At 39.1% G+C, this 71547-nt stretch overlaps 5 protein-coding genes across 11 annotated transcripts in view; 1 reads left to right on the forward strand and 4 right to left on the reverse strand.

The window, feature by feature from the left end:
• Window positions 1–292: 292 nt before the first annotated feature.
• Window positions 293–31041, reverse strand: LOC128022660 (E3 ubiquitin-protein ligase DTX3L-like). Of its 7 annotated transcripts, none has more exons than XM_052610418.1 (12): window positions 30849–31041; window positions 29955–30026; window positions 15743–15805; window positions 14853–14945; window positions 14100–14165; window positions 11672–11749; window positions 11241–11306; window positions 7504–7735; window positions 4468–4616; window positions 2761–4179; window positions 2086–2303; window positions 293–1962 (listed from the first exon to the last, which is right to left on the reverse strand). In XM_052610418.1, the coding sequence occupies exons 2-12, from the start codon at window positions 29997–29999 to the stop codon at window positions 1893–1895; spliced, it is 2499 nt and encodes an 832-aa protein (XP_052466378.1). In that variant the 5' UTR covers window positions 30000–30026; window positions 30849–31041; the 3' UTR covers window positions 293–1892. The 7 variants fall into 7 exon arrangements, with proteins under 7 accessions (XP_052466378.1, XP_052466379.1, XP_052466377.1 ...); XM_052610419.1 differs by having other exon boundaries at window positions 11241–11303; window positions 14100–14168; XM_052610417.1 differs by having other exon boundaries at window positions 14100–14168.
• A 3885-nt stretch (window positions 31042–34926) lies between these two features.
• Window positions 34927–43313, reverse strand: LOC128022665 (uncharacterized). Its single transcript, XM_052610446.1, has 7 exons — window positions 43253–43313; window positions 39891–39989; window positions 39192–39420; window positions 38744–38898; window positions 37594–38478; window positions 37146–37363; window positions 34927–37000 (listed from the first exon to the last, which is right to left on the reverse strand). Exons 2-7 carry the CDS (start codon window positions 39933–39935, stop codon window positions 36931–36933), a joined length of 1602 nt encoding a protein of 533 aa, XP_052466406.1. The 5' UTR covers window positions 39936–39989; window positions 43253–43313; the 3' UTR covers window positions 34927–36930.
• A 4431-nt stretch (window positions 43314–47744) lies between these two features.
• Window positions 47745–58213, reverse strand: LOC128022661 (myb-related protein B-like). The gene is made up of 14 exons (XM_052610424.1): window positions 57555–58213; window positions 56848–56944; window positions 56512–56583; window positions 56282–56374; window positions 55473–55693; window positions 54559–54727; window positions 53882–54076; window positions 51755–52027; window positions 51487–51629; window positions 51312–51411; window positions 51093–51203; window positions 50883–50999; window positions 50650–50802; window positions 47745–48467 (listed from the first exon to the last, which is right to left on the reverse strand). Exons 1-14 carry the CDS (start codon window positions 57572–57574, stop codon window positions 48339–48341), a joined length of 1893 nt encoding a protein of 630 aa, XP_052466384.1. The 5' UTR covers window positions 57575–58213; the 3' UTR covers window positions 47745–48338.
• On the forward strand, window positions 58151–59217 carry LOC128022676 (uncharacterized). The gene is made up of 3 exons (XM_052610461.1): window positions 58151–58316; window positions 58416–59037; window positions 59121–59217. Exons 1-2 carry the CDS (start codon window positions 58277–58279, stop codon window positions 59018–59020), a joined length of 645 nt encoding a protein of 214 aa, XP_052466421.1. The 5' UTR covers window positions 58151–58276; the 3' UTR covers window positions 59021–59037; window positions 59121–59217.
• Window positions 59218–66431: 7214 nt separating this feature from the next.
• Window positions 66432–71547, reverse strand: part of LOC128022671 (serine/arginine-rich splicing factor 6) — a 6906-nt gene continuing 1790 nt past the window's right edge. The window contains exons 2-6 of the mRNA XM_052610454.1: window positions 69701–69864; window positions 68249–68370; window positions 67628–67830; window positions 67471–67542; window positions 66432–67389 (exon numbers count right to left, since the gene is read on the reverse strand). Coding sequence (XP_052466414.1) covers window positions 66933–67389; window positions 67471–67542; window positions 67628–67830; window positions 68249–68370; window positions 69701–69864 — 1018 coding nt within the window. The 3' untranslated portion in view covers window positions 66432–66932. The remainder of the gene's footprint in view (window positions 67390–67470; window positions 67543–67627; window positions 67831–68248; window positions 68371–69700; window positions 69865–71547) is intronic.

Raw genomic sequence — 71547 nt, forward strand, 5'->3', positions numbered from 1 at the left:
CTGTGTCGCTGCAGAGTTTAGCTCCAACCCTAATCAAACACACCTGAACAAGCTAATCAAGGTCTTCAGAATACAGGTAGGTTTTTTTTTTTTTTCATGGTTGGAGCTAAACTCAGCAGGGACACAGGCCCTCCAGGATCAACGTTCCCCACTCCTGACTTAGCGTCTGCTAAAGGATTAAATTCTCTCCTGAGAAAAGAGAGCCATATGATTGTAAGAGCCATGGGTTGTAACAGGTATACAAAGGGATTTGTTACTTTAAACCCTACAAGAGAAACAATCTACAAAAATATTGAATATTTTAAAGCGGATTTGTTTTATTTATGACAACAAGATGTTAACATCATTCCAAAGGTTAGAAATTCAATACATTTTGTCCAAAAAAATGTAATATGATTGAAACAAAATACCCAAGATTAATCGAGATGCAGTCATCCTTTGCTTTCTGAAAACAAGAGCTAAAATATGTAGAGGTGCACTGAGAAAAAAAAGCATATATTTTAAAAGTAAAATCAACATTATCGGAAGTATTATTATTATAGGCAGTTTGTGAAATATTTTAAGTGTGCCATGGTTTTTATGCTTTGCAGGCAGCATTCTACACATTTTAATCAGAGCAAAAATTTATGTTAACATTTAAATCTAAATATAATCACAAGCATATTTTTTTCCCCATAGTCCTACATTTAAATAAGGACTTCACACTTTTCAATATATGCAAGTATCAGGACAAACACAAGTGCTGTACTTTATATACTCACTTTATATTTGCAGTGTATAAGCAAAAAATTACAAGACAACTTCAGGCTGAAACATCTCATTACAACTGGACATCATAAAATCCCATCACCTTAATTAAAACAATACCAATATATACATTTGTGATCATAAGTTTACATACATCTTGCAGAATCTGCCAAATTTTCACAATTTTAACAAAATAAGAAGGATCATAATGTGTTACTGTCCTAAAAACATGTTACTGTCCTAAAAACATGTTGCTGTCCTGAATACGGTATTTCACATAACAAATGTTTACATATACATCAGAAGACAAATAACTGCATTAATCAAAATGATCCTGTTTAAAAGTTTGCATAAGCTTGATTCTTAAACCTGGTTGATCCACAATGGGTTTTTTTTTTCACGAGTCCCTTTGTTAGACCTGAGCAGTTAAACTGACCACTGCTCTTTAGAAACATCATCCTGCAAGTCCCAAAAATTATTTGGTTATTTTGTCTTTTGCAAAACAAATAAGTATCTTCTGTAGCTTCTGAAGGGTCATACTAAATGGAAAAATATAATCTTTGAACAAAAACAGAAAACTTCCTCCTGTTGTCATGATCCCTTTATTTTTGTTAAAATGATTAACATTTTGCATATTCTGCAAGGTGTATGTAAATTTGTGACCACAACTGTATATGGTGCCCGCCAAAAGTATTTTGACCCATTGAAAGTGCTTTGGTACCATTTGGTTTACCATTTGTGAACATTAGCTAACCACATTAGTGGCCATGATAAAGTGTGTTCATGTATGCTGGTGTATAGTATGAATACACCAAAGAAAAAAAAAAATCATTTATAATTTCAGCTGTGTAAACACGGATCTCCAGAGCAGAAGGGGTGCATTTTTTTGGAAGATTGTATGTTTTGGTTTTTTTATTTATTTTGGTAAAACCAATCCTGTTACCAAATAATTATTTTCGAGATTTAGGATTTGCTTCACACTGAACAAGAGTTCAATAGTTAGTTTTTCAGTAAAATGTTCAAGGGTCTGAATACTTCTGAAAGTCACTATATGTAAAATAAGTATATTACAATATCATAATCAATCAGTGGCATGTTTGTAAACATTTGGCTTAGATGTGCATTTGGGAACATCAAGAAAATCTTCATTCAATGCCTTTGGCCTTCAACTCATCCTTTACTCTCTTTAGGTAGTCAGGGTCTGGATAGCCATAACTGTGGATAGAAAAATAATAGATACACTATTATTTACATGAAAACCAAATAAACACACAATGTTTTATTACTGACTTTGCAGGAAATGGTGGACAATTGAACACACTTTAAATGAACTCATACCTTTGAGGCCCGCCTTGTTTATTGGTCTTATGATGAATATCATTCCAGGTTACAGCATTCTCTAAACCGGAGGTTGTAGAGGTCCCAACAGTAAAGATCAGTTTCTGATCAAAAGCTCTCCTCAGCAGTTTAAGTACTTCCCTTCCTTCATGGTTGTCAGGCAAGTACGCATGACGACTTGTGCCATGAAAAGAGTTTCCCGGGTTTGGATGCCTCTTCTAAAAAATGTATAAATATGATATATTACTTTGCCATAACCTTAACCAAACTATTGGTTAATTTATACTTATATGTTTGTGTTTTTATTGTTTTTCTGCATTTTGTGTCCAACTCTAATCCTGGAGGGCCAATTTTCTGCAAAGTTTAGTTCCAACCTGCTTCAACACATTTGCCTTAAAGTTTATATTAATCCTTAAAACATTGATTAGTTGGTTCAGGTGCATTTTTGTAGCTAAACTCTGTATAACAGTGACCCCTCAGGAACAGGACTGGACACAGAATAGTTGGTGTTATACAGCCAAGGTCTTCCAGCCTAAAGGAATGGTTTATTTGGATCATAGAATCCAAGCTTCGGGGCTCTACAAAGTGCTTATGTACTGTGATTATTATTTTATTATTAAAATAATAATAATTATTATTAATCATAAGTCACAGTTCAGTTTTACATATTCTTACCGTCTGAATACCGCTGGGTATGTCGTAATATATTTCAATAGTGCCACAATTTGGATATCCAGGGAGACTGAAACTGTTGTTTGTTACTTTCATTGTTCCCTCTGGTTGGTTCCCCTCCAATTTTCCAAACACTTCCTTACACACAGGACAGATGGATCCCAGACTCTCCACTGACATGTTTATACAGTTCTGACAAAATTCATGCCCACATTTCAGTTTTGTCTTGTTGGTGAAGCTGTCCATACAAATAGCACATGTCTCCTCTTCAGCAGGAGCACTTTTACTGTCATGTCTATAAATGTCTTTTGATTCTCCACTGAAAACAGTATCTGCTTCACTTTGCCCTCTAAAATTCACTCCCTCCTCCTGTGCTGCTCCACCCACTGCTCCTGGTCCATAATTAGGCATCTGTTTCCAGTTGAAGTCTCTTGCAAGAGGAAAGTCACCTGCGTATCCAATCGATTTCTTCATTTTGTCATCAAACACATTCTTCTGAAGTGTCTTCTCAATATCAGCAATGGCAGGACCGAGATGTTCTGGCAGTCCAACAAGCCTCCAGGGAATGACTCCATCTGCTGCCACAACATGATGCTGCTGCTGAAGTTTCTCTAATAGTGGTGCAACAATGGTAGCATCTGTAGGGTTTGTGAGTTTACAGCTGACAGTGGATGAGGCAAGTTTCTGGTAGAGTTGTGTTAGAGCTCTCAGGGCATGACTTTCCAGATTAATATGTTGAACTCCTTTAGATCGAGCTTGAACTTTAATTAAATTTTTCTGCAGTTTTTCTTCATTAAATGACACTCCATACTTTGTTTCAAGTTTTGATAATTGTTCCTTATAGGAAAGATTCATCAGATCCCAATGAACCTTGTCCATCTCAAGTTGAGTTGGAAGTTCCTTTGTGTCCATGTCCAGTGAAAACCTTCGTTGTGGAGAAACGTTGTTAGCTACATCCATTTCATTTGTCACTCTTTTAATTATGTTTGTAAATTTCTTTGGTCCGAAGAACACGCAGTCACTGGCAGACATGGAGAACATCATCTTTTCCTTCTCTGATCGGATTTTGTGCAGGGTCTCCTTTACAACATCTGAATCAATGTCATCATGATTAATGGCAACATCATTAAAACTACTCACACATTCCGTAACGAGTGTCAGAAAGTCATCAGAGGCTTTGGCGACAGAATCAGGGCTTGAGTTTTGGGTAGGTTTGATAAACACTGACACTTCTGCACTAATAGAGACTCCATGCTTATTCTTTATTTGCTCCAACTCCTTTCTGTAAGCATGATGCATGTACCAGTACTGATAGAGGGGGACGGGGAATGCAGGGCTGTCAGAGATCATTTCAGCAGCAACGTCCTCACTTTTATTTGTGTCTCCTGATACTGCATAAGTCATATGCATAGAGCTGTGCACCTGTTTAACATAGAAATACATTATATTTAAGGATTCAAAAACCTTAAGAAAAATAAATTTATAATACTAACATTACTGTTACATAGATGTCGTGGATGAGTTGGTTAGGCAGTTATTATTATTATTATTATTATTATTATTATTATTATTATTATTATTATTATTATTATATTATTATTATTATTGTGTGTGCAGAGAGAACTCAGCAATCAAAACTTCACATAATATATTAAATATAGTTGATGGTTGTGCCCTTTGCCATAATTTTAGACAAAGTAAAAATTATACCTTTGGTGATGAAACATTATCCTCCAGAGTGGATTTTTGCGGTACAGTATCATAATGTGAATCATCCAGAAAAATCTGTGCAGTCATTTCCATTCCTTCATCTTTAAGTAGTAATGTAGGGGTCTTATTTTTTAAAACTTCTTTTAGAGCTACAAAAAAAAATACATTAAAATTAGGCATGTAAATTAAGGTAATGCTGTCATGACACATTTTTGAGAGTTTAGCATGGTAATATACATGACAAAGTCTAAGATTGGTCTTATGGAATAGATCTGCTATTCTGCTGCTCTAGCAGAGCAAGTACCGAGACTTTCTGCTGCCAGTACTTCAAGAAATACTGCTGTGAGCATGTAAAAATCACTGCTACTACAATATAAGGCCTGGGACACACCAGACCATTTTCAAATGTACTATGGCTGTGACAAACACTTGCCAAAGAGGTAAGAACCTGGGGAATATTTCAGAAATGCCATCTGAGGGCATAACTTTTTCTAGTGGAGGGAGCACTGGCACTTAGATTAGTCAGTACTACAACAGCTGGAAGTCCAGCATCTCTTACTTTGTGGGGCAAGATGCCACCAGTGTGGAGTTTGGCAAGCTGTCCCCTGGTGTCTGTGCTCTCTTTATTGAGTATATTTGTCTTGTTTGTGTGCACGTCTGCACAAAAGTTACCACAGTGCTTGCTTATTATGATCGCTTGTTTCTTCTTAATCTATGATGATCCGTAGAAACCGTTTCTGATTCAAATCAAGGAGGGAAAAAGACTCATGATCTCCCGTTCCTGTCTGAAAATACGTCTGAAATATATCGCTTACCAGACTGTGAATGTCATTGGAGGAGGAAACGCTATAGATGACGGGGAACACACAGTGGTACAGTATGTTGGACATCGTCGCCTGGAAACCAGAGTCATGCAGACTCTCAGAGTCTGGCATCCAGCTGTGATCGTGGCTGGATTTCGTATTCGTGGTCTCTCAAGCGTGGTGCCGTGTGTTTATCTGGAACAACCAGGATGGGTGCTCTCGTTATGGAGTACTCCTCCTAGACTACAGGTCTGTAGAAGAGGAGTAAATCCCCACAACCTTTGTTCATTGGATTATTCCCCATCGTCGGAGGACCAACATAATTCTACAACATCTTACCATCGATACACTCCACTGAATTGAGGGTGCCATTGCAAAACATAAAATCAATCTCAGACAAGACATTTGCAGTTAATGAAAATTAATATAAAATGATTTTATCTCATGAGTTGGAGGTTTGCTTATGACTAGATGTGGCTAAATGCTGGTGAACTTGGTCCACTGTCTGAAATTTGTCCTAAAGATCCTAAATATTAACTTTTTTAACAGGTCAGTTGGTCTAGATGAGGGCTAAGCTTCTATTTATAGAAATAATTTAAAATGCTGTCTAGTTGTCCCGGAATTGTTTTCTAGTTTTAAAGTTCAGATATTTAAGATGGATGGCTGTTATCCACTATTATGTATATTTGTTAATAGACTCCCCAAAAACAATAAGGATTTTATAAGTGAGTTCTCATATTTTGTATCCTCTGATGCGCCAAATGCTGATAGGCTCTTGATATTTGGTGATTTTATCATACACGTTTGTTATCCTTCAAAGCCTATGGTTAAAGTGTTTCTCCAAATTATCGACACCTTCAATCTTATTCAATCTGTTGTTGGTCCTACTCATAACCAAGGGCACACACTTGACTGTTTGATTGTCTGAGAGATGTTAAAGAGTGGATGTCTGCCAACTTCCTTTACTGAAATGAGTCTAAAACTGAGGTCTTAATCTTTGGCTCCCCTACTTCTATAGAGGTCCTGGCCAGTAAACAAACTGTCACCGTGTTCTATGTTGACTTTTGTATTTTGTTATATGCTTAAATTCTGTACAGCACTTTGGCCAACAGCTGTTGTTTTTAAATGTGCTCTATAAATATGTCTGACTGACTGAGTTGGTGCCTTTCAGGGGACAGACATGAAGGTTCCAGAGCTCGGACCAGGAATACTGTCCCCTGCGACTGAGATAGGAGATCTCTCCTGATATGAATCATCCACAGTGAGCTGTTGAGAAGGGATATTAGATCTGAGAACCACACTCTGGTTGGCCAACAAAGTGCTACTAGTAAGAGGTGAGACCATTGTTGACAGACCATGGCCAGGACTCCCTAGAGCAGAATAACTGGGGAAAATGTGTAAAGACGCAGACTGGGCCACGTATGGGCCATTGCGTTCAAACCCAGGAGAGCTGGAGGAGTCAAAGAGAAGTAATGGGGACATTGTACTGTGTCCTGTGTAGCAAAGAGGCCCACTTCTGATTTGTAAAATTTTTCCCAAATTTGATTGACTACATCATGGTTGAGATTACACTCTCTGTGCTGGACAGCAAGTCTGCTCCAACATATCATATGCCCCCAAATTTAAAGCACCCTGATGCTAGGGTCGGTCCTTTTGGCCACCCGATAGAAATCTGTCACCTATCTAGGAATGTCTGGGGTTCTCTTGGTCTTGCTCCTGTGGTGTCTAATTCAAGTCACCACCTCGAGTAACTCCTCAAATGCTTTTTTCATCATGTGAGGAGTGCTCTCAAGTTTCATATCGATGGAGGCAAGAGAACCCGTGTCCTCAGCTCGCTCTGGAGAAGCTCCGGAGCGCTTCACCAGCAGGCACAAGGACATCAAGATTTGGTGAGAACATATGCAAGAAGGCTGTGACTACCTCTCACCTTTCAGATAGCATGATTGCTCTCTTTTGTGGCTGAAACACTGAATGAGCAAGTATATGAGACAGGCTACATTTTTGTAAGTCCATTAATCTCTGAAGGCTTTTTTATTTTAATTCACATTTATATCATACCATAACTAGTAGTAAACAGGAAGAAAACAGCTATTTTAAAGTGTAATAATATTTCACAATATTATTATAAATAAAAAATATAAGAATATAAATTCATATTTTTTTCAATAAAAGTATTTTTTTTTTCAGTTTATAACAGGTATAAATGATTTTAAATCATAACATAAAATACTACCTTTGGATGGTGTTATCTGCACCGCTGCACATGATTCATCACTCTTTAAAACTGTAAAACTCTCGATAGATGGTTTTCCTTCCAGGCTGGACAACCAGGTCTGAAGGGCTTTCTGAAATGATGTTTTCCATTTTTTTGGAAATGTTCCTTCCATATCCACTTTGATTTTAAATTGAGCAATATCTTTTGATTCTGAAGATTGAAGCTTTTCATCATCAGCTGTACGTTTGTCCTGTTATAGGGAAAACAGATCATTTTATATTGCATTTTATATTGCTTCTATTGTTATAGCAGTTTATTCTATAATTTAATTTGACAAATGGCTACAATAATAAAGAAAATAAATCAATATTTAGCTCATTATAAGCTCTTAATATATTGAAAGAGAGATTGCATCAGTGTGTTAGGAGTCTAGGTCTGGTAGCATGAAATGCTTTGAGAAGTGCTCTGATCACTTTTCATCCCTGAGAGGGGAAAAAAAAATCCCTGAGGCAATGGATTTCTATAAGAAAGTTGCAAAACTGGCCCCTTTTTGCGCCATTTTTAACATCACATACTAACGTAAAAATCTAACAAAATGAAGAAATATGGAAGATATTTAAAAATTCCATCTAAGATAAAAAAACCTTTACTGTGCTTATTACTGTAAATAAAGGACCATCATGCATTGTTATAATTTGTCTAGTCTTTTCTGGTGTACAGTGCAAACAAAATATTCAATAACTTACACTCAGCTCTTTCAATATAAGGGAGAATTTATTTTAACTGCCTTTCTAGTGCCTTTATATTACTTCTCCACCTTTGAAGAAATTTTGGAGTAGTAGTTTGCATCCCTGGATATTGATCAAGCATAGCATTATTTCTGGCAGGTCAAGCAGTGAAGCTCACATCAGCTGGTTATAGCCCTTTGGTTGCCCTAAGCGAGACTGAGTTTTGCGCCCCCCAGGCTGAGTATCCCTGGTCTCAGTGGTCTGTGTTTCACTGGGACCTGGAATGCTAGATGTGGCCCCTTCACCTGCAACAGCCAGATCAGTGTTAAATTAAATTGTAACCATGTAGGTTATCAGCGATGTTACGTTTGCTAGTAATACGTACAGTGCTTAATTTGTAAATTGCGAGGTACTGGAACAAAGCGGGGTAACGGATCCGGCACATGATTAGGTAATGGTAATGGTAACGGAGCACTCACGCAATCACACTGGTGGACCAGTTTAAGTGATTAAGAGCGTGCATCAGTTCATTTTATAGGGTCTGGAAGGTCATGAATAACATGGAAATGCCATGTGATTTTAAAACAACAATTTCCAGGCCTAAAAACTTTTCTGAGGGGGACTATGTGTTTAATAAATCTTGCAGTTTTCAAGTTTAGAATGAGGGAAATTCCTGCATTTATTCAACATAGCTTGTAGGTTTGAATAATAAAATAAATCCACACAAAGTCTAAGATTAAATCAGTCATTTGAATCCATGAACTCTTCTCATCAGCGCATCAGTGACCTGCACGCTGCGATACAAGACTCATTTGCATTTCAGGACTCAGGACCCCCCACCGCAACCCAACACCCCCCCTCCCCCCCACCCCCAGGGGGAAGAGACCACTAGAAGATTTTGTATCATTTCTATTGTAATGCAATGTCAGATTTCAAAATTACATTAAGTTTTCAATTATACATAATTTATGATGCTTACTAAAATACAATTGATAGGGAAAAAGGCAATGAAAAAATACCTAATTACATGAATGAATATATTACTGTTCCTACATAATTTGCAACAAAAAATAGTCGTGAAATATCTATTTAGGATCTATTTAGTAGACCTTTCCAATGATATGTAGTTTCTCATGATTAGATTAGGATTTACTATAATATAGTAAATATAGTAATATAGTAAACTTTGACAGTTAAAGCCGGGGCACAAAAGTAAACTTTAAAGAACTAGCGGCGGCAAAAGCGGGTGGTGTTGGCCGCCCCGTGACCGCAGCGACGGGCCAAAAAGCTGTGCTGGAATACACTGCACAGACTACTTCTGACGTCAAACTAACATGTGCGTTCTGCGCATGCCTGAGAGTAACGAGCTGTTCATATCAGCAGCTATTAATAGTATGAATTCATCATTCGAAAGGAGAAACCGAAACAAAGATATAAGAGATAAAAGCAGATATATAAAATGTAAACAAAGCAGCGCTTGCTTATCATTTTTAATATCAGTAATGTTAATAACTTTAATCATTTTAAGTGACTCATGTTGTTATGAAAATATTCTCTAATTAGAATGATTGGAAAAGATCACGTAACATTTAAACAGCCTTCTGTCTGTACAGCCTTCATTCACATGCTTGTTTTCATCACTTTTGCTTTAATTTTCTGCACTGATTTGTTCGCTAAACTGAACATCCAATCAGAGCACTCACTCTCGCCGATGTCCCTAACGCTAATTCAACATGTTGAATAGAGCAAACTGGCATGCAAAAACAAGCAACGAGAGCAGACGAGTGAAACACACCAAACAAACAAGCCTGACCGTCACTCGCCGTCGATCCCGGGCTTAAAGGAACAGCAGTGAAGCATTGTTAACTTGATTACCACTGTAAACACTAAATACATTATACAGAGGCAAGATGAAAGGAAAATGTCATCTAAACTTTTTCTTAAGATAGTCAGTTCCACTCAGAGGTGCATTCATACTTCGCGCAGTGTGAACAGTGCTGTGCCTGCTAATGTATTTTCGGTTGCACTTTATTTTACAGTACATGTACTAACATGTACTTATAGTGTACTTACAGTGTATTTATCTAAGAAAGTTCTGGTAACACAAGGTAACTACATGGGGTAGGGTTAGGTTTAGGGGTAGGTTCAGGGTTAGTACCTAGTTATTACATAGTTATTGTAATTACTATAATAAGTACATAGTATGTACATGAGGAACAGGACTGTAAAATAAAGTGCTACCTTTTCGTATTTTCTTTTCTTTGCATCTCTGGCCTCTGTTAACGCCGTCCGGTTCTGATTTATGGCCGATCGGTGCATCTCTGCTCCAATTCAAATACTAAACTGCTTTTATTTTGGTGGTTTGCCAACAAATAAATAAAAACACTGTAAGTTTCAGTGTCATGGGCTGAAACATTTCACGATAATATTATTACAATTTAAAATAACTCTTTTTATGTGAATATATTGTAAAATGCATTTATTCCTGTCATGGAAAGCTGATTTTCTTTTTTTTCTTTTTTCTTGTTTTTAATCTAACCCAAAACAGCTGTGTTCAACACTGATAATAATTCTTGAGCAGTAAATCATCATAATATTCTGATTTCTGAAGATCATGTTAGACTGAAGACTGGAGGAATGATGCAGAAAATACAGCTGCAGATCACAGGAATAAATTACACTTTACAAAATATTCATATAGAAAACAATTATTTAAAATTGTAAATATATTTAATAAATATATTTATTGTTTTTACAGATTTTTTGATCAAATAAATGAAGCCTTTGTGGGCAGAAGAGAACCAGCAGACTGATATCCACCTGCAGGCCTTCAGGATCCTAAATAAAGTGTTATTTCCTATACTCCTCCACTCATGATGAGTCTGTCTGCACTGGTCATGATAAAGTGACCATAGCAAATACATTTGTCCTAAGTAGTGCTTTGCGTCACACAGGTGCATCTGGAGTTAGCATGGTGTTAGAGGTGATGAACTATTTTTCAGTTGAGTAATTGTGCCTGGTACTCACATCATCATCATCAGAAAGCTGACTGTTTTGCATCATTTGATGACTGCTTGATGACTGCAGAGTCTGCTGAATTAAGAAGAATGTTCCCTGTTTTAATATCATCACACATTTAAAAAATGTAATTTAAAAATGTAGAAATCAATGCCTCATGATAGCAAATTAAGAAAGACTTTCTAAATGAACTCTGTTCATACAATAGTTCAACATTACATTTCATTCAAACATCAAAATAAACCTAAAACAAAAACTACAGTAGAGGGGAAATAATTTATCACAAATATATACAGCAATTACTTTTCTTGGATAGATTATATTATTTACAGTGCAAATAACAGAAAACTAAAGTGGGAACATAATCAAGCCCAACCCAATGTGATTCAATTCAGTAGTACCTACATGTCATAAACGAACAAATGTACATCAATATCTACCTTGTCATAATGTCCAATGTTGAAAAGTTCTTGTTTATTGATCCTGGGAGGTTGTGTCCTGACTACAGAGCTGGAATCCTGAGAGAGAGAGAGAGAGAGAGAGAGAGAGAATATTAGTCCCCATAAATCAGTCTCTCCAAACAAGCAGATCCAGATTCTTATGTAAGCCCTGCCCACGACTGGTAACAGTCTGCCCTATTTGGGTGCGTCTCAATCAGCTCCCTAGCTCCTGACCTTGTGTCCATCAAGTCACTGGTAAGTTCCCTGTGATTTATTATATTTATGTTTTTCACTTGAGAAATATGATGTAATTTCCAGTAAGGGAGAATTATCGATACTCCCTGGTTTTAGTGGTGCATTGTGGGATTTTTCAGGCAGTGAACATTTCAGTGCACTGGAAGAATTTAGCGATTGAGACAATAGAGCTATACCTAAGTGATTCTTAAACATTTATGGTTTATATATGCATATGTTAGGTTAGCATTCTCAGCATGTGAAACATTTGACTAAGCCAGTGGTTCTCAACCTTTTTTACTCCAAGGCCCCCTTCATCTCCAAATGTATACATACTTTGCAAAAATGTCACTGCAGATATTCTTTACAACTTAAAAGTATGTAAACCTTACTAGTAACTTTAACAAATAAGCACAAGTCAACCTGCCATACCAAACAAAACAACAGGGAGATGCCAAAGGACTGCTTAAACAGATCCATGCAGAATAATTAAAGGCACCTAAATACAAATGAAAAATAAATCCATTCTGAATGTGTAGAAACTAACTACAATGATCCGTGCACCTATAAGTGCAGATAGGTTTGTTTGTGCATCAATAATACACATGCACGCCTAGTGTATGACTCCTGTACAGTCTCTACTGGGCAGCGCTAGGGGCTAGCACCTCCAAACATAAAAAAAGATTAAATAAAGTAAAAACATTTGACTCACACTGATAACTCACACTGATAACTCATGCAATAAAATATGTGAAGTAATTTGCAGTCATTCAGCATTTTATTAAAAAAATTGATCGGTTCCTGTCCCAGAATAAAGAGTTTTCTTATTTTTTTTTTTTGTACTCAACTAGTCACATGTTTATTCTTCTTTCTGCAGGAAAAATGCAAGGGATTGATCCATGCCATACAGTAGGCGTTATAATACTCCCGAACTGTTAATGTTTTAATAACAGACTTAATTATGACACTTACACATCTATAAAATTCTGCCATAAAACATTTAGTTGTGTTAAATTGTAAATGTTTAAAATTTCAGGTAAAAAACGAATCTAAATTATAACTTTTAAATGCCACATAATATTCAGTTTTGTTAAATGACCCCTGTCGATAATTCAGCTAGTTTTGTCATATCATAAATGAGTTTAGAAATTGTTTTTCGTTTTTGAAAAGTATTTTGTTTTTTCCGGTTTGTTTCTCCCCTTGGCCATGTAATAGCCTCTTGTTTCATTGCTCTAGCCCGTAAGGATCTCCCCTTCTTCGAGTATGCCTGGGAGTTCTGCGAGCTCGCTGCGGCGACGGTGTTGGATGATGCCACCATCAACTCTCTGTTCTTACACAGGGCCAATTACCATCGCCCCGTGGACCTCCCAGACACCATGGGACTAAGCTGGTGGGAAGAGTTCCTCCGGTGAAGAGAGCATCTGGCCCCGAGTCAGAAACAGCCCACCATCAAGTGCACTGGCCGTTCCTCAGTCAAGTCCACCCAAAAAAGGGCTCCAGTCCCCACATCCAGCACAAGCAGACATGGTGATTACTATTGCTATGTAAATATGACGGGCTCATAACATGTAGGAAAGACAGTTGCAAATGGACTTTTCTTTTCCATTTGAAATTTGGCAGTCACTGTGTGTTCACAAAAGTGAAATCACAAGCAGTAATGCAAGATTTGTAATTGAGTTTGCATTATGTGACAATTCATGCAACCATGTATGAAAAACACAATTGGAAATACAATTTGCAATTCCTTTTGAAAAAAGTCCTGATGATCCTTCCATACAATAATAACACAATACATATATCAAAATTTATAATCGAATGTTATGTCAGTCATGAGCAATAAACTATTTTAACGCATGTCTAAAATATAATTATTTGGAGACCAACATGATAAAAAATAGTTTGATAACAAATTCTTTGCGTTCACTTTTTAATGAGTCATTGTGGTCATTAATTCTCATAATCATTTTAGACCGGATATATTCAAAATGCTTTCAGTGGCCAATGGCAGCAAACAAGGAAAGAATTCATAAATTAACACTTGGTCCCTAAAAGAACCCAGCTTTGTCTCTAGGTCATTTCAATACAAAACTAAATGGGCACATGTATTTCAGTACTACCTAATAATAATAATGTCCCAAAAAAATCAAATGAAGTGAAACTGTGTATTTCAGTTGTAGATCTGACTGGTACTCACTGGATCATATGCAGACTGTCTGTTTTGTATCATCTGAAGGTCAGCACTGCTTAATGAAGATGGGGCCTGCTGGATTAATGTTCAATATTTTAATATAAATACTATCACTGATTTCTTGTTGTGAATAAGTGAACAAGTCATTCAACAGCCAGATGAGAAACCTTTGGAATCACACTGACAATGTGTATGTATGCAATACACAATCATTTTAATCTGATGGCCCTGTGTATGACACTGCTGAATGAACTGTTCCCATAGCTAAAATTAAATTAATGTGTTAACTAAATTATAAAATTGTCTGATAACTTATATTGTTTGTATATATTATTTAATCATTATAGAAAAGAACTGTTCAAAATGTTTTCATTGGCTAACGACAACAAAGAAAGAAATGCTTTATAAATGAACACTTTCCATTCAAGTCCAAACATCTATAGTCAGTCCCTCCAGAAAAATGCGATTATGCGATGCATAATCAGCCAAGGGCCGCATATTTATGGGGGGGTCGCATTTTTTCAAATACGCCGCACTTTCGCCACATAAATTGCTGATTTCAGGAAGCAAAATATGCGGAGGTAGCATGATTTCATAATCCCTGTATTTTCGTTGCAAAAAAGTCACATATATCTTAGCAGAAAGTTGAAAAATGTTGCGTTTACTTCACACATGTAAATCGCCATTATTTCCCAATGGGAACCTTATGAAGTGAGGTGAAGCCCGCGGTGAAACCAGGGTGAAGGTACTGGTACTCACCTGAGCATTAGAAGGTTGAATGTTGTCTTGTATCAAATGAGGATCACCATTGATTGATGAATGTAGGGCCTGATGATTTGGCAAGATGGCTCCCTATTTTAATATAAGAACAATCAATTATGTCTTGTTCTTGCTACAAGCAATTCAGCAAGAGGATAATACACCATTTGAATTTAATTTAGTACATTTAATTAAAAGTAAAATAAATATGTCAGTCGGGTGCTTCTCAATAAATTAGAATGTCATGGAAAAGTTCATTTATTTCACTAATTCAACTCAAATTGTGAAACTTGAGTATTAAATAAATTCAGTGCACACAAACTGAAGTAGTTTAAGTCTTTGGTCTTTTAATTGTGATGATTTTGGTTCACATTTAACAAAAACCCACCAATTCACATCTCAACAAATTAGAATATGATGACAAGCCAATCAGCTAATCAACTCAAAACACTCGCTAAGGTTTCCTGAGCCTTCACAATGGTCTCTCAGTTTGGTTTACTAGGCTCCACAATCATGGGGAAGACTGCTGATCTGACAGTTGTCCAGAAGACAATCATTGACACCCTTCTCAAGGAGGGTAAGACACAAACATTCAATGCCAAAGAAGCTGTTCACAGAGTGCTGTATTCAAGCATGTTAACAGAGAGTTGAGTGGATGGAAGAAGTGTGGAAGAAAAAGATGCACAACCAACCAAAAGAAAAGCAGCCTTATGAGGATTGTCAACAAAATCAAGAATTTGAGTGAACTTCACAAGGAATGGACTGAGGCTGGGGTCAAGCTTCAGTCCATTCAGTCCTAACAACAACTCGTAAAATAGTTATGTTTTCTCATTAGATTGGATTGGACTGACAGATAAAATATGTTAGTTGCAACGTTAGATGTGACTTACCTGATTACTAGAACCCTTTGTTAAATCCTGATGTTGATCACCACTGCTTAACTGCTGACTTCCCTAATATTATTATACACAAAAACAATAATAGGCATTATAATTTATTCTTACTTGCTACAAACCAACATCAACTATTCTCACTATTTGATTGGCACTGACAAAGAAAAATTACCAGCTTGCTCTTTTTTTTCCAGCACCAATAAAAAAAAGTGCCAAACTCATTTTTCATGCTCTTTTTGTTTACCACTAGCACATGCTGATAATGTTTTATTCTTCAATAGTAACTTGCATCGTAGCCTATGAATCAGTAGGTGTCATTGTATAGTCTGCAAAAAATGTGTACCCAAGTTTATTAGATCCATTTTGCACAGTGTGATTTGCAATGATCTTATAAGATTGCTAAAATCGCAGTCTCTGTAGAAGGCTTGAGTCTGTTTAATTACTCTCTTTGTGTCATGGTGAAAGATGGAACTGGGTAACATTCAATGAAAGAATCACAGGGGTTAAATCCAAAACAGGAAGGGGGCAGGGCTGGATTGGTATTCGAGCATAACAGCCAATTTCCCCTTTAGCTGACACGCTCTAATCATTTTAATTTAATAACAGGATTAAGCTACATTTAAAAATAAAGACATTCTGTTTGGCACATTACCCTATCAGGACTGCCAACTCATTCAGCATGAGACTCACGCAACTGACTCTGTTCTCACACTAGGGAGACCACCCTTCCCGCTTTGCTTTGTATCGCACAGCATTTTCTTGACCTGCACATTGCATATTGAGAAAATGTCCCACATTTTCATTATTCTGTTGGTTTCATTTATTCTTTTTGCAGTGTAGTTTCATCTATATTTGACATCGCTTTGTCAGAAGTAGCAACCCAACTCATACAAATACAACAGATTTTTTTTTTTTTTTTTTTTTGACAGCTGTAAATCAAAATGCAGAGTGGGTGATTCCCTGTGTTCCCTGTAAGAAAACAAACTTGCCCATGTTCCTTATAATTTGGTAAAATAAAAGCTATTTTACAAGGTACTAACAAAAAGTGAAAATGTTCTTTTAGTAAAGACTGGGCTAGGACATATATCTGGGTGAGGCCGATATAAAGAGATACCCAAAGTTTTGCAGTCTATCTAAAAGCAGCTTTTCTATTTCACATGAAGGAGTATGTGACGTTAAGCGTCACAGCACATGTGAATCAAACAAGAAAAGGAATCAAATGAATAAGTAAAAAGAGAATGAGCTAGGACTTGATAATATGATTTCTGTATACACTGCTGATAAAGTGCACAGAAGAATTAAAAGATGCATTTAAACTTGTGGAGGAGGATTATCAGGTTTTACTGAGACACGTGCCAACAAGATGGTTAAGTTTATGGCCTGTTGTCTCAAGGCTACATGAAAGTTCTGCAATCAAGGCTTATTTTTTGTAACTGCGAGAGTAACCTTGTCCAAAGATGCTATGGAAATGATTTAAACAGGATCAAGACAGTGAGGGGCATCCTCTTGGGTTACAGGCCTACTTGTTCTTCCTCAATAATGGACTGAAACGGGAGATTCACTGTCTGTGAGCTATATGAAGTGATGCTCACTCTCAGAACAAAGCTTCAACAGTGAGAAGTGGATGGATTTTTTGGTGTAGTGACCATTGCTCTCTTCCAACAGTTCACAGACATAATGAGAAAAGCAATCAGACAGGATTTTTCCAGTTTCTATAAGTCTGAACTCAGCTACCTTGACAACTGGTATGACTTCTCAGACAACAGCTATCAGAAGAATATTGCAGCCTCTGGGTCTGAAGGGAGAGTTCACGTTCTCCCATCTTTGTGATGAGGTGGAAATCCTTCAGATAAAGGAAAAACCGGACATAGATGTGCTGTATGAAGAACACTCTGTTCTTGTTGCTAAGAAGTGGTCAACATTACTCAAAGGCACAAATACACCAAATTTGACTGCAATTGCATCCTTACTTTAGTCTTAAGTATCCCTTTTACCAATGCATTCATGAAGAGAGTATTTTCCCCTGACAGAGGTGGCATGGACTGGCCAATGAAACCGGTGCTCTGTAGATCTTATAAAGGGTGAATTTTCATTAACCACTTTGGATACAGCTGTAAAGAGTCTACGGCTAGGTCTAGGTGCTAACGGAAGCTTCATATTCAAATAAAAAGTACAAATTCAAGAACAAGTAAGGAAATAATTAATTCTTTAAAATATAGAATATATCTGTGTCTTTACAGAATAGAATAATGTGAGCTTCTAGCATGATTGTAATGTTTGGTTGGTATGGTGCTGTATTCCTGTGTTTCAGCCAAGTGTGCTCTCTGGTGATGCATGGAGGAGAACAGAATTCATCAACTTGTTGCCTGCTGTGGTTATTTTAATTCACATTATTTCTAAAAATATGAAAGTTTTTTGGTTTAATATATGTAAAGACTGTCAATGAAACAATTTCACGGTTTATATTTTATTTGTTCATTACTTATTTTGTGGGATTTTGGTTGGATTTGGTCGGAACAGTTTCAAAAATAGTTATCTGCATGATGCCTGCTGCCTTGAATGGACTGAGTGATGTTGAATTTAAATAACATGTCAAATAAAGACATGCTATGCTGCATTGTGGTGTAATGGTGTTTTTATGGATGGGACTAAAGCTTTACAAGCTGAAAGGCAGAATACAAATGTTTTTATCAAATTAGACATTATATAACGGTTTTAGGTTATGCTTTAGCCTTGGTAACAGGGTTCTAAATTAACACCCGCCAACCCGCCAAATGCGGGTTAAAATTCATTTTGGCGGGTGTTAATTAAAACTTACTAGCCAGTTTGGCTGGTGATGCATGACATGAGGCTCTGTTCTCGGTCATTTATCCCCCTGGCAGCACTTCCTATACATTTCCCATGAACACTGTGCTGTAATGCTACGTGATGACGTTTCATATGCTCATTGGCTGCACGCAGTTTGCAAACCAGCGCGAAAAAACATGGAAACGAATAGCGTCCATCAGAAAACACAAGGAAAAAGAACAAATGGAGCCAGAGCAGGGAGCATAGACTGAAAGAGGAGGGAGTTAGCTATTAAAGAAAAAAATTAAGATTAAACTAAATGTGGCGGTGGTTGGGACAGATTTCTGGGGGTGAAAAAGAGGAACGAGGCAGGGGATGATGATATTACGGAGAGCCCCGTACGTCACCTGTAGGAGAAAAAAAAATCAATCTGTGAGGACGGTTTTGCAATCCGTCCCCTCAGTTTATAAACCGTACTCACAAATTCATAAACTGTTCCCTCGGTTTAACAAATTGTACCCAAGGATTAACAAACCGTGCCTACGAATTCCCAATCCGTGCGCTCAGATTTTGTAAACCGTACCCTCGGTTTTTGAATCTGTACCCACGAATTCATAATCCGTGCGCACACTTTCACAATCCGTTCCCTCTGATTTTTGTATTTGTAAACTGACACGCATTTGTAGCTCCGCCCCCACCGGCAGATTCATTTCTGTTTATTAAAGGGGGGGTGAAATGCTATTTCATGCATACTGAGTTTTTTACACTGTTAAAGAGTTGGATTCCCATGCTAAACATGGACAAAGTTTCAAAAATTAAGTTGTACGTTTGAAGGAGTATTTTTGTTCCAAAAAAACCTTTTCCGGTTTGTCACAAGTTTCGGAAAGTTTTTTTCGAGTATGGCTCTGTGTGACGTAGGAGCGGAATTTCCTTATAAGGGTCCTAAGGCACTTCTGCCGGAAGAGCGCGCTCCCGTATAGCAGAGCACTGAGAGCACAACAGACTTCACTGATCAGAGCGAGAGCGTCGCGAAAAGTCACAAAAGAAGTGTGTTTTTGGTTGCCAGGGGAAGACAACCCTGCACAGATTACCAAAAGAGAAACAGCATTAAAGGACCAGTGGATGGAGTTTATTTTTACAGAGCATCAACGGAGTTGTGCAAGTGTTTTTGTTTGTTCCCTGCATTTCAGATTGCACATCGTTTATTTCTTAAGGATAATGCAGTCCCGATGGAAAAGGGTCACGATTGTGTGTTGGAACCACATGCGGTGAGTAAAACTGCTTCAAATATCTCTGTGTTGTTAACTTAGCTATCAGCGCGTAAGCACATCAAGTAAACAACATGCGATGTTGTCATCAAACTTCACTTTCCACATGTACAGCTTAAAAAAAAAAAAAAAAAAAAAAGACGACATAAAGTGGAACTTAGTCATTTTCCAAAACCGCTAAGCAAATATATACAGTTTCAGTACATAACACATAGAGACGCATTTGCTGATGCTGCTCTTGTTAAATTTCAGCCTCTGGATCTGTGTCACAGCTTCCAAACGCAAAAGCCTACTGGCGCTTTTGATTCTTTAGCTCCGCACACACGTGACGTGCCTCTAGGCGCTCGTGTTTTTCCGGGAAAAATCGGTACAGACTATCTTTCTCTTATAAATATAATAAAACTAAAGACTTTTTGGAGTTATGAAGGATGCAGTTCTACTCTATAGATACTCAAGATTAACAGGATATTGAGTGAAAACGAGCATTTCACCCCCCCTTTAAACATTATTTTTCATAGTATCCAATGAGTCCACGATCAGCATTCACAAATAGTCTTCTTTTTAGCGTTTATTTTAATAGTGATTATTACATTAATCACCAATAGGATAAGACACAGCCGTCTGTGTTTTATGACCAAAAAAAATAAACGCTAAAAAGAAAAAGAAAATAAGGGTAAAAAGCAATACAAAACAAATAATATGCCGGTTATGTTTTCATTCCTTTTCTCTCTAACTGAATGCAATGTTATTTTCGGCCTCATTATTTAATAATAACATTAACAGTGAAACATGCATCTAACTCCGGCAGGTGGGGTGGATGGAGCTTAGTATAATAAAATCAGAAAAATAAGTCTTCATGCATGTTAAGAAAGAATTGTAGACAAGCATTAACAAAACTGTCAAAGTTTATTTAAAAATATAGCAATTCATGAATTATTTTCTTGTACTAATTTATTTAGCCTACAAATTAAAATTATAAAAATAACTTTATTTTTATCATTTATTATATATTGTTATACAGGTTATGCATAAGAATATTTTATCCAAAACAATTTACAACAGAGGAAAAAATTACTCCAGAGTTAGTCACAATGTGAGGTTTATTGTACAATAATAATCAGTTCGATATTATAAGATTATTCCTTTATTATTATTAAACCTATTCCACATAATAATATTCAATAAAACTGTGTGTTAACAGGAGCTTGCTGCATGAATCCGTGAGTACGGTTTACAGATCCGTGGGAACGGATTGCGAAAGCGTGCGCATGGATTATGAATTTGTGGGTACGGATTCAAAAACCGAGGGTACGGTTAACAAAAACTGAGGGCACGGATTGGAAATTCGTGGGCACGATTTGTTAAACCAAGGTAACAGTTTAAGAATTCGTGAGTACGGTTTATAAACTGAGGGGACGGATTGCAAAACCATCGCCACGGATTTATTTTTTTCCTCCTACAGGTGACGTGCAGGGCTCCGTAGGATATCGACAGAGAAACAAAGAAAAGAAAATTAAATGCCAAATGGCTGACGGGTCATGAATGGCTTGTGTTTGATCACAAGAATGTCGTAGTGCTTTGTCAGGATTGCCGCATGTAAGTTACGCAAAATAAAAAAAACAAAACAAGCAATTTCGTGGTGGGAACTAATCATTTTAAATTTAAGTCAGTGTATATTTTGTTGTATGCTTTGTACTTTATATGTGTTTTTCATGCCAACAATGTTAATAAAATGATAAAATGCATTCAGTGGCACTCATAATTTTTTATTTTTACCGGAAAAAAAAAAATGGCTAGTGGAAATTCTGATTGGCTGGTAACTTTAGAAAGTAACCAGCCACATTGGCTGGTGATCAAAAAAGTTAATTTAGAACCCTGCTTGGTAACATGTTCCACATTGTCCCATACATACTTAGCAATTGTCCCACGTTTGGTTTGTTTGGTAGTGGTGACTTTAACTCACACACTCACGCCAAATGTTCATTTTCTAATGCATTGAAAAACACTCTCAAACAAAAACCAGGACACCCCTTTGTTTAAACTGTAACAATAAAATATTGCTGGAACAGATTTAGCAACCTCTCCAGTGCGTACTATTTGTGTTTAAACTCTGGGCTGCGTAAACTGTTTCCATTTACATGTTTTTGTAGCTTTGAGCAATGTAGCCATTTGCAAACATTTGTTGATTTCTTGAACACCTCCGACTGGCCTTTGCATTCAAGTTGGTCAGAATTCACTCACCACTCAAAATGTCTTCTGCACGCTTGCGAGTCCTCTCATTGTAATCGAGGGTGAACACAATGTAAATAAGAGATTCATTGTGTAGTCTAGAGAGCTTCATTGATTTTAACGGGACCTGAGATCGGAGTCTCATCTCCCATTCCAGTTGAGAGGCAGTTGCATTCATGGCATGGTGGATTTGCGATTTACATGTAAGAATCTGCAAGCGCACAGACAGAACACATCACCAGAGAGAAAACAGAGCCGCTCGAGCAAATAGGTACCCAAATTCTAATACATGCAATAACTATCCATTATGAAATGTAGGGATTTTTACACTTCCATCACACCTGACGCTACATTGAGATGGGTGTATGATAAAGCCCCCTTAAATCTCCCCTAAGTTCAAGTTCAAGTTCAAGTCTGCTTTATTGTCAATTTCCACATGTACAGTACATACATACAGAGAATCGAAATTGCGTTACTCTCAGACCCCGGTGCATACAGTTAACATTTACATTAAAGCCTAAAAAAATAACTAGATCAAATATAAAAATGTAGAAACAGCTATACAATAAGGGAATGATATAAAAAAAGACATATAATAAAATTAAAAATAAAGTTAAATAAAGCAGCGCAAGGCAAATGACAGATATAGTGCAAATCAATGAAGTGAACAACAGTGCAGTTAAAAGATTTTTTAGTGCAAAAAATCACTTATTAAAAATATCTTATTAAGTCTGATTAAAGTGACAGGTGACCAAGAGCAGTTATTTTATTTAACTGACTGGTGAGGTAGTGGAATGACGTCAGTTCCATGCCGAATGAGGTAGTGAGCAGGACAATGCTTGCACAAGTGACTAGTGCATGCCATCATATAATAATTAATCTGTGTGGAGGGGGGGGTTCATAGTTCAATGGTGCCTGGGGAAGAAGAGGGGAGGGGGGGCAGGTTCGGGAGGGAGTTCAGCTTCCTGACAGCCTGGTGGATGAAGCTGTCCTTCAGTCTGCTGGTCCTGGCCTGGAGACTCCGCAGTCTCCTCCCTGATGGTAGCAGGCTGAAAAAGCTGTGTGATGGGTGAGTGGGATCACCTGTGATGCAGAGGGCTTTGCGGGTGAGACGTGTTCCATATATGTCCTGGAGGGAGGGGAGAGAGACACCAATGATCTTCTCAGCTGCTCTCACTATGCGTTGCAGAGTCTTTCGGCAGGACGCGTTGCAGGCGCCATACCACACAGTGATGCAGCTCGACAGAATGCTCTCGATGGTGCCTCTGTAGAAGGTGTACATGATGGGGGGTGGGGCTCTGGCTCTCCTCAGTTTGCGGAGGAAGTAGAGACGCTGTTGTGATTTCTTGGCCAGTGCTGCAGTGTTTTCAGTCCAGGAGAGGTCCTCTGTGATGTGCACACCCAGGAACTTGGTGCTGCTCACTCTCTCCACAGTCACACCGTTGATGGTCAGAGGAACGTGCTGAGTGTGTGCTCTCCTGAAGTCTACAACAATCTCCTTTGTCTTCTCCACATTCAGAGACAGATTGTTGTCACAGCACCACTTGGCCAGGCGGCTCACCTCACTCCTGTAGTTTGTCTCATCTTTGTTGCTAATGAGACCCACCACAGTCGTGTCATCCGCAAACTTAATGAAGAGGTTGGAGCTGTGTGACGGAGTGCAGTCATGGGTCAGCAGAGTGAAGAGGAGGGGGCTCAGCACACATCCTTGGGGGGCCCCAGTGTTCAGTGTGATGGTGCTGGATGTGTTACTGCCGACCCGTACTGCCTGAGGTCTTCCAGTCAGAAAGTCCAACAGCCAGTTGCACAGCGAAGTGTTGAGCCCCAGCTGAATCAGTTTGTAGATGAGCTGTTGAGGGATGATCGTGTTGAATGCTGAACTGAAGTCTATGAACAACATTCTGACATATGAGTCCTTTTTGTCCAGATGGGTGAGTGCTGAGTGGACGGCAGTGGAGATGGCATCATCGGTCGACCGGTTGGACCGATATGCAAACTGGAAGGGGTCCAGGGAGGGAGGGAGGGAGGGGGGGAGGACAGACTTGATTTGGTGCATGACTAGCCGTTCAAAGCACTTCATGAGGATGGGAGTAAGTGCAACAGGACGGTAGTCATTGAAGCAGGATGGAGATGGCTTCTTTGGGACTGGGATGATGGTAGTGGTTTTAAAGCATGTGGGAACAACAGCCTGACTCAGTGATATGTTGAAAATGTCTGTGAAGACATCAGTGAGTTCTGCTGCACAGTCTCTCAGTACACGCCCAGGGATGTTGTCAGGACCCGGAGCTTTGCGTGCATTGATCCTGCTGAAGGATCTCCTCACGCTGTCTGGGGTCAGCGTCATCACCTGGTCGCCGGGAGGAGGTGGAGTCTTCTGTGCAGTGGTGCTGTTTTGTTGCTCAAAGCGAGCGAAGAAGGTGTTCAGCTCGTTCAGCAGAGAGATGTTGTTGTCACAGGTCCGTGGTGGGGGCTTGTAGTCCGTAATGGTCTGTATCCCCTGCCACAGGTTCCTAGTGTCTCTGCTGTCGCTGAATTGATGAGCTATCCTCCTGGAGTGCTGTCTCTTAGCCTCTCTGATGCCACGGGACAGGTTGGCCCTAGCTGTTCTCAGGCCCACCTCATCTCCAGCTCTGAAGGCAGCATTCCGTGTCTTCAGGAGTCTGTAGACCTCCCCTGTCATCCATGGCTTTTGGTTGGCCCGGACAGTGATGGTTTTTGTGACCGTTACATCATCAATACACTTATTGATGTAGGCAGTAACAGTCTCTGAGTACTCCTGGAGGTCAGTGGTGTTATTGCATGTGGCAGCCTGTTTAAACATGTCCCAGTCAGTTGTGTTGAAGCAGTCCTGAAGAACATCTGAGGATCCTTCTGGCCACACTTTAATCTGTTTGTAAACTGGTTTGGCGACTTTAATGAGCGGTCTGTATGCAGGCATTAGCATAACAGTGATGTGGTCTGAAGCTCCGAGGTGGGGGAGGGGGAGGGCTTTGTAAGCTCCTCTCTGTGTGGTGTAAACAAAGTCCAAAATGTTATTACCTCGTGTTGGAAAGTTGATGTGCTGGTGTATTTTTGGAAACACACTCTTAAGGTCAGCATGGTTGAAATCCCCAGCTATGATGAGAAAAGCATCGGGGTGTGCTGTCTGCTGCTCACTGATGTGCTGGTACAGTTCATTTAGTGCGTCGTTCCTGTTGCAGCTGTTGTTTGGGGGAATGTAAACTGAGATGAGCAGTATAGCAGTATATTCCCTCGGCAGATAGAACGGCCGGCACTTAATAATCATAAACTCCACCAGGGGTGAGCAGTGTTTGCAGATCACAACAGTATCGCGGCACCACGCGTCATTGATGTAAACACAAAGCCCGCCGCCGCGTGTTTTTCCTCCCGCGACGAGAGCTCTGTCCGCTCGATAGCACGTCAGCTGGTCGAGCTGAATAGCGCCATCTGGAACGCTGTTGCTGAGCCATGTTTCCGTGAACACAAAAACACAACAGTCTCTTACAGTCCTCTGAGTTGAGCGTAATAATCGGATGTAGTCCAGTTTATTATCCAACGAGCGTACGTTAGCCAGTACGATGGTGGGGATAGATGGCTTGTGTGGGTTAGCCGTTAGCCTAGCCCGGATACCTCCGCGCTTCCCCCTCTTCTGCTTCCTCTCACACCGCTTGTGGCGCCTCCGCTGCGGGCGAGATGCAGTAGTGGAGGTCGGTGATGGTGAAGGCCTCCGTAGCAGATCGAGATCCCGCAGCTGTTCCGCGTGCGCGGAGTTTAACTGTAAAAATGCGGTCCTGCCGACATCGAGCAGAAACTCGCGACTGTATTTGCGCTTACAGACAGGTAGACGCGACGACAACGTACAAAAACACTGCGACTCACAAGACAAAAAACACGGAAACACCGTTCTGTCGGGACAGAGAGAAGCCGCTGCGTGTGGACGCGCCGCCATCTAAGAGGGTCACATTGCCTCACATTGCTTTGGTGCAAATGCCTGCCTTACTCTTTTACATCATCTACAGAGATGACATTTCTGTATATTATACGTGACTTTGGGTTTCTGCGTGAAAAGATCTCGGGTCACGGGTTGCTGTTTTTTGGGCTAATTTAAAAAAATATGGTTGCTTCTGACAAGCAACTTTGTTTCTTTATTTATGTTTGACATTTTCTCCAATGCATTGAATGACACTATGTCTGCTGGTGGTTGATAGCCAACCAGTGCAATAATATAAAAGTGCAGCAGCGTAACTGCCAAATGTTCTGCCCAATCTTCTCCTTCATTGAATAAAAATCACGTTTAAAAATAAGGCGCGTGATGCTGCAGAGTGGACTTTCTTTTTGCTTCATTTTTAATTTGTACAATGTTTTTGTGATGTAATAATTTTCACAGGTTGCAAAAAAAAGCAGTCCTATACTAACACTTCGAATATATACATTTTGTTCAAATAGCCTATGCTTTAGTAGGATATAAACATGTGACTATGTTTGAAGCTCTTGTGTTTTTCTGTAGATGGAAATTAGTTTTGTTCTCACTTTGTTGCAGTTTGCTGATATTTGCAAAATAACATCAGCTTTTGCTTTTCAGATAAAAGAGTGGGTTCAGTTTAATATGTTGCAGGCTCATTTATTGGTAATATATAATTTATAATTAAATTTATTAATTCATAAATCATACAAAAAGGGGCAAAGTCAATAGTTGTGGAACTCCAAAACTCTCAAGGCTATTTTATTCATTTTTTCAATTTATGTAGGCCACACAATAATAATCTTTGACATTTCAATCCTTATTTTTTTATATATATATATATTTGGCATGTTTGTGTGCTGCTGTGCGACCCCATGTGTGAAATAAGCAGAGTGTATGTGCATTGTGGACCCACTTATACAAAAAAAATCATTCAGTGCAGAGACATACTATAGAGTGGGGGAATACCTCATCTCCCCAACCTCCAAATACGTATCATAACATAACTACGTGTTACTGTTATTTGGCCATTTTTTAGCTGTTCTCTAGCATTTGAATAACTATGGATAAACCTGAAACGATATAAAATGTCATTTACAAATAAGGTAGGAATGTGCATACTTTTAACTTTTCTCTTTAATTGTGTCCTAAAAGCGATGCTTAATCTTAGCACTTAGTATACCCGGTTAAAAAAAATAAAATAATAATTGTTATCGCTCGCCCCTGGTATATATACACTGAAGCTAACCAGGGCTAACAAGGGACAGGTGGAGGTGATTATTTGACATGATTCATTAGGGTAGCTATGGAGAACAAGGCAGCAAGGCAGATAGGGAAGAAGGAAATAGACAAAGAAGTGAGCACAGAAACAAAATAAATATTAAAAAGTCCAGGAGGGTGGTGGTGCAGAGGCGGAACAGGGGTGGAGGGTCAGGTCAATGTAGTGGAAGAACTGGAGATAAGGGTGGAATAGAAAACCACCAGGGCAGAGCAGATGTCCACCAAAGTAGAGCTGATGATGCAGGAGACCACCAAGGCAGATCAGGTGGGACTAGAATAGAGAGCACAGAGAGGTTAGAGATGGCCACTCTGGCTATAACAGGACATTCACAGAGCTCAGGAACGACTTTCATGTCCCACCAGGACAGACAGAGAGTTTCATGATGGCTCCCTTAGCTGTGACAGGGCAAGTAGAGAGATCAGGGATGACCTTCTTGGCCATAAAATGACAGGCGAAGAGCTCACAGTGTGGCGCCTCCATAGGAATGAGCTCTGGAGCGGACTCATGGACTGGAGCAGTCTCTAAAACTGACTCATGAACTGGAGTGGATGCTGCTGCCTTAGAAAGGTGTATAGCCCATTACCGGAAGGACAGTGGAAGGTGAGAGAACCTCTGAGATTGCTCAGCTGGATAGCGTTGAGGTCACTGGGATGTATGCCGTTCACACAGACATCAGCAAAAATGCATAGTCAATATACTGTTCCAAGAGAAGTTCAATCATACTTTTAGGCAGAAGTGATCTTATGGGCTCATTAATGCTGTAACAATAAAAGTCGTTCAAAAGAGAATCATTCCATGAGAGAGAGTTAGCAGAGATAAAGGACTCCACTGTGTAGTCCTCAGTGGTTTTAGAGCAGAGCCTGAGGAACAAGATTCTTTCTGCTAGAGCCATTGTGGCTTAGGCCCAATCCCAATTCTACCCCTTAGCCCTTCCCCTTCCCCTACCCCTCCATTTCACGTGAAGGGGTAGGGGTGTTTCAATTCTCTTTTGGTTGGAGGGGAAGGGGTAAGGGGAAGACCCATACAGCCCTTCAAACAAAGATTTTTCAGGACCACACTTCAAACGAAGAGGTATGAATTATCTCAACAACATGGCTGCTACAGCAAACAAAAAAACACATACATATAAGCTTTTTTGGCATCAATAAAGATTTTAATGAAAAGTAATCATTTGTTTTATGTTACATTCAATTGTGAGTTCATATTAACAGTCATGTTACTCTAAGGAATGTTTGCAAAAAATCTCTAATTTGCTAATGTCATTTCATTACAGACTGCACGATAGTGCCACAGCATATGTCTGATCAGGGCAATAACTGCCGTTGACATTGATGGGGGTTAATCCCCCCAATAATTAGAAATCACTAAACCATTTTCTCAAATATTGAGAAAGAGAGAGAGAGAGAAAGAAATGGAAGTTGCATGTATTCACGTCTGTGCGTTTATCTTTTTAGAGTAAGTTTACTTAAAAACAGCGATTGTATCCTCTCGTCGCTGGAAAATAAAATGTAGCAATTCAGTATTTAAACTGTTAATAAAAGTCGTGTGTCTGCGTTGACAAGTTTATTTTTTCCTGGATGTGTGAGGTGAGTGATTTCCGATATGTGTGTGTGTGTGTGTGTGTGTGTCAGTAAGCAGCTCATTAATACTGAACGATAATTAAAGGCTCAAATGCACACCAGTATATGTGTGTATTGTAAGAGCTAGAGACGAATGATGGCGTGTGACGTCATGGTAGTGGTGTCCCAATCCTTAGGGGAATACACTCTGTTTCAAGGGACAAGGGGAAGGGGTACGCGGAGGGGTAAGGGAAGGGGAAGGGGTATAAAATAGAATTGGGATTGGGCCTCAGTCCTCTGTCACAATCTGCACAAAAATCCAAACGCAGTTTATTTAAGGGTAATCCAAAGGCATATTCCATAAACAGGCATAAGGTCATACACGGGGCACTCTTGGATAACTAAAATGACCAGGAAACCAGGCAAAGATCAGAACCACAATACAGGGAACAGCACAGAACTGCAGTGTGACAAAATACAAGACAACCACAAATAACTGAGGGAACAAGGTTTAAATGGGCAGAGATCGATGAGTTAACAAGCAAAAGGTGGAAACAATCAGGTATAATAAGTCCAGGCAAAATATTGGGGAATGTAGTTTGTGAAGAAGTAACAATAGTCAGGGATAGAGTGCCCTGTGGAGGAGCTAATGGGCAGTCCAGCTGGAGATGGTGACAATAATAAATTATTTAAAAGTTTTAAGTGATTTAGATGGAAACCACTATGTTCAAAGTTTGTGTGTGTGTGTTTGTGAAAGAGAGACTTGCAGTTTGTGAACATAGAGCAAGATAGACTACAACAGATAGAAAACAGCTAATGACTGTATAACATCTGACTGATAAGAGATTCATCTGAAAAAGGGAGACAGCATTTTACATTACAGTATACTATGCAATACTGTCGTATTGCACAGTGACAATGTTTACTTTATTGGAAGTAGGGCTGGGCACGTATATTGAGTTTGTATGATATATGGACATTTTCTTTATAAACATACCTTTTTTTTATCCAAATACAAGTCAAGTCATTCTATTAAGTCAAGCAAGGAAATTTTACTTGAGTAACTTGAGTCCCCCACCTTTGGTTATTCATAAATAAATAGTAATTGTACTCTGTGACTCACAGATTCCTCAACTCCTTCCATTGGCTCTTCAAGTTGATCTGACATAACTGCAAGAAGATCTCCAAACGGCAACTGAAAATAAAGTTCATTTTATAACCATGTTAACTGTAAAACAAACAATTGCTCATATCTCAGAAATTCTAATGTTGTGATTAATTAACTGGTAATCCTTTATCATTTTGTAGTCATGCATGAGTTTAATCTCATTCAGTAATTACTAACTAGCTATTAAGGAACTATTACTCACTGATTAGTTAATCCAGATTAATAAATAGCAGTAGCTGACGTGTTACTGAAGTAGGCTACTAAATACATATGACAATTTAGTTCATAAACACATTAAAAATGCTTCAATGACTTTAGCAAATCGTTATTGTTCAGAAGATAGACCAGCAGACATACTTTTAATTCGGTCAACGCAAGCTAGTGAGAAAGAGAAACACAATATGGCGAACATAAGACAGATACAGACTCCTTTAAAATGAACACTAAAATGTCGATGTTAAATTATTAAATTATTAAATTGTCAAATGCTCGTTTTGCCAGTATCGTTTGTGTAGTTATAATTAGACCAGTGTTGTCTTGAAGAGTGCAGTGACTGAAGAGAAATGCGTTTAGTTTCATTTTCGTTTCGTACTAACTTTAACGCACACTCACGCACTTTTAAAGATTGTTTTAAATGTTGATCGGTCTCGAAGATGAATGTCTGTCTTCACACATACTGGTTCACATTTCGCTTAATCTTTGGACTGCAGACTTAAATGTTTGTTCAGAATGATGGTCTATAGATTGACAGCGCAGTTCCTGACTTTTACTTAAATCGATGTCGACATTAATATCGCGACATTAAAGAGCAACTAAAAGGACAAATCTTGCCCTTAATCGTGTACTTACCGAGAAGCGAGAGCTGTGTGAAGTGTGAGCTGTCGAGTTCTGTTCTGCTCGATTCAGCCTGATCGACTGGTTTTGAGTCGAAGGAAACGAAAGCGAAAGTTACTGGACGACAAGAGACAGCATGTCAACAATTCAATATACTGTGTTAAAAAGACGATTCATTTTGCATCTGTGTGATGCATTTGTTTTATACATCTTTCTCATACACATACTACTTGTATAGGTTAAAGGGTTCTGTCCTTGCTTATATTTCGAAATAAATAAATAAATAACTAAGGCAAGGAATAGTGTTGAATTTATTCTATTTGTTAAAACATCTTGGCTTGGACCAATATTGGGAAGCATATGACTAGTGAAGAATTTTAACAGCTTATTTTTCTCTTTCCCTAATGGGGTGACCCTCTTGGGTGCAAGGGTAGAGCCAGGGGGTGTCCAGGGTTGGTCATGGACACCACTGACCTAAGCTTGGTCCACTGACCCACTCACTGTCTGTTGAGATTAGAGCTGTAGTCAAGTCCAGCTTTGTTGAGTCCAAGTCAAGTCTAAGTCCAGGACTAGTCGAGACCGAGTCCAAAGAGGTTCAAGTCCAAGTCAAGAACGAGTCCAAATGAGAGAAAAAAGGGTCTTCTTCAAGACCATATACTTAAAGCGCTGCTCTTTAGTCTATATATAAACGACTTACCTACATGCTGTCAGTCAGCCAATTGCCAAATGTATGCTGACGATACAGTAATTTATGCTTCAGCTAGGACACCAACTCAACCTGATCTCAAAGAAATGCGTGAAACCCTCACTAAGGAAATGGAGGGTATATCCCAGTGGCTTAAAGAAAATCATCTGACGCTTAACTTCAAAAAGACGGTATCTATGTGCTTCTCAATTAGAGGAAAAATTAAATGTACAATTAAAATAGATCAAGAAGCCATAGAGGAAGTTGAGGAATTAAAATTTTTAGGTATTATTCTGGATCCCCAACTCAAATTCAATACACACATTAACAAACTCTGTAAGACTGTGCGGACAAACCTAAACTGTTTTAGAATGATTAGGCATCATATACCTGTCAAAGCAGCTTTGCTGTTTTTTCATGCTATGATACTTTCTCATTTATCTTATTGTGTTACTGTATGGGGCCAAGCCTCCCAGACAACAGTCAAACCCATCATGTCATTATACAAACAAGCACTGAAAATAATGGATCAGAAACCAATTATGTGGCATCACTGTTTGATTGTACAGAAATACAAGCTTTTAAATTTTGAGAGTTTTATTAAGTTCTCTTTTCTTAAGCTGATTTTTAAATGTATAAATAATCAAGCTCCAGCTGTACTCTGTCCTTTTGTGACAAAAATAAACACAAGGGGAGTTGCCACTAGGAGAGCAGCGGGTGGCAACTGCATAGCAGAGGGGCGCAAAACCACTTTTGGCCACTCAAGTTTTTCAGTGATAGGGACCCATTTTTGGAATGATTTACCAACGGAAATAAAAACAGAAACCAACCTGAAAACATTTAATAGAAAGGTGAAACACTGGCTGAAAGAAAATCAAATATGTGGACATTGACTCATTTTTTGTTGCAATGTATTGTGTGTGCTGGATATGATGTGTTGTGTTGTGTTGTGTAGTGTAATGTAGTCGGGATTGTGTAAAATGTTAATGTTAATGTTTATAAGGTATTTGTTGCATGATTGTGTAGTTTACACTACGTAGTTTTTTATGTTTTTAGAAAGGCCTGACCAGGGACTGGGGTTGCAAATTAGCCTATTGGCTAGAAACCTTTTATGCAACACATTTACACATTTTGTTATGGCTTTGTCTATGATAATTATGTATGTAACAATGTGCGCTGCATTGTCCCTGATAAATAAATAAACTAAAAAATAAAATAAAAAAAACTACTGATAATGTATGTGATGCGAGAGACAGCATATCTCCTATTCTAAGAAAATCATTTTACATTATTATTTGTAATGATGAAAAAGCATGTGCAAAGTACCAACTCTGTAGGACAGGGGTCTCCAAACTAGATCCTGGATGGCCAATGTCCTGAAAAGTTTAGCTCCAACTGGCCTTAACACACCTGGAAGATTAGTGTGTCTAGTAAGAGCTTGATTAGCTGGTTCAAGTGTGTATAATTAGGGTTGAAGCTAACAGGGGCGTTACACAAGATCCCGGGCCCTGTGCATAGGCAGTCCTGATGGGCCCCCATGCCCCCCACCCATGAAAATATCCAGGTAAAATAAAATATATTTCAGATTCATACTTTTCAAGCGCCCTCTTTTCCTTTGGGGCCCTGGTAATGAGTACTGGTTTTACCCCCAGTCCGACCCTGGGAGCTAAACTATAAAGGACACTGGCCCTCTAGCACAGAGTTTGGAGCTGTAAGGTCAAATTATTTTTATGTACTTTATTTTCATTTTATTTACTTAATAATGCTGCTTTTGCTGACATTATGTCTCTGGTCAAAATGACTGATGGCTTGGCACAGTGCACACACACACATGCAAAGCTCGGGAAATGACAAATGCGCACAGCAAGGCTAGAATGGATACGTTTGGCTCTACTGGGCATGCGCACATAAATACAGCCAACTTTTGTCATACTGTACTAGTGCTTGCATAAACTACTCAGCGCTGTCGGAAACAATCGATTACTCCAGCATGTATTAACCATAATGCATACAAAGTGTTGGCAAATACGACGTGAATTTTAGAATTACAATATTGCGTGGAGCTGTTACTAGACCTTATCTTTGTTGCATGTAAGAATAAAATATGTAATGTAATAATTAGGGTTATGCCTGAAGCCGAATACCATATTCGGAATGGCTCGGATAATGGCTTAAAAAACAAATAATGGACAAGGAATTCTTACTGAATACTCGGCTGAAGCTGACATAGTCTGGTGTTTGCTAGATAACAGGTGAGCCAGGGGATCAGCGCAATATTATACAGAGAGCTCTACAGTCACGAGTGTGTAAACTTTATGAGTAAAAAGAGCGCAAATCAAACACAGCATTGCTGATGTCTCTCTGTGCATCTCTCAGAAATCAGAGCTTGGCAAGAATTATATGATCTATGTCTCTATGCAATGATGGAGAACAAGCTTTTGGGGGGGTTGAGGACCAGAAAAAAACGACTTAATTGTTATATTCACTCAGTATTACTTGATCTAATTCACAAATATCTAAATTACGAGTCAATAGAAATTAATTGTATTCAGTATTATGTGTTTTAGGCACTAAAACAGTCCAATACTTTATAGTCGATCACATTTTATATTGAAATAAGGAAGATTTCTGTGCCAGACTACGCTGTAGAAATAACAGTGTCCAATCTAACTTTTCTACTGCATAGATCTTGAAGTATAATCTCAGCAGATACAATTACAGGAGACGAGAAACCAAGAGGATTGTCCAGAGAACTAACTACAGACAGAATTTCCCTCCTGGTTAAAGGTCTATGATGTTCACTTTAAACTTATTGTAGCTAACTTTACACAATGATTACAAAACTTATCTAAAAATAAAAAATAAAAAAAACTATTTCATTTAAATTTCATTTAATTTCATTTCCAGATGTCTTTACGCAGATGTCTTTTTGACCATGTTTCCCTGCGTTAATGCAACAACATGCATGCCAGTCAATGAAACTAATGTATTTCAGAGTACATTTGCATATATGACACAATAGTACATTGTTTATACTTATCTAAATATCAGATGTGATGTTTATTCAGTGCCACAATAAACTAAAGAAAGGATTAATGTGTGGGTAAATCTAGAGGAAAATCCGCTTTATAAAGTATTACACGTTCAAACACAGCCAAAATGTGTGTGAATGGGTTCATCACCTTATTACATTAAACTGGACCCCTTTAACAAAAAATAACTCTGACATATAAATAAATCTCTGTGTGCCAAATGACCTAAATGATGCCCCTTCAGGAGTGTGGGATCTCAGTATTTTTGGGGTATTTTTGTTGATAATGATAATTCAATATTTTGCTGAATGTGTTTTTGTGTTGGTATCTTGGGTGGTCTAGGCCTGTCAAGGATAAATCAGTAAAACCACCTGTAGGTGGCAACAAATTCCGGTTTTAATAAATCACTCATTGAATAATTCAAACAACTTAACAACAGATGATTTAATTAGAAATAAAGCAAGTGGTGTGTTTATGAATGGATCAATGAATAATTGGCTTGATTTGTTAAAAAATATATTAATTCAGGAACCAAACACCACAGTGTTTCTCTGAGATCCACAACAGTTCTGCTGTGGCTTTGTTTGCAACTGTTTCGTTTGCAAAACTGAAAAAATTTATTATAATAATAAAAAGGCAGAAAATATTTAGTCTAAAATGTCACTCAATTAACTTCTTGATTGTTGAGTATTCATATAGACATAGACAGGAAAATAACACACTTGCTTTTGTGAGATTCTTTATATTTTATGAATTTAAAAATAAAATCTCATAGAGGGATATTTTTGCTCTCGTAACTGCAGCTCAATAGGCTTCAGCAGTGAATGCTTTTTGGACTCTCAAGAGGGTTTTACGGAGGTGATGGTTTTTGTCGTTTTTCGATAAGAGAGATGCCATGCCAATTGGGTTCTCAGAGTTGTTGACAAGTGCACATTTGCTCCAATCTCTCTCTCTGGAGCTGGAGTTTTGAGGAACAACACATTCTCAGAAATGTTTGATTTAGTGGACCATGTAACCATGAAACTTGGATCAGTGTGGTCACCAGCATGTCCTGTTATAATGGTCGCTAGTCCCCTTCCTGTCCTGTGGTTTCTGCACCAGAGCCAGTTTACAACAGAGCCACCACATCAGAGCCTGTTCACAAGATGACTGCCTCTTCAGAGTCTCGTCCCGTCATGGCTGGCAGCCCAGAGCCTCTCCACAAGATGGCCATCAGAACAAAGTCTACCTACAGCCATCATGACCGCCATTTCCAGTCATCATGAACGGATGCACTTGAAGATAGTATTAAGGCAGTGCCTAGGCAATTGAGACTGATGCCCAGTGTGGGGACCTTCCGCAGATGTTAGTGAGAACGGCAGGCATCACAGTGCCCTCAGCGATCTCTGAGGTTCTGCCCCCCACTATTGCCCTTCCAGTGATGGTGGTCTGGGCTATACAGACGTCTGAGACGGCAGTGTCTGCTCCAGTCCATGAATCCTCTCCAGCGCTCGCTCTAGCCTTAGAGATTGTGTGTGTACATGTTTTTCTACACTGGTGGGGACTTAAAAACCTGAATACACATCAATTCATGGGGAATAAATAGAGGTCCCCACTGGTACAGAAGCTTATAAATCATACAGAATGAGTTTTGAGATTGTTTAAACTTTAACATTACAGTCAACTTATAAATAACATGAATATACGTTTTTTTCGTAGTCCCATATTAAAATCAGTATTACACACTTTTTTATTTATGTGAGAATCAAGTGCCTTCAGTGTGGTAATATACTATTATATACTCACATCATATTTGTAGGGTACAAGCACAAAAGACAAACTCCAGGCTAAAACATTTCATTACAATTAAACACTATAAAAACCATCACCTTAATTAAATTAATATCTTACTGTATATTAAATATACAGTTTTTAAAAGTGAAGAGTTTTGAGGGGAAATCATCTCTCAGCAGTGTCTAGATGATGTATTCTCCAGGTATGTGCACACTTCATACTCTTTTCCTAACGTATGCATTCCAGACACTCTCTCAGTGCTAGAGCTATTTCTTCTTCATTGGTACAGTTCTCCTTAAGAGTTATCCAGAACTATACTTTGTCAGAAACCACATACTTTTAGAATATGTATTTAATTATCTCGACCATTCATTGTGTTTTAGGTTTTGTTACTCTGTTTGCTTGTCATTTTAAATCCAGATTTACAGAGTTTCACACACAACAGAAGTTCAATATATAGCTTGATTTTCAGGAAACTGATCAAGGGTCTGAATAGTTCTTAAAGTCACTGTATATAAAAAGTGTATATTAAATTGTAATAGTCTATTAATGGTTTATTGGAAATATTAGGCTTAGATGTGCATTTGGGAACTTATAAATCAAAACCTTATTCGATGCCTTTAGCTTTTAACTCATCCTTTACTCTCTTCAGATAGTCAGGGTCTGGATAGCCATATCTGTGGACAAAAGAATAGATATACAAGTAATAATAGATATACAAGTTTTTTTTTTTTACATGAATCCCTAATAAATGTTATGCTTGATTACTGGTTTTTCCAAACATGATAGAAAACTGAAAGCAAACTTTACATGAACACATACCTTTCAGGCCCACCACTTGTATTGGTCTTATTATGAATATCATTCCAGGTGACAACATTATCCAAACCAAAAGTTGTAGATTTCCCAACAGTGAAGATCAGTTTCTGATAAAAAGCTCTCTGCAGCAGTGCAAGTACTTCATTTCCTTCATGATTGTCTGGCAGGTACGCATAACGAGTTGCCCCCTGAAAAGGCTTTCCTGGGTTTGGATGCTTCGCCTAAAAGAAAAAAATATATATGTTTTCATGTCCCATTACAGTAACATTAATCAAAACTATGTAAATACAGAAATGAACCTACAGTACAAGGTACAAATCAAAGGCAGGTGTGTTTGATTAGGGTTGGAGCTAAACTTTGCAGGACAGTCGCTCGTCAGGAGCAGGGTTACGCACACCCCTGCTATAGGCCTTGAGCAAAGTGCTTTGATTTGATTGTTGCATACTCTTACCGTTTGAATACCACTGGGTATGTCATAGATGATTTCAATAGTGCCACAGCCTGAATATCCAGGGAGACTTGAAAATTTGCTCCTTTTTACATTCATTGTTCCATCTGGCTGGTTCCCCTCCAATTTCCCAAACACTTCCTTACACACAGGACAGATGGATCCCAGACTCTCCACTGACAGCATTATACATTCCTGACAGAATTCATGCCCACATTTCAGTTTTGTCTTGTTGGTGAAGCTGTCCATACAGATAGCACATGTCTCCTCTTCAGCAGAGTTTCCTTTTGAATCTTTATTGAAATCAGTATCTGCTTCACTTTGTCTTCTAAAATTCACTCTCTCATCCCACACTGCTCCACCCACTGCTCCTGGTCCATAATCAGGCTTCTCTCTTTTAATCAAGTCTGTAATTTTATTCGGTCCATAGAACAGGCAGTTACTGGCAGACATGGTCAACATCAACTTTGCCTCCTCAGACTGGATGGTACGAATCGCCTGCTTCACAATATCTAAATTCATGTCATTATGATTAACGGCAGCCTCACTAGAATTAACCACACAATCACTGACAAGTTTCTGAAAGTCCTCTGAGGCTTTGGAGACAGAATCACTGCTTGATCTCTCAGTGGATCTGAATGAGACTGACACTTCTGCCTGCATACTGACTCCATGTTGTTCCTCGAGTTTCTCTACCTCCTTTCTGTAAGCATGAAGAATGTACCAGAAATGATGGGTGGAAAGAGTGAGTCCAGCTGAGGTCTCGGGGGTCCTTTTAAATGTTTGTGTGCTCTCAGCATCTTTTGAAGCTCTGTTAGCTGCAACAACATCCTCACTATTGTCTGTGTCTTCTGATACTGCTGAAGTCACAGGTCTGGTGCTGTTCACCTAAAAACATATGATGGGATTACATTTAAGAGTTTTTTCCCCCTGAAGATAACTGAATTAATACAAAATTATTGCTACTGGCCATAGATGAGTTTCCTACTACTGTACTGAGAGTCTGAACTGAAATAGTTGAACAGTTACTGGTTACTGGTTGAACAGTTTTCTTTAAGTTATGCTTATACTCTCAGCATTTGAAAGCTTAAAAACAGATGAATAAACTGATGAGATGATTGTGTCTTAATTCTAGATAAAGCAAACATGATACCTTTGATGATGGAGCTTTGTTCTCCTCCAGCAGGGTCTTTTGTACAGTCACAGGATGTGCTTCATCCAGATAAATCTGTGCAGTCACTTTCTTATCATCCTTAATATTTTTAAAGTGAAGAGATGCAGTTCTGTGACATTTTAAAACCTTTAGAGCTACAGGAAAGGAAAAAAAGAGGGCATTTAGTACACAGCCGGTGTTTCTTTGCGTGACAGATGGAAATAGTGACCTTTTAAACACACTGGATCAAAGTGTGACACTCCACTTTAATACTTTACTCATTATTTCTAAAAAAATAATCTTCTCTTCTGTTTGTTAATACCCCAACACTGGTATTTGCTCTTCTGTATTAATATGTACAAATACTGTATGTATTTTAGCTATTTCAGATACTAGCATCCATGAGATTTAAATTGAAAAATGTATTGTATATATGATATTATCTCACCTGTTGCTGGTGTAATCTGCACCTCCGCACAGGTTTGATCATCCATGAGTTTAACGCTGTGGACTGATGGTTTTCCTTCCAGTCTGGACACCCAGCTCTGAAGGGCTTTCTGTAGTCTTGCTCTCCATCTCTCTGGAAATGGTTCTGTCCAGTCCACTTTGATTTTAAATTTAGCAATATCCAGTGGTGCTGAGGGTTGTGGCATTTCATCACGGGCTGTGTAAATGTCCTGTTAGAGGAAAAACAGTTATGAATGCACACTCTGAATTTCCATGGTTGAAATTGCTTGTATTATTAGAGCATTTTATTTATTACTAGTCAATAGAATTTGCAAAGTCACAAATGTTTGCTGATCGTAGTAATAAAGAAAATCAGACACAGAAGTAAATCCTCGGTATTTACAATACTGAGGGAGGGAATAATCTTGTGAGTCTGAACTCCAAACTTGTGTGAATGGTATGCTTATATCAGATAAACAACAGATATAAAGTCTGGGAGCAAAAATATGAAAAAACTTATGTTTCAATTGACCAGTAAAATAGGTGTTTCATAAGTATCACAAATGTAAGTATTGTAATGAATCAATCCATTTTCATTTGAACTATTTGGCATTTATTAATTCATGAATATGTTATTACTGCTATTCAGGAAAGATAACGGTGCTCTATTTAATCTATTGCTCTAGTCTTTAGTCAGTACCTCCTCTGACAGCAGGTGTGGCTGATACAAGTTTAGATGCATCATGTCATCCAGAGATGGTCCAGCATCTTGACCCTCAGCGCCTGCTGTATACAAGTCCTAACATTCAAAAAAGAAAATTAGACAATGTCTTTAAAAAAAATTTAACACTATATATTTCAACTAAGTATATCTGGATAAGATGTCCTTCATACTTTGTTTGTACTGTAGGATGTACTGTAAATACCACAGACTCCAGCCTATTGCAATTTTCTATTGTTTAACTCATGACACAAACAATAAATACAGTCAACTATATACTGTGGATGAGGTTTAGAGCGAGGAAAAACAAATCTTAGTTCCTACATTTACCCATTTGTTCTAATTGGGGCAAAATTATGTAAAATGCATACCTAAACATTGTTGCTTGTTTTGCACATCAAGTAAAGAAATGAATACAAACAGCTGAAAAAATAAGCTAATGTATCCTATTTTAATTGTAATACAGCAATAGCATTTTTTTTTCATTGATTGCCACAAACCAACCACTATTCTCAATATGTTACTATTTATTGGGAGCTAAAAAACAAATACTTACTAACTTACTAACAAATGGTGAATATGTTTACCTGCTCCAATAGTGTTCGACACTATTGACCACAACATTCTTTTGCATAGACTTGAACACTTTGTTGGCATTAATGGAGGTGCATTAGCATGGTTTAAACAGTACTTATATGACCGCCATCAGTTCGTAGCAGTGAATTAAGATGTATCATATCGATCACAAGTGCAGTATGGAGTACCTCAAGGCTCAGTACTAGGGCCGCTACTCTTCACGCTTTACATGTTACCCTTGGCAGATATCATCAGGAAACACTGTGTTAGCTTTCACTGTAATGCTGATGATACTCAGCTCTATATTTCTTTGCAGCCCGGTGAAACATACAAAATTGAAAAACGGAATGCATAGTTGATATAAAAAACTGGATGACGAGTAATTTTAATTATAGGTGAGAGGTGTTAATTATAGGACCTAAAAACTCTGCATGTAATAACCTAGAACACTGTCTAAGACTTGATGGCTGCTCTGTCAATTCTTCGTCATCAGCTAGGAACCTAGGTGTGCTATTTAATCGCAATCTTTCCTTAGGAAGCCACGTTTCTAGCATTTGTAAAACCATCTCAATCTCCATCTCAAAAATATATCTAAATTATGGCCTATGCTCTCATTGTTAAATGCAGAAATGTTATTCCATGCGTTTATGACCTCAATGTTAGATTATTGTAATGCTTTATTGGGTGGTTGTTCTGCACGCTTTATAAACACACTCCAGTTCATCTAAAATGCAGCAGCAAGAGTTCTCACTCGAACCAGGAAGTATGACCATATTAGCCCGGTCCTGTCTACACTGCACTGGCTCCCTATCAAACATTGTATAGATTTTAAAATATTGCTTATTACTTATAAAGCCCTGAATGGTTTAGCACCTCAGTATTTGAATGAGCTCCTTTTTATTTACATTATAATCCTCCACGTCCGCTGTGTTCTCAAAACTCAGGCAATTTGATAATACCTAGAATATCAAAATCAACTGCGGGCGGCAGATCCTTTTCCTATTTGGCGCCTAAACTCTGGAATAACCTACCTAACATTGTTCGGGAGGCAGATACACTCTTGCCGTTTAAATCTAGATTAAAGACCCATCTCTTTAACCTGGCATACACATAACATACTAATATGCTTTTAATATCCAAATCCGTTAAAGGATTTTTAGGCTGCATTAATTAGGTAAACCGGAACTGGGAACACTTCACATAACACCCTATGTACTTGCTACATCATTAGAAACTTCATCTACAGGGATATCGTTGACTTGATTGCAAATGAATGCACAGACACTATTTATAAACTAAACAGAGATGACATCACTGAATTCAATGATGAACTGCCTTTAACTATCATTTTGCATTATTGAGACACTGTTTTCCTAATGAATGTTGTTCAGTTGCTTTAACGCAATGTATTTTGTTTAAAGCACTTTATAAATAAAGGTGACTTGACGTCTTGTGATTATGGTAGCATGTTACTTCAGGAAAATGACCTAGTTTATCATATTTATCTTGAGCACTCATCCGGTCAAAGGGCGTCTTTACAGTGCAGGATTTGCCTAGTCATAAAAACAGACCATTGACATTTTATATATATATATATATATATATATATATATATATGTAACCGGCAGAGTAGTCACTGTCTGGGTGAAGTTTGTCCCTCTCCAGCTATGTTAGTTCTCTGATGTAATGGTGCCCAGCAGGCTGCTGAGTGATTAACAATTCATTAGCAGCCAGGCTGTGTTCAGAAGATAAAAGGAGGTCTCACATGTTTGGAGCAGCATAGGGGTGAGTTATTAATGACACAATTTTCATTTTTGGGTGAACTAACCCTTTAAGATTCTGTCTAGTTGTATACTTTCATACATCTTGCTAGTGATAACGACCTCTTTGCCTTCCATCTTTTTCCAGAGTATTAAAGCAGCTGCTCATAGGAGAGGTTCCTGGGTCCATCTTCATGCACTGCACCTTGTATTGCAGTGGTAAACTGCACTTCACAATATTGCTTGAATCACTTGTTTGCAGTGGTTGTGTGTGTGTGTGTGTGTGTGTGTGTGTGTGTGTTTGTGTGTGTGTGTGTGTATGCTTTTGACTGTAGGAGTTTAGAGCACGGTTGGTGAACTTCACATCACAAATCATTCAAATCACAAATTCTCTATATATAAATGATTTACCCTATTGATTTAAAATAAATTGTGAGTAGCTGATCAATGTTGAGTGTGTGAGTGAAAGAGAGATTAATTATATACTCACACATTCGTCAATGTCCATTGCTTTGACGGTTTGTTCCTCAAAATGGCAACTGAAAGAAAACTTTAGCTTTAAGCAAATAATAGGGACGAGTCTTGTTTACTTCACGCGCGCACACACAGACACACACACCTGCCTTGTCCTAAGTATAACGTTCTACAACTGCTAAGATAATATCGTATTTTTTGTGAGGTCACTTTGACAATAGAAATAACAGTGAACCACATCTAGTTTCATTTTCATTATGTAAAGTGTATACATTTCTGTGAACGAAAAAAAAAAAAACTTTTGAGCATTTCATTTCAATCTGATGCGTCTTGTTTTCTGTCTTCACACATTATGCATGTATTTATTTTTTAATTTTATTATTCTTTAGACTGCAGACGTCGACTGTCGACGGTTAAAGTCAAGGACAATATCATTATTACTCACAGCGCATTTCGAGAATATAGTTCATAATACTGTCGACAATATCACCGACACACGAGTGCAAAACTGTCTCTTAAACTTGTACTTACCGAGAACTGTGAGCTGAAGCGGTCAACCTTCAGTTCAACTGTTTTAGAAACAAACGAAAACGAAACTCATGAGGCAGCAAACAACACGTCTGAAGGTTTTGTTTTAAAGAGGACGTGTGAATCTGTGTAATATATTTGTAGAGGGACGTCAGTGTGCTCACGGATGTCTCAAAGGCCCCAAAACCACAGTGTAATAGCCTAAAGATATTAATATAGGCTACTAATAAATATGATCATATAAATACAAACTATGACAAGGCTGACAGCCATCTATATATACAGTATTGTTCAAAATAATAGCAGTACAATGTGACTAACCAGAATAATCAAGGTTTTTAGTATATTTTTTATTGCAACGTGGCAAACAAGTTACCAGTAGGTTCAGTAGATTGTCAGAAAACAAACAAGACCCAGCATTCATGATATGCACGCTCTTAAGGATGTGCAATTGGGCAATTAGTTGAAAGGGGTGTGTTCAAAAAAATAGCAGTGTCTACCTTTGACTGTACAAACTCAAAACTATTTTGTACAAACATTTTTTTTTTCTGGGATTTAGCAATCCTGTGAATCACTAAACTAATATTTAGTTGTATGACCACAGTTTTTTAAAACTTCTTGACATCTGTGTGGCATGGAGTCAACCAACTTGTGGCACCTCTCAGCTGTTATTCCACTCCATGATTCTTTAACAACATTCCACAATTCATTCACATTTCTTGGTTTTGCTTCAGAAACAGCATTTTTGATATCACCCCACAAGTTCTCAATTGGATTAAGGTCTGGAGATTGGGCTGGCCACTCCATAACATTAATTTTGTTGGTTTGGAACCAAGACTTTTTTTTGCCCGTTTACTAGTGTGTTTTGGGTCATTGTCTTGTTGAAACAACCATTTCAAGGGCATGTCCTCTTCAGCATAGGGCAACATGACCTCTTCAAGTATTTTAACATATGCAAACTGATCCATGATCCCTGGTATGCGATAAATAGGCCCAACACCATAGTAGGAGAAACATGCCCATATCATGATGCTTGCACCTCCATGCTTCACTGTCTTCACTGTGTACTGTGGCTTGAATTCAGAGTTTGGGGGTCGTCTCACAAACTGCCTGTGGCCCTTGGACCCAAAAAGAACAATTTTACTCTCATCAGTCCACAAAATGTTCCTCCATTTCTCTTTAGGCCAGTTGATGTGTTCTTTGGCAAATTGTAACCTCTTCTGCACATGCCTTTTTTTTAACAGAGGGACTTTGCGGGGGATTCTTGAAAATAGATTAGCTTCACACAGACGTCTTCTAACTGTCACAGTACTTACAGGTAACTCCAGACTGTCTTTGATCATCCTGGAGGTGATCATTGGCTGAGCCTTTGCCATTCTGGTTATTCTTCTATCCATTTTGATGGTTGTCTTCCGTTTTCTTCCACGTCTCTCTGGTTTTGCTCTCCATTTTAAGGCATTGGAGATCATTTTAGCTGAACAGCCTATCATTTTTTGCACCTCTTTATAGGTTTTCCCCTCTCTAATCAACTTTTTAATCAAAGTACGCTGTTCTTCTGAACAATGTCTTGAACGACCCATTTTCCTCAGCTTTCAAATGCATGTTCAACAAGTGTTGGCTTCATCCTTAAATAGGGGCCACCTGATTCACACCTGTTTCTTCACAAAATTGATGACCTCAGTGATTGAATGCCACACTGCTATTTTTTTGAACACACCCCTTTCAACTAATTCAACTAATTGCCCAATTTCACAGCCTTAAGAGCGTGCATATCATGAATGCTGGGTCTCATTTGTTTTCTGAGAATCTACTGAACCTTCTGGTAACTTGTTTGCCACGTTAGAATAAAAAAATATGCGAAAAACCTTGATTATTCTGGTTAGTCACATTGTACTGCTATTATTTTGAACAATACTGTACAGAGAAGCTTCACACACATATCATGAGCACTTCATGAGCACTATGAAGGAATCAAAGGGATGTCACATGGACTACTTTGATGATGTTTTTCTTACCTTTCTGGACATGGACAGTAGACCGTACACACAGCTTCAATGGAGGGACTGACAGCTCTCGGACTAAATCTACAATATCTTAAACTGTGTCCTGAAGATAAAAGGAGGTCTCACATGTTTGGAACAACATGAAGGGTAAGTTATTAATTACATAATTTTGCTATGTGGGTGAACTTACCCTTTAATGGATTATGGACTAACCAGAAGAAAGAAGTTAAAATACCTTTATGATGAATTTATTTCTTACATACACCTTTTCACTTCACAAGATGTTGATTGATGAACTGGTGCCATGTTGATTGGTTACTGTAATGTATTACATCCCATCACCTCCGGTAAACCCAGAAGCTGGTGGCTCTTGAGCATCACCCACACCTTTGAGTTTTCACCTTTACCAGATTTGATATCATACATGCATGTGTTGAAGCCTAAATTAAATCTGCTCATCATACAAAGTATATATTTTCTTATAAAATATTTAAATACATCATATAATATGAAGGGCTTAATGTAAAGAACTCTTTAAGATCCCTTTACAGTTATGTAATTTATAATGCATGAAAATGCATATTTTAATCTTAAATTATTCCATTTATTTAGCATTTTCTGGTTATTTGGCGTGAGGTGTAGTTGGGTAGTGTGTGCTGTCTGAAATTTTGTTTTATGGCGAATGAGTGTAAGTTGGTAACCCCTCGTCAGATTACAAGCGGATTCATTTGTATTCACTTATTTAAAGTCAACTGTGACCGACAGATATGCAATCATTTATAGATTTTTATTTTATCAAATCTGCTCTATGTGCCTTGGTGAAAAACTCATCCAACAAAAACTTGAGCTCTACTCAAACACTGTATCTACTGCAATGTGTTACAAGCTCAGTTATATACAGGTGCATCTCAATAAATCAGAATTATTTCACTAATTTCACTAAATTAAAATTGTGAAACTCATGTATTAAATTCAATGCACAGACTGAAGTAGTTTAAGTCTTTGGTTCTTTTAATTGTGATGATTTGGCTCACATTTAACAAAAACCCACCAATTCACATCTCAACAAATTAGAATATAATGAAATGCCAATCAGCTAATCAACTCAAAACACCTGCAGAGGTTTCCTGAGCCTTCAAAATGGTCTCTCAGTTTGGTTCACTAGGCTCCACAATCATGGGGAAGACTGCTGATCTGACAGTTGTCCAGAAGACAATCATTGACACCCTTCACAAGGAGGGTAAGACACAAACACTCATTGCACAAGAAGCTGGCTGTTCACTGAGTGCTGTATCTGAGCATGTTAACAGAGAGTTGAGTGGATGGAAAAAGTGTGGAAGATAAAGACAACCAACAGAGAGAACCGCAGCCTTTTGTCAAGGATTGTCAAGAAAAATTGATTCAAGAATTTGAGTGAACTTCACAAGGAATGGACTGAAGCTGGGGTCAAGGCATCAAGAGCCACAACACAGAGACGTGTCAAGAGATTTGGACTAGAGTTGTCGTATTCCTCTTGTTAAGACCCTCCTGAACTAAAGACAGCGTCAGAGGCATCTTACCTGAGCTAAGGAGAAGAAGAACTGGACTGTTGCCCAGAAAAGTCCTGTTGGTCCAAAGTCCCTCTTTTCAGATGAGAGCAAGTTTTGTATTTCATTTGGAAACCAAGGTCCTGGAGTCAGGAGGAAGGGTGAGAAACTCATAATTTGCTTGAAGTCCAGTGTTAAGCTTCCACAGTCTGTGATGATTTGGGGTGAAATGTCATCTGCTGTTGTTGGTCGATTGTGTTTTATGAAAACCAAAGTCACTGCACCTGTTTACCAAGAAATATTGGAGCATGTCATGCTTCCTTCTACTGAGCAGCTTTTTGAAGATGCTGATTTCATTTTCCAGCAGGATTTGGCACCTGCCCAAACTGACAAAAGCACCAAAAGTTGGTTAAATGACCATGTGTTGGTGTGCTTGACTGGTCAGCAAACTCACCAGACCTGAACCCCAGAGAGAATCTATGAGCTATTGTCAAGAGGAAGATGAGAAACAAGAGACCAGACAATGCAGATGAGCTGAAGACCACTGTCAAAGAAACCTGGGCTTCCAGACCACCTCAGCAGTGCCACAAACTGATCACCTCCATGCCACGCTGAACTGAGGCAGTAATTAAAGCAAAAGCAGCCCCTACCAAGTATTGAGTACATATACAGTAAATGAACATACTTTCCAGAAGGCCAACAATTCACTAAAAATGTTTTTTTTTTTATTATATTGGTCTTTTGAAGTATTCTAATTTGTTGAGAGTGAATTGGTGGGTTTTTGTTAAATGTGAACCAAAATCATCAATTAAAAGAACCAGAGACTTAAACTACTTCAATCTGTGCATTAAATTTATTTAAAACACAAGTTTCACAATTTGAGTTGAATTACTGAAATAAATGAACTTTTCCTTGACATTCTAACATGAGATGCTCCTGTATATTTGATTTAGACAAGATAATAAACTAGTCCCATTTTCCTGAAATTGTTTTTTTTTTCTATGCTAGTTACAGGAATATATGGTCTAAGTGTTACCATTTTTTCATGTTTCTATGCACACCGAATTAAGGCCTGAACCTGAGGTCCTAGATGTTATTTTACAACATGCTGACCCTCCTAAAGCCAGGGAAAATGTCAACCTGTGTCTTTCAATAGACTGTACATCACATGAGCTGAGTCTAGCAGATGTCTAGTTATACACAAACACAGACAATGTGAATAAAACAAAACGATACTGAGATCCCTGAACGGTAACCTGATTATTTACTCTGCTTGGGATGTTCGCCATTTTATATTTGCCGCAAAATGCTTGCAGTCACATCAAAACAGGCTGACAATACATAAATAAAACAAAATAGCAATACACTTATTATACAGGGTTAAATGAAGTAAATGGTGCTCTGAATGTGCTAATATGCCACAGAAAACAGGACAAAAGCATTATCAGCATTAAATGTCTGTTCTGGAACAATTGGTTTCATGTTCTACATGACTTTTTTTAACCAACACAAATTTAACACATTATGCTTTGTAAAAAAACATCCGGAAGCTGTGTGGGATCAGGAAAGAATGAGCGCTCGGTTTGGGGCGTGAGATTTTAAAGAGCGAAGGTACCGCCTGGCTTTCTCCGTCATGATCAGCTGGTCTTGTGTCCGTCCACAGACAACCGTTTCCCAGACTGGAGACATCTATCAGAAGAAGAGAAGGACAAGGATATTTTAGGATTTAATTATTGTTCCTGGAAATTCAACAGTAAAAGGATTTGATTGTTAAATAATCATATGATAATGTCTATTTCTGTCTAGTGAAATAAACACTTTATTTACAGGAATAGTTCACCCAAAAACTAACTTAGATGAAAACGTGTCGTCCTCAGCCCATCCCAGATTAGGATCTCATATGACCAGAGGGTAGGGCTTGTCCCAATACCATCTATTGAGCTTCGAAGCTTCGTTAGTAATCAACACCGAATATTCAAAGCTGAAGGGAGGGGCCGAACATACTCTTCTCTCTAATAAAGGCAGGAATCTCTGTGTGTCTGTTTGCATTTATATTATGTCAAGAAGGGTTCATCCAATCGACTTCACGCGTGGTGGGTGTGTTGCTGCGGACGCAGGGGAGTGCAGGGTCAGATTTTGGTGCAATATGGACATGCAACATATTCAGAATGAATAAACTCTTATTAAACTACAGACCAGCACGAGCAGGGCTTATATGCTCCGAGAACAGACACTGCACTTGTTATACAAACACACAGGTCTGTAAAGAGCAATCAGTAATGTAGCCACAATTGTATTTTTTGGGTGGCCTGGGCAAAAGTGAGCGGGCACTAGGCTAACTAACGGACTAACGGACGAGTCCAGTGGCTTAGCACAAATCAGTGGACCTCAACCATGAAATCAGATGGATACATCGCAAAAGTGTATGCACATTTCTTAGCTTTAAACAAGGAAGGCTACCAATGGATAGCACAAAAGCAACATGCAAACTTTGCCCAAGAGTTATGCTGTGAACCTTTTAATCTCAGTCAATTCAACAGAAAGTGAAAAGTAACTAAAAACTGACGGCACTCTCGGCATCTGACTGCTTTACGGTGCAAAAATGTGTGAATTTATTCCCTTATCCCGAACACTGGTGGGAAGTAGCTAAATAAAAAGAGAGAAGAAATGTATTTAGTGTTAAACAAGTTGTATTTTTTTCTTTAAAAAAAAAAAAGAACGTCTGTGCTTGAAATAAAGCTTTTTTCACTGATGATTGCAGTGTTAATACTTTTAATTATAGGCTATAATTCACTGTATTATAAATCTGTTTAATAGTAAACAAATTAAGAAACAGGTGCTGTTAATAGCCAGCATCAGTCACAGAAATGATTAAAAATAAACAGGCTATCTTTGTGAGGACGACTGAACACCGTCTGAGCTCAGATGACCTCCCAATCGATCTGACAGTAGTGTGCTCTCAGCTTCAACCGGCCACACGTGGAACTGAAAGTCTTACCGTTAATAACAGACTGATGGACAGACTTTCTCCCTCGTGAGAGAGAGTTTAAAACATTTTTTTAACAGAATTATGCATTGCTGCTGTTTTTCTAAGGTTTTCTAACACAGCTGCAGATCACGGTCCTACTAAATGGATGAACGCATGAATTTACATGTGCAACAGGCCCCAAACCTGGATAACACTCCTGTCAATCAAACTAATCAAGAATGATGCAAAAACACTATTTATTTTTAGTTATTTGAGATATTATTATAATGCTCTACTTGTGTTCATACAGATAAAAACATTTTTTTATTATTTAATGAGAATGAAAAATAAACGAAAGAAGTTCAACGAAGTGTAATAAACACAGCAGCATACTTTCAATAAACAAATTACATTTTTATCATGTGTAAAAATTACTGATTAACATCGGGGGTTTTTTACACAAACAATATACGATCAATAAACAATGTGCCGTTTCAGAAAATAATATTTTTGGATGATTCATCCCTTTAACAACACGTAACCAATGTCTGTCATTAAAATTAAATTAAATTAAATGTATGCATTTAGCAGACGCTTTTATCCAAAGCGACTTACAGTACATTCTGGCTATCAATTTTTACCCATCATGTGTTCCCGGGGAATCGAACCCCTAACCTTGCGCTTGATAACGCAATGCTCTACCAATTGAGCTACAGGAACACTAGTATTAATATAAATAGTACTAGCATTAGTGTCACTGCATAATAAAACACTTCAGTTATGAACTGAGCCAGAACAGAAGAACGAAACACACTAGCTGTGTTGTGAGGATCTACTATATCTGCACATGACTGAATCAGTTATCTCTGGTAGACATGTTTTCGTCAGATTAACAGCACTCACAGGTATCGGAGGACTCGGTTTCAGTGTGGTGGGCACAGGTTTAGTGGGCGGCCCGCTCTCATTCGGGCCAAGAATGAACCCTTGATCCAGCAGGTTCTCTTCCTTCTTCACTGCACAAGAGGAGACGAGAGAGAGCGACCGTCCCATCTGAGCCTGGGGTTCAAAACACAAACACGATTAAATCTGCTCCGTGATGCTGGGCACACACAAGCCCTTCGCTCCGGGTCCTGTACCTTCTGACTCGTCTGGACCACCTGTTTAATTTGCAGTTTTCGTGCAGCAGCGGTCTCACTGCAGTCAATGACATCCAGAGCCAGAGACTTACGCACTTTCTTCATCGGCGGCCGGTGCTGAGAAGAGACATGTGATTAGACAGAGCTGCAAACGGGCTGACGGATGACATTTTAAGCCATTTAAAAAACATAAATATATATATATCTTACCACTTGTTTGCGTTTCTTCTCTGCAGGAGTTTCGTCTTCTACGATCAACTCAATTCCTGCCTCATTGCGCAACATTTCTTTAAGGTCTTCCTCCAAGTTTGGGGTCGGAGGCTTGAGAGAACCAAAAGAGACACAAAAAACCCAGGATCAACACTAGAATATCAGACGGGAGGTTGAGCATCAGTGAGATCTGCACGTGACCATAAGTAAAGCTCTCACCAGGGGCCGAAGGGGGCCGTATTTCTCCAAGGCGTTTTTAAATGGAGTGGGGGTCCGGGGGGTGGTGTCCAGATTAGATTTGTGATTTGGTGTGATAAACCTACAGGAGGGCAGATGAAGAGTTTAGCGGTGACACACGATGTGAATAAAGCTCTGTGTGACGGCTCAGACGTACAGGGAGTTGTCCTTCAGCGTGAGCGGGGTTTTGTCCCGGTGCAGGGGGGTCGAGACCAGGGCCTTCTGGCTGCACACAGGAGTCGACGTCAGAGAGGGATTCTCCAGGTCCAGCGCGTCCTGCTTGGTCCACTTATTAAAGAACTGTACAAACAACAAAATAACATATAAACTCTGCACAGTAGACGAATCAGATCAGCCAGTACATTGACCCTAGCGAACTGCTGTTGAGATGAACACACGGCAGGGATGTGAGAGCGTCTGCTCACCTGTGAAGGAGAGAAGGGCAGGATTTTGACCGGTGTGCTCTTGGGGGTCCTGGAGTCGTTGGGGTCAGGTGACAGGGCGATGCGTCGGCGGGTGCGGCGGCTCAGGATGGACGGAGGGGTCGCCCCGCCGGGGGAGATGGGGATCAGTTCCCCTTTGCTGCCCTTGCTGAGCTCCTGCAGGGTGCTGCCCTCCAGACGAAACTGCAGCAGCTCGGGGCTCTGGCTCTCCTCCGGGAGCTCGAAGTCCGACATCGTGCACCAGCCCTCCAGATCCTGCGAGAACAAGTCATTACTGCTGTCAGACCGCAGGAAAACACCCCCACCTCACCTGACAGGGTGACATCAGCGGCTATCCAGCTGTCACTCAAGTGGCCACGCCCTTAATCATGCAGAACTCTACGGCTTAGTATCATTTAAATGCATCACAGTTGTCACGAAGAGTAGTTCAGTAGTTCAAATAGTTCAAGCAAGAATACATTGCCGAGTGCTGTTATCCGGATGAGTCTGTGTTATTAGCTTTTACAGGTTGTTATCCAGGGATCACGTTCCTCGGAAGGTCGTGACTGACCAATCAGAATCAAGTATTCCACAGAGCCGTGTAACAAATAAAGATACTGTCTCTCAAAAGAGAGAGTCATTTCTGAGTTGCTTTAACAAACCTGTAGCACACAGACTTTACAATCATTGTGATTGCTGTTTATTGTACTGCAAGAGCAGTTATAGGGTTAATACAGGAGACGAGCGAGTAATCAGACGTGATACAGTTGTTCTGTGTTCTGATTAAAAGTTAACAACGTGTCTTTTGTCTGTCGTTCTTCAAACATTACGCTAGTTTCCTTTCATCAGTGAGCGCTCGGCTAACATCCACCAAGTGTTCACAGTTTAGCAGCTAAACTTCACCTGCATAAGTGTTTCTGTATTATGTCATTATTATAAGAACGTATTGGAGCAGGAGCACTTTGTTTTATGTGAAGGTGCTTGGTCAATAGCAGCACTCACTAACTGGCTCATTTAAACCTGTTGTAGTGGACTCCAACACAATATTAGGACACTTTACAATACCACATGACCTGCTCTTTAAGTCACTTCTGTCTTGGTTTCATGAGAGAGACAGCGAGAGGCTTACGCCTGGGTCAGATCTACACTCACTCAGCATCAGGACTCAACAAGGAGGATTTATTCAGGAGATGAGGAAAATCTCCAGCCAATTGTGACTGGAGTCAATGGTGTTTGATTGGATGCCCAGAAATCAACAGACATGACTCCTAGAAACATGCATAATGCAGTCAAAATTACAAATTTAGTTCTCACAGCTCAATGATAATTACACATTTGTGAATAAGTTATTTATTAGGAGTTAGTTATTTTGAGGGCATTGTGTTTGGTGTCAAAAAAAGCAAGATCTTGTCAGGAATAGTGTGTTTGAAGAAAAGATAGCAGCGATCAACACCAAATGACCCTTTTTTTAACACGGTTTTAAAAACAGTTGGAGCCTATATGTAGGACATAATCCACAGCTAGGTTGGTTTGGTTTTTAACGCCAAGTCATTTCTTATGATTTTATTCAATAATTATTTTGGGCTAATATTATGGTGAAAAGTATATATTCAATTTGATTCCAATTTTTATATATATATATATATATATATATATATATATATATATATATATATATATATATATATATATAAATTTGGATTGAAAAAAAAAACACTTTGCAATGGTATCAACACACACACACACGAACAAATGTCAAATATATACAAACAAATTATGTGACAGATAGAAAGCTGTAATATGCAGATATCAGAAAACAAGCCATTTTCGTTAGGTATTTTATCTGGGGTTGTTAGATCTAAAATTGAGCAGAGAGAGAGAGAGAGAGAGAGAGAGAGAGAGAGAGAGAGAGAGAGAGAGAGAGAGAGAGAGAGAGAGAGAGAGAGAGAGAGAGAGAGAGAGAGAGAGAGAGAGAGAGAATACAAGATGTTCATCTCTGGCCAATATATTTCACATGATCACATTACAGAGCATTTTTTATCATCACACATATCAACTGTAATATGCATGGTGTGGCGTATGTGATTTGATGACTACAGACAGCAGCGGGTGTTTTGGGGCTGAACTCACCCCATCCATCAGCTCCATCACCTCCTTCAGTGTGGGGGCTGCTGAGGGAGAGAGGAAGCCGGAGCGGTCCATCACCCACGTGGACCCAGCAGAGTCTCCCGCTTCACTCCTGGGGCTCGCTGGAGCCGTCGGGGTCTGGGGAGAGGACGCAGCTCTGTGTGCAGCAGAGGAGACCTTCTCATGTGCATCAGCATCCTGTCAACACAAGAGCAGAACCAATGACTTTCACAGGATTACTGCTCAAAGACACCGCTGATAAACACAGCGTCAGACGAACCACCACAAGATTTAACCCTAAAAACCCACCGTATCTGCCTTGTGCAAATCAGGACAAAACCTTCCTACTTCTGTCATCCGACTGATGGTTTAGACTTTACATCAAGTAAACCATCCACCTTCAGCACGTGAGAATAACTTGTGATATTATTAGTAATACTTCGAGATGAACACTAACTGGAATGAAGCAGCTCTGCTTCACTTGATCATCCAGACATCAGGTTTAGTTAAAACGTGATCTTCAAGCGTCTGAGGAACGAGTGTTTGTCCGTCTCTCAATCATTGTATTGCACTGCATTTTATGTTCAGCACTGAAACATCATCTAACCACTAAGACACTCTCTGGCTCCATCACAGCACACCTCCACCTGTGGAGCACAGATCAGAGATGAAGCACACACCTTCCCCATCGTCTCTGTGTCCTGAGAGGGCTGCTGAAGCACCTGCTCCGTCTCCTCACTGTCCGGCTGCTGGAGCACCTGGAGCGTCGGCTCCACACCTGCATAAAAACCCGTCTCCACCTTACGCTTGATGGTAGAGTTCCAGTGGTTCTTCACAGCATTGTCCGTTCTGAAAAAAATAAAATAATCTTCTTAACTTCACAATATACCAGTCTATGGAAGATCCCAATCGTTAGAGAACACGTCAGTATTGTGACACACAAACTCACAAATTAAAAAGACAATGTCAGGATTGTGAGCGGACATTTGCCTGGACTTTATAACTCACAACTGTAAGTTTATATGTGAGAAAAGATTTCTGAATTGCAGGATGCAAACTCACACACCATGAGAAAAAAAAAAGTGTCTATTGCGAGATAAAGTTGCAATTTTCTTTTCATTTTTATTTTTAAAACTTTTATTCCATGGTAAAAACAAGCTTCTACCATAAATAGATTTTCCTGATGGCTTTGGCTTCGTTGAATATGAGCACTGCGCGCTTCAACATCAAAACGTGGCACGGGTGATTTTATATAAACGTGTGTTTTTTTTAAAAGGGAACCAATGGTTTTAAGAAAAGTTGTAATTTTCATTTAATCTTTCCTATAATGCGTTTATTTAATTTATTTACAGAATTTACAGCTATTTCCGCCGTTCCTAAAGCGCCTCCTGCTGGCAGAGAAGTAGTTTGCACTTTCAATCAGCCCATCTACGGTTTAGATTCACATTATATACATCTATTTTTCCCCGGGGGAAGGAAAACAACAGACAATATGGAAACACATAGAATGGAAGTCACTGTTGTTGGACAAGAGTGTAATCCAGCCCAACTGTACAAGGATAAAAGACAACCCTAAGATCTCCAGTGCGTTCACCTTCCAGGGAGCAGTTTGGCGATCTCGGCCCAGCGGTTACCCAGCACACACTGAGCCTTGTAGATGATGAGATCTTCCTCTGGAGTCCAGGAAGACTTCTTGACGTCTGGATTGAGGTGGTTGTGCCAGCGCTCTCGGCATTGCTTCCCGAGACGGCCCTTCAGGTGCTTGGCCACCATCGCCCACTGCTTGTTACCGTACTTCTTCACCAGCTCAATCACCTGGACGCACATTCAAACAACCATACAGGTTCAGATCAGGACTACTGCGGTGCCAAGCCCTAGGAAACCCATGAGAGTTTTGGTTTTTCCAGGTAGAATTTTTGGGGGATTTTGGTGACAACTGTCTGAAAAATAAGTAATTAACCCCCTGACCACTGTATCTCAAATAAAGCCTAGATCAAAGTAATCATTTGACTGCATATATATATATGGTTCATATTATTTTAACTGTTAAGCAAAGCATCAAATGCATCAAAAAGCAAAAGTCTGTACTTTTGCAGAAAACTAGGTAACTATTCTAGTGGTACTAGTCCAATATCAGCATTGTTTTTTAGGTGTAGCTCTACTTTTAATTCATTCATCCAAAATTTGCCAAATGGTAAAACATTCAGGGTTACACAGTAAATGTAATTCTTCTGGTTAGGTTTCATTATTCTGTCCCTGATTCCTGCAGTGTTGAAATCACACATCTGTGTCACTTACTAAAACCTAAATGAGAAATTGGAAAATTAATGTAGAATATACACCACACAAGCTTTCCCAGCTTGTTTAAAAGAGTTTTTTAGCTGTTTTGTCTATACATCGTACCTTCTCATCCTCCTCCTTTGTCCAGGGTCCTTTGACGAGATCAGGATCCAAAACTTTGAACCAGCGATGCTGACACTGATGCTCGGATCGAGTCTTCAAATAAACAACAACAAAGCCCACCACCGTTAAAGCCGACTGCTACAGACCGTTAAATGTGGAGACACAAAAGCTCCAGAAAACGAAGCTAACAGCTTTCTGAACGCTCTGTTGATGTACAGAAACACACTTACAGGTAAAATGCCAGCAATGGTTTTCCAATCATTTGGTCCAAATTTCAGCACCAATTTCCGCAGCTTATCATCCTGGAAAATACAATAAAACCAATAAATAAATGCATACAGCATCTTTCATTTTTGAGAAATAACTTACGGGTAGTTTATGGTCTGTCATAATGTCAAACAGTTTCTGCAGTGATTTTAATTGTTGTTTGTGCCTAAACTTCACATTACATTAGACAAAAAGGGCTTTTCATTTGACTTTTCCAATGGTATGTAACACAGATCTATATGTCGGTTTAATTCCTCAGAAAACAACTACTCTCTCTATACTGTGATGTATAACCATACCTCCACCTGAGTCCACTTCACCTTCACTTTCCCACAATCCTTCTGGTCAGCCACATCAGAGTCTGTGTCCTGACACATGGCCTCCTCCTCGTCCTCTCTGTTCACACACACACACACACACACACACACACACACACGTTTAGGGTTGGGGAAACAACACGGACTACAGATCAGCAAACTCTGGCAGCTGTGTGTTGATGGTACACTACACCATTTGGCAGGGCAGTGTTTACAATGTTAACCAAAACCAGATCAACATCGAGGAAATGTGATAACACTTTCAACCCCATCTCTGGGATCTTCAGATGTGCTCTGTGAAATGTAAATCACCACCTTTGCACTATCAATCGACTAGCATGTCTGGCTAACAGTCTCAGTGCATGCAAAAAAAAAAAAAAAATAAAAACACACACACACATCTGGATAAAAACTAAGGCATGTATCCCATAGAACTGGTTTGGATTAGTTAATAGCACTACAGTGTGTCTGTATAATGCTGAAACTGCTCGGGTGCCGTGAGTTCGAGCTCTCTTTGTGTTTTTATATTAGGCGGGGTTCAATGAATCTTTCACAAACTTAATGTCAACAATCACTACAAACACAGATATTTATTTAAATGCACCAGATGTGCTCATTCTCATCCTAAAGCAAGAGTATAGAATACAATTACACTAAACATGCAATAATAAAATACTTTATGCACTTACCCGCGCGCAAACCACGACATTTCCCTAATGTTTGCTCAAAATGCACCAATAAAACAGCCCTTTACGAGGACAGCGCGCTGCATCCATACACACACACAAACATCTGTGGTGTTAATGAGACGGTCGAGTAAATATAATAAACACTCTCATTAAACAGCGCAAAAACATCCGCCAGCTAAACATGTACTACTGCGCGCCCAAGTTTCTATCTCGCGCTTCTTTTTCACAGGCATTCCCGCGAGTGACGTCAGCGGAAACACGCTGCGCACGCACCATCCAGACGCAGAACGTGCGCGCCCGCAAACACGTGGACGCGCTTCATAAGCGACAAGATATTTCTTATGTTATTTAAACTAACCAAAAAATATAACAAGAAAATCTACCTTTGTATGTTTCTTTTAGTACTTTATAGTTATTAATTTATGAATTAATTTGTTTAAAATCGAATAGTAATTTTACACCATAGATGTATTCATTTTTAACTTCATAATTTCTGTTTAACACAATTTATCTTTATAGCCTATAGCGATTATAGCATAATTTAGCTATTCTAAATATGGTTTCATCACTCAAGTTCATGAAATTACTTGGTTATTTTAGTATCTGCTGAAGTCAGTCAAAGTGTCCCGTCACTAGACAAACTAATCTTAAACTTGAGTAAATGAGTTAATCAAGCACAGCTATAAATACAAGCTGAGTCTAATTAACGCCATGCTTTCCTGATGGACGCAGGACAAGACAGACCTGGTAAAGTCAGTACAGGTATATAAAAACTAACTTTAACCTTTTACATTGAGCCTTAAAGAATGTTTTTCATCATTAATGCTAAACACAGTTGATTAAATAATGCTTGTTTTCTAGAGCTGGCCAGGAGTTATGAGGGCCCGTCGCTGTCTGACTTTGACCAAGGCTTTTGTACAGACCGGAGTCTGTCTTTATCAGCCGTTTCAGCCGATGGCTTCCTGAGACCAAACAAAGGTGTTGTCCTGGAGTATTCAGAGCCGGACTCTGCGCCTGCACCATGTCTGAACTACTCCACGAGTCTCCTGTCACCTTTGGTTGTCCTCCAGAAGCCCGCTCTCTCTCCGGGCAGCAGTCTGAGCAGCGCTCTGATCAGTCCAGTGCAGGGCCAGTCCTCCACACCCTACGAGAGGGTTGTGTTTCAGAAGCCCGTCCTGGCCTGCTCGCTGGACCTGTCCTGTGTGGATCTGACCACCACACACCCATCATGGGAAGTGTCTCTTGTGAAGGCCCTAGTCGAAAGCCCAAAATCATGTTTGGAGTCCACATGGAGTCCTATTAACCTGTCGGCACAGTCACTGATGTGGTCAGGAATGTCCCCTCACCCAAATGATTCGGAGGAGCTTCAGCGCTCGTGGAAGGAGATGGTCAGGCAGCGATCTAGTCAGTCTTCTGCAATCCCAGATCTCCGAGAGGAACTGAGCTCACCTAACTTGGCCATTTGATCAAAACCCTATTTTAGGTATGCAATCCTAATCTTCAAAAAAAAAATCTCAACTTGAGAAGGGTTGTTCTAATATGCATTTATTATATTTTATTTTACAGGCTTCTTGCTGCGCTTCTTACTAGAACCGTATCGATGCTTATGTAAATATTTATAGAATGTATTTAATCAAAAAATAAAGTTTTGAAGTGACCTGCATGCATTAGTGTTACAAAAGATCTGTCTTTTTGTGTGTTGGGGGCAAGTGTGAGCTTCCTGCACGGGACCATGACCTGTTTCAGTGTGCACCGTGACCATAACGGACCGCTGGTGAAAATGCTGCTGTTGTCCCGTCCTGGGACTGCTCTTTTGGACACTGGGATGTCCAATCCTAGTCTCTGAGGGCCAGCCTCAAGCCGATTTTAGCTCTAACACTCATGCCTGGAAGTTTGTAGTGAGCCTGTATACTGTATTGGTGGTGTTTAAGGTTTGGGCTGGACTCTGCAGGGCAACAGCCCTCCAGGAACAGGTTTGGACACCCCTCCTCGAGTCACCTGGCATTTAGGTTCAGCTGACTGGCTTGCATCAATCTGGGAATAAAACAGAGCAAACATGGTAGATATAAAAATGTTTATTACACTTCCTGGAAGTCCTGTATCAATAAAATACAAAGGAAATCTTTTTCATTTGTGAAGAGTTTTCTTTTTCATTGTGATGTAAAGCAGTCCATAATCCTGAATGTCAGTGTCTAAGGCTGGATTTGGATCCCAATTTTGTACATCTCCAAATGCTCCAATAGGAGAAAAGGCTTTTATATTTATTGAGGAAAAAAAAAAATATTACAAGAAATGTAGTGAATTATTTAAAACTGAATGTCTGAGAAAGTTCATAGTAAAGAAAGTTCTGATGAACCACACATGACTTTTCTTGCACTTGAAGTAAAGCACAGGGGGTTCCAGCTTGAGTGTCTGTATATAAACCAAATCTAAATGAAGTCCTTGCTGCACAGCTCCAGAAACCACGGGCAGCCTGCTTCAGTACGGAGAACTGTGCCTCTGTGTGAGATCATGCTCCTGGGGGAGGGGCTTTGAAATCATTTAAAAGCTGTAATAATTCAGCCAAAAAGGGGTCATTTATTCAACCCCAATGTTGTGTAAACAACACTGATTTCTGTCTTCCATCAAAACACAAAAAGAAAGTTTAGGTAGAATGTCCAAGATGCTCTTTTCCATTAAAGAAATGGTTTCTAGTGGTGGTTGTTTTTAGAGCTTGTCAGTATAAATTACCAGCAAAGCACCATAAATATAATAAAAGCAGCTCTTACAGTTTATTGTTCATTCTTTATTCTCTTTAGTCTTCTGATGGCACAGACTAAAATATACTTTTAAAACTTGTAACTTTTTAGTTAATTTTATTTTTATTTATTTAAAGTAATGTCAGTCTACTGTTTTCTTGGTACTTTTCTGAGCATGGCAAAGTAAATCACTGTCCACTTTCGTTGCGTGGAAAAGTGCATTTTGCCTAGCATCTCCTTTTCTTGTTTCACAGAAAAAGAGAAAAATCATGCAGGATTGAAACCTGTGGGTGCACAAATGATAATAGGTATAATGTTTCACTACATTAAAAGCCAAATTAATGGTCAAATAGAAATGTCTCACCTCTTAAACTCTACCACCTGGAAGAAGACGTGTCCCGGTATGTGCTGGGCATCTCTTTTGTCCTTGTCTAGCTTCCCTGTCACTCCTATGTCTCCACACTTAAGCTCATAAAACTCCAGATCATCATCTGTATCCTCCATCCATGACTAATAAGCAACCAGTCAGACTAGAAACAATGACAGTGTTGGAACGAACGCTAGAAACTCACATTTATTTGAGAGCTGAGCCAGCAAAGAAAAGGTCTCATCGAGGTCAAAGAGGTCAAGCACTGAAAACACAGACTTGACATTATGTATTCAGTACTTCAGCAGCCAAGCACACAAACCTGTGTCTTTGTGAACGTGATGATCTCAACATTCGTACAGACTGAATGACTGAGTGTCATTTCTGTGAGAACATCATGAAAGCCTTACTCCAGAACGGAGGGAAGAGTGTTTGTGTGCGGCGTTAGCAAAGACATGTCAAACAGAGCTGTGAGATCTGACTGACGGGTCCCGTCTCCCCCTCAGACGCTCGGACAGACTCCCAGTGTACAGTCTGTGATCGGGGAGAAATGGAGAAAGATTCGAAAAGAAATCTGTGCTTTTATTCAGCAGGGATGCATTCAATTGATCGAAAGTGACTGGAAAGACATTTATAATATTAGCAAATATTCATCAAAGAATCCTGAACTGTGTTCAACACTGATAATAATCAGAAATGTGTCTTGAGCAGTAAATCATCATATTTTCATGATTTCTGAAGATCATGTGACACTGAAGACTGGAGGAATGATGCTGAAAATACAGCGGAGCATCACAGGAATAAATTACATTTTCAAATATATTCACTTAGAAAACTTTATGAAGGAAATGTGAGTGCCGTTTGTCCATGCAAAACTCACTACCAGAATCCTAAAGCTGCATCACACTAGACTTTGAGCTCACAGAGGTTCAGTGTTAATATGAAATCGGGCTCTCTGGAGTCTTTTTTATTTTATTTTGTGTGTTCATTCGTATGCTTATCAATGAAAGTCATTCAAGTCTTTCAGTCTGGCAAACCAGAATAGCTGTTCAGAAATCTCAGACCAGTTCAGTTTGTCCCAATCATCTGCACACAGGTAGAAAGTTTAGGTGTTAGATTGCTTCTATAAAACAGATTAACAGTCTGCCGTGAAGAATAAACAGTTTGAAATATCCCAATTGATAATGGATTGTGTAATGCTCATAAAAACGTATATATTTCCAGTGCTATTCTATTGTAATCGGTTGTATCCTATTTTACAGATGTGTGGTTGAAGTGTTGAGAACCATCTTTTGTCAGCTGGTTCACCGAGTGTGAAAGACGTCGACCTCTGCTGCCTTCAGGGCGATGTGTGGCATTGACGGCATCATGGGTACATCATGAGAGCTTTTACTCATCCCGAGGATAGGGAAACTGGAAGTGTTCACAACCGTTACAGATATGCTCACACACACTATAGGGCAGTGGTTCTCAAACTTTTTTGAGCACCGGACCCTTATCATATACCTAACCATCCTAGTGGACCCCCGTTCTACCCCCTCCCCTCCAGCCCCCGCCCCACTGCACCATACCACTCCCATTATCCAGACACTATTTTCCATTCCCATCACAATTAGTATTTAATTGGGTCCAAATAATTGTATACTTTATTAATAATACCTTTTTTTCATTTGCGTTAAAATTACATAATCATCAAACACGATAACATTGACTTGTGAAACATGTTTCATTATATAAAACAGTATTTACACATTTGACTTCCATTTGTTGTAACTGAATTTAACTTGGATTTACATAAAAATACCTTTGTGTTGCTTTTGTTACTGTTCAGTATCATAACAACATAATAAAAAAAAAGTAACAGTAATGCTTCATTGCCTCGACTTTCAATTGTATATTAATTTATGTACATTAATAAAGGTCCATCTGAATGTAAAGTTATTCATTCCATTTTAAATGTGAAATTTGGACTGGTTTGTCACCAATAAAATTTTGCATTCTGGTGTTGCCAACTAAATTTTTTTTCTTTCTTCATTTGCATTACAATTACACAGTCATCAAATACAATAACATCGTTCAACAAGCTGTTCCCGGGAATGATTAAAAATGGCGGCAAATGGGTCATTCTACGGAAATGTCCATTTTTCTGTCCCTAGCCTTTACAGAAATATTACACTTGAAAAACACTTTAGGTTTACAATTTTTTTATATTTTAAAATGAAACAATATGTTATTTGAACAATTACACTTTCTTGAGCCATCAATGTGGCAATATTTGATTTTTATTAATTAATTAGAATTCCAAGCACCACAGAAGTGCTCGTCCCCACAGTCATGTACAGAGGGAAAATGCTTTATTTTGAGGTCAAAAACAGTGTTTTCTTCCATTTAAAATACAACCATGTGTCCATAACTATCAAATATATGATATAAATTACATTAAAAAACAAAATGCTAAATAAATATTATAAATTATATAAAGAAAGTAGTGGTCCCCTGGAGTTGTGTCACTGGTGTTACCGTTTAACAAAAAAGCTCTTATTTTGAAATAACAATCACGCTGATGACATCGCTCGACTTCCTTCTTCCAATTTTCTGGAGATCTATGAAGAGAAGCCATTGGTAAGTCCACTGTCTCTTTTCAATTATCAGAAATCTTCTAATTTATCTCATGATTTCATATGAAGCTTTTAGTTGAAGTCACTGGTATGACCTCTTTTATTGTTTGGGCATTGTAAAAAACTAGAATACAAATGGATTAAACTACTTAATTTAGTGAGTACACCATGATTGACAACATGTGGTTTGATACCTTGCAGCAGCCATTTTGTAAAATGCAGTTTTCATGAAAATTGTCACTGGTGTTACTGTCACTGGTGTCACCTTCCTTATGGGTAACACCAGTGAAGATCAGTAACACCAGTGACTCCCTTTTATAGATAAACTTTGTTCAAAGCTATTCATTTAGTTATTTTGCATAAAATAGCACTAAAATTATGATTCTAACTTTTCTTTGTCATTGTTAATCCTCCTTTGGTCATGTATTTCTAAATTGAGGGTATGGCTAAACTGAGCGCTGCTGAGAAACAGCGACTATACAGAAAGCGTAGGGATGCTGATCCTGAACGCAGAGCAGAGTATTTGCAGAAAAGGAAACAGAGCTATGTCCGTGACATTGACACACAAAAAAGAAAGAGAGTAAGTGATTTGAGTGAAAGGGAGAAGAGATATGAGCGAAATAAATGGTAAAAGAGATATAAAAGTGCATAGCATTCAGTACCTCCACATACACACTCACACACAAACACTCTCTCTCTCTCTCTCTCTCTCTCTCTCTCTCTTTCTCTCTCTCTCTCACACACACACACACACTCTCTCACACACACTCATACTCACTCTCTCTCTCTCTCACACACACACACTCTCTCTCTCTCTCTCTCTCTCTCTCTCTCACACACACACACACAAACACACACACGTTTGTTTTTTTGAAAAGTATGTTCATCCCATAGGTGTAATGGTTTTTATACTGTAGAAACTGTATATTCTATGTCCCTTCACCAACCCTACACCTAACCCTAACCCTCACAGGAAACTTTGTGCATTTTTACTTTCTCAAAAAATCTCATTCTGTATGATTTATATGCATTTTGAAAAATAGGGACAAGGGTTATGTCCTCATAAGTCACCCTCTCCTTGTAATACCTGTGTCATACCCATGTCATTATACAGAGTTGTGTCCTGATATGACACAGAAACAAGAGCACTCTCTCTCTCTCACTATCTCACACACACACACACACACACACTCTCTCTCACTCACTCGACAACGTAGGAGAGATGCACAAAGGGAAATAGAGAAACTGAAAGACAAGATCATCGGTTAGAAACGAAGATATGAAATGGTGAAGAAATGAAGTTAAAATGTTGTCTATAATATTTTTCTAACTCTGATTTCAGTTCTTATGAAATGAGTCATTTGTATATGTTATGTATGTCACTGGTGATTTGTTGTGTCACTGGTGTTACTGTTTTTTTTTCTTTCACATTAAATAAAATCTGTCATATGTGGCATAATGATCATTTTAAATTAATTGAATTCTGCTGCAATTAAGAGTTAAGCTTTAAATGATTGTATTATTGCTTGTTTAAAACCTTTTTTTCAAATATTTTCATTGTTATAGCAAATACATGGTTGTGCAATTGAACTAACATCATTCAGTCACACTTTTAACAAACCTGATTAAAATAAATAAAACATAATCACCGTATTAGTTAGATCATCATAAATTTTCTGTACCTCTGACTGCATGTGCTGAAAAAAAAAAGTAAAAAATATTTCATAACACCTTTAATATCGCTAAAGAAGTAAGGTAACACCAGTGACAAAAAAATGGTGTATGCGGTCTTTAAATACATGCACACAAAAAATAAAAAATCATTAAGCTGTAATTTATGTGTACTCATAAAGTCAAAGGGTAATCTAATAATGTGGTCTAAGTTTAAATGTTAGAAAAATAAATCAATTTTAAGAGATCTTGCCATACCAAATGTGGACGTTTCTGTAGAATGACCCAAATATGAAAATGCATCTAACACTTAATGCACAGTAACTTCAACTTGAACCTGCTTTTTTTTGACGATATTGTTGTCAATATTAGATCAGATAAAGTGTTATTTAAAAATGTTATTTATATTTGTGTATCCCACGGACCCCCTGCAATTGCACCACGGACCACTAGGGTAATTATTCTTAGAATGAAACGTGTGTGTTGTACCAGGTTGATAACGTCAGTTCCTTTATGTCATTGTTCTTGTTGATGTGCTTTCTCAAATGTTCCTCATTGAATGCAGTGTTGCAGTAGTGTCTCTGTGAACCGTTCTTCAAGCAGCAGTGGATTCAGGAGTAATCACTGTACTAGAGATGTTGACCATCACATGGATCACACGTTTACACACAGGTAGTGTTATGGGTCATTTATCAAACAGCAAAACAGACAATAACTGCAAATATATGAAGACACAACTAGATTTAATAATGACGACAATTGTAAGTGTTTAAAACACAAGTGGAACAATGCTCCAAATACACAATCGAATGAACTGAATAGTTAACACAACAACATCCTTTCAGGAGGAAGAGAGGAGGGTGTGTAAAGGAAGAATGCTCGGTTGAGGATGGGTGAAGTAATTGAGGGGCTTCTGGGAAATCAGAACAGCCACAGAAGAGACAACCGGGATTTGCTTCTATTGCTTGCTGAGATACTCTCATTAAACTCTCAAAAGAGATCCGTTGAGCTCTCGTTTCCTCAATGATTTCAACGGGTGTCCTCTGGCTAGATCGTCCCTTGCTATTATTATTGTCCTTGACTCCTTTGTAGCCTTCGAGAGAGAAAGGCAGGCAAATTTAGCAGTATTAGCAATTCCAGGCTTAAGGAGTACATAAGGACGTTTAGACAATTTAAATCGCTAGTGACGTAAGCTCTGAAGCACGGCTCAACAGGCCACACAATCATTAGAATGGAATGAAAGGTGGAAATGGAAAGCTGCACTAGACATGGACTGCTTCAAGCCTCTACTGGTGTTATAATGATGAATGGACTGTGGATTCTCAAACACTGGTCTCCAGAGGGGCAGCAGAGAGGAAATATGTTCCTACTGGAGCACAATATACTACAAGTGTGACAAATGTGAGGAAGAAGCAGCAGTAGTCTTCATATATGGTCAATATCTACTCACATCTGGGCAAAGAAAACAGCAGCAACACAGCAAAACAATTCAATGTTTATTTAACTAAAAACATTGGAAAACATTCAAAAACCCATTAGACCAATCACAGAAATCACACTGGGAGTGATGTATTCAACTTTGTAATATATATATAAAAAAAAGAAACAAAAAGCTTTCAGGAAAAATATCAGCAAGAGACAGTTATGACGGACTATACACAAGCGTTTTCATAGCCAACCGCTCAACTATCCCTTCTTAACTTCACAGAAAGACAGCTGCAAAAGAAGGCATTCTATCAGTTATAACGCAATGTTACACCCCTCCCCAACCTTTAAAAGACGCCCCATACCAAAGCAGGTCAACACAACCAACAGCCTGAGCGATGCTTACACAAACACAAAATATTAGAAGTAATGTCAAAAAGGAAAACCAATTCTAATTTGACACGTCTCATTATCAGTACTACACTGGGCTGCATTAGGTGAATGTTCACAGGCTGTGAATGATGGGTTAACACTGAACTGTGCATGACGCGTTCCTGCACTAGTCTTGAGAGGCAGAGCGAGAGCGGGAACGAGAGCGGGAACGAGACTTCGAACGTGAAGGAGAGCGAGACACCGAACGCTTGCCGGGCGACTCGGACTGACGCCGGTCTTCTTTAGGAGAAGGGGAGCGGGAACTGGACTTGGCCCGCTCTCCATTTCCATTCTCCATTGGAGAAGCCGAGCGGCTCCGGGACCTCTTACTGACGGACTTCTCCTTGGAGCGGCTCCTGGAGTCTCTGTCGGACTTGGCTTTGGAGCGGCTCTTGGAGCGAGACTTGCGAGAGCGGGATTTGGGGCTGGTGGAGCGACTGCGTGACTTCTGCGAGCGGGAACTGGACTTTGACTTCCTGGAGCGGGACTTTGTAGGGGACTTGGAGTGAGACTTTCTCCTGGACCTGGAGCGTGACTTGCGACCAGACCTGGACCGAGAGCGGTGCTTGCTGCGGGACCTCGAGCTGTAAAACACACACAAGCTAGTTAGAAAAGCCCTCAGAGTCACATTTTAACCACACACTCAAAAAAAAGTAGCATCTTACCGAGATCTGGACCTGGAACGGCTTTGTGAACTCCTGCGACTCCTGCTGCGAGAACGGCGTCGGCTGCGAGACCTATAAAACAAAACGGCCAATTCAAATGACCAACAGAAACCCAAGAAAGACCAAGTGAGATGAAGCCAAGAACTGAAGGCCTGACCTTGACCTGCTCCTAGAGTAGGAGCGACGTCGTCTCGGTTTGTCCTCCACAAGACGGATTTTTCTTCCGTTGATATCAGTGCCATCCAACTTGTCCACAGCTCTCTTCATATCGGAGTAGGAGCGAAACTCGATGACGCCCTCATTGGTGCGCTCTTTGTGGGCGTCAGCATAGGTCACCTCTCCAGCCTGACGCATGAAGTCCTACGCTCACAAAACAACAGGGCTTTCAATTAAAGACACAAAAGGTTTCCCAAAATATAAATGGAGACTATAAACCATTCTTATTTAATTACTTTTTTTAATATTCACATTCTTTTTGCTGTCACAAACCCACACAAGGACCAATAATGTATTGATCGTTGCCAAAGATGAGAATGATTCACTAGCACGAACAGCTCGAAGCTCTAGCAGAAAATTAAACTTGTATTTGAACCAGACACTTAAAGGGAAAGTTGACCTTCAGTGACTTGCAAACTGATTTTTTCCCATAATATGAAAGTCAATGGGGAGCAGCAACTGAAGGTGAACTATCCCTTTAAATGTGGCTCCCAGGAGCATAACAACATCAGTTCAATCAAGTCCAAAAAGAAGAGTTTTACACCTTTGAAAGCAGGCTCACCTTGAGATCCTGCCAGCTGCAGCGACTGGACAGGTTCTCCACGATCAGACGGTACTCGGTGCGAACCGGAGGTCCATATTTCTCTCTTCCGCTCCGGCTCCTGCTGCTATAACCACTACTGCCTTCAGACAAAAGCCAAGAGACACTCAGTACAGAATTAGACGCGATCCAGAAAGCGCACACAAGGCAACCTCTTCAGACATCTGCATAACGCATGATGTTCAGGACTGAGAGAATGAAGTCTTCCTATCCCACCCCACTGAAGTCACCCCCAAATAAACACTACAAGACCTCAGCACCACAGAGCTCTGACAGGACTTATTAAAAACTAACTAAATAAATCTTGACATATGACCGCACTGGATTTGTTCAATCAGTCCCTCGGAAAGGGTCAAAGGTCGCATTGCTGGTCTTCACCCAACAGCTCAAGAACAGCAATGCTCTGGACGTGAATACTTCTCCAGCGACACAAGGTTTTAACATGAGCCCCAATTATAAAGACAGCAAACGAGCACACAATACCCTCATGAAAACAAATAAAATAAACTTATATTAGATGCTGACGTGATACCAGCGACAGCACAAGACACGTAGCAAGGGAAGCCCATTGCTCTTTTTAATAAAGAAAGTCAAATGAAAAACTAGTGGGTATCTACATTCGTTTAATCTGACCAATATTTCGTTCAACATAAAAACCAATGGGTTTCCTCACCATCACCCTGGTCTATTGGCAAAAGGCAGCTGTCATCATGGCTTCCGGTTAGGTCAGCCAAGGGTCAAAGGGCAAAGGTCACACACACATTGTAAGGTGAAAGCCAAGGCCAAACGGGACAGGCAGTCATCTTAGCCTCAATGGACTCGGACTCAGCCCGCACCGGACTCTTTTAAATTGAAACATCAAGGACTTTTGTTAATGTTGAATTCAGATGGAAACACAAAATCTCATCGTCACACGTCACACTGTTTACATGCCAGCGAGGCTTCAGGAAAACAACACTGATGACTAAATCTATTAGTGAGAATAGATTTAGAGATGGACCAATAAAGAGAGGAAACAGCCTGCTATCTGACATGTAAACATCTTTAGTCGTACTCTCCCGGACTTCTGAAGAGTACTCAAGTTATACTGCACATTTATATGACCCTTGGCGTTTAAAACGGGCCAGAACTACAAAAGCAGGGGCATCTTTTGAGGGATTCCCATTTAACAAGGTCACATTTCACTAATTTCATTAGATCCCAGATCCCTTCGGTCCGGACCACAGGCGCTGTCGACTTTAACAGAGAAATGTAGTTAGTCACTGGATGCAGGAGCTAATGCTTTGAAAGGACTGTCCACTGGAAATAATAAAAAACACTTATTATTCACCTCCACTTTTTCTTTGTGCCTGAGGGAGGGAAAAAAAAATAGGAGAAAAGGTTTGTTATAATGATGAACAGGAGTGTACTTACTGCGCCCGCCGCCGCCCCCATAACCCCCACCATATCCATCCCGGTCCCGCCGCGGTCCTCTGGCGTGCTCCACGATCACACGCTCCCCGCACAGATCTTTACCGTTCAGCTCGTACACCGCATCGTCTGCGTCACTCGTGTCCTCAAACTCCACAAACCCATACCTGGAATTAAGCATAGAGTTATTTAACAGAGATCTCCAACATTGTATAAGTGATAGAGCCTGAACGATATATCGGTTTGGCGATTTTATCGTCCGATATGAGTAGGGCTGTAGCTATCGAATATTTTAGTAATCGAGTATTCTACCAAAAATTCCATCGATTAATCGAGTAATCAGATAAAATGTGTTTTTGCTTAATTAAAGTGCAATATTAATTATGCAAGAGAAAATAAGACTCCTGGGTCTCTTAAAATTAACAACTAAGTTTCCTTTTTTATAATTTTTTTTTCATTTTAAATGCATAAAATGCAATGCATACATCAAAAATAAACATTTAATTATTACCAATTGTTTCTCTGTCTGTACTTGTACTGTGAACAATGACAATAAAGTTGACAGATGAATTAAGTGCATTTAAGTGCCATTCAGTTGGGGTTTAAAATAAAGCATTTTCTGAGATGCACATTAAACATTAAACACATAAAACATTCATTTAATTTATCTTTTAATTATTAAAAATTAAGCAAACTTAACTTTTTGGTAAACAAAGGGGATTTACTATTAAAAATAAAACATGAAAGAAATGTTGTGTGATTAAACCTTAAAAAACAGACTTTTATTTTGACGGCTTGACTTACCTTTACAGTTCTGTGTGTGATGTGACGCTAGTTTTACTCTCAAATCAAATGGTCAAATGCTCATGAAGTGACTGTCAGAGCAGTTGGCTTATTTAGTGAGACAGCACGCGCGTTTCAGTGTGTGTGATAAAGGAACTCACACTTCTGCTCCATTCATTAACAGAGACACGCAGAACATGCAGGATTGATATTTAAATAGACTGTTCCGGCTTAATATTTACAGATATTAGTCCATATCGTGATTTGATGTAACTGCAATGACCTATTTTTGATTAATTCATTCAAAATCTGGCAAATTCCGTGCCATTCCGCGTTAAACTGTAAAATCCGTTTTTATGACTGGATTCCGCGATTCCCTCCGCGTTTTCTGCATCGCGGTAATCATAGGGCCCTAGTTGTGGAATGTGAGCTCTATCTTGCAATGGACAGTTGGACACACACCACGACATTCTCTTTACGTTTGTCCGCGCCCTCAAATCAAAACACTGCTGACTCCTTGCATTATGCGATTTCAGACTCCGCGCTTGTGTCTCCTTCCGCTTTGTGGGTGACGTAAACTCGCTGTGTCACAAGCATTGCGAAAGAACCTGACGTGAGATTTAAAATAAATTAAAAGAGGCTTCGAGGCAGAGGAATTTGCCTCGATCATTTTTTGTAATCGATTAACTCGAGTTACTCGAGGAATCGTTTCAGCCCTAGATATGAGCATGTAGCAGATATATCGGTATAGGCATATGCGCCACCGATATGAAAAAATATAAATATATTTTTTTTACATAACAAAAAGGAGATAAAATGCGTGCAAATTGTGTAATTATGTTTGATTACATTTGTCCAGCAGAGTGCACTCCATTGTTCGCTTTAAAGGTCCCCTTCTTCCTGATCCCATGTTTTAAACTTTAGTTAGTGTGTAATGTTGTTGTTAGAGTATAAATAATATCTGTAAAATTCTAAACATCAAAGTTCAATGCCAAGCGAGATATTTTATTTAACAGAATTCGCCTACAAAAAACGACCCGTTTGGACTACAGCCCTCTAGTTCCTGC

This window comes from Carassius gibelio, chromosome A11 (genome assembly GCF_023724105.1).
Source record: "Carassius gibelio isolate Cgi1373 ecotype wild population from Czech Republic chromosome A11, carGib1.2-hapl.c, whole genome shotgun sequence".
NCBI classification, from domain to species: Eukaryota; Metazoa; Chordata; class Actinopteri; order Cypriniformes; family Cyprinidae; genus Carassius; species Carassius gibelio.

Excerpts from the sequence above, each read along its gene's own strand:
- LOC128022661 (XM_052610424.1), bottom strand. The coding sequence starts at position 57,574 with ATGTCGTGGTTTGCGCGCGG. Across the intron at positions 56,945-57,554 it reads ATGTCGTGGTTTGCGCGCGG|AGAGGACGAGGAGGAGGCCA; the intron begins GTAAGTGCATAA and ends GTGTGTGAACAG. Across the intron at positions 54,728-55,472 it reads GCCAAACTGCTCCCTGGAAG|AACGGACAATGCTGTGAAGA; the intron begins GTGAACGCACTG and ends TATTTTTTTCAG.
- LOC128022660 (XM_052610417.1), bottom strand. The coding sequence starts at position 29,999 with ATGTCAGATCAACTTGAAGAGCCAATGGAAGGAGTTGAGGAATCT. Across the intron at positions 11,750-14,099 it reads GACAGTCTGCATATGATCCA|GATTCCAGCTCTGTAGTCAG; the intron begins GTGAGTACCAGT and ends TCTCTCTCTCAG. Across the intron at positions 4,180-4,467 it reads ATAATGTTTCATCACCAAAG|GTGCACAGCTCTATGCATAT; the intron begins GTATAATTTTTA and ends TATGTTAAACAG.
- LOC128022665 (XM_052610446.1), bottom strand. The coding sequence starts at position 39,935 with ATGATGCATCTAAACTTGTATCAGCCACACCTGCTGTCAGAGGAG. Across the intron at positions 39,421-39,890 it reads CACACCTGCTGTCAGAGGAG|GACATTTACACAGCCCGTGA; the intron begins GTACTGACTAAA and ends TTCCTCTAACAG. Across the intron at positions 38,479-38,743 it reads ACAAAGCTCCATCATCAAAG|GTGAACAGCACCAGACCTGT; the intron begins GTATCATGTTTG and ends ATATGTTTTTAG.
- LOC128022676 (XM_052610461.1), top strand. The coding sequence starts at position 58,277 with ATGGACGCAGGACAAGACAGACCTGGTAAAGTCAGTACAG. Across the intron at positions 58,317-58,415 it reads ACCTGGTAAAGTCAGTACAG|AGCTGGCCAGGAGTTATGAG; the intron begins GTATATAAAAAC and ends CTTGTTTTCTAG.